This window comes from Apium graveolens, chromosome 9, assembly GCF_009905375.1.
Source record: "Apium graveolens cultivar Ventura chromosome 9, ASM990537v1, whole genome shotgun sequence".
Classification (NCBI taxonomy): Eukaryota; Viridiplantae; Streptophyta; class Magnoliopsida; order Apiales; family Apiaceae; genus Apium; species Apium graveolens.
Window position 1 is genome coordinate 27,575,728 of NC_133655.1, and position 72,089 is coordinate 27,647,816.

The 72,089-nt window shown below is 37.1% G+C and overlaps 3 protein-coding genes across 3 annotated transcripts; 2 read left to right on the top strand and 1 right to left on the bottom strand.

The window, feature by feature from the left end:
* The first annotated feature begins 25,750 nt into the window (after positions 1 to 25,750).
* Positions 25,751 to 31,821, top strand: LOC141683405 (nucleobase-ascorbate transporter 6-like). Its single transcript, XM_074488112.1, has 15 exons — positions 25,751 to 25,813; positions 26,021 to 26,231; positions 27,296 to 27,393; positions 27,484 to 27,657; positions 28,102 to 28,202; positions 28,404 to 28,479; positions 28,636 to 28,695; positions 28,835 to 29,019; positions 29,443 to 29,539; positions 29,927 to 30,013; positions 30,538 to 30,596; positions 30,691 to 30,782; positions 30,903 to 30,980; positions 31,083 to 31,243; positions 31,349 to 31,821. The coding sequence occupies exons 2-15, from the start codon at positions 26,126 to 26,128 to the stop codon at positions 31,559 to 31,561; spliced, it is 1,587 nt and encodes a 528-aa protein (XP_074344213.1). The 5' UTR covers positions 25,751 to 25,813; positions 26,021 to 26,125; the 3' UTR covers positions 31,562 to 31,821.
* Positions 31,822 to 32,238: 417 nt separating this feature from the next.
* On the bottom strand, positions 32,239 to 40,511 carry LOC141683407 (LIM domain-containing protein WLIM1-like). The gene is made up of 6 exons (XM_074488113.1): positions 40,114 to 40,511; positions 38,081 to 38,177; positions 37,960 to 38,000; positions 37,753 to 37,842; positions 36,916 to 37,093; positions 32,239 to 32,477 (listed from the first exon to the last, which is right to left on the bottom strand). The coding sequence occupies exons 1-6, from the start codon at positions 40,252 to 40,254 to the stop codon at positions 32,467 to 32,469; spliced, it is 558 nt and encodes a 185-aa protein (XP_074344214.1). The 5' UTR covers positions 40,255 to 40,511; the 3' UTR covers positions 32,239 to 32,466.
* Positions 40,512 to 42,021: 1,510 nt separating this feature from the next.
* On the top strand, positions 42,022 to 45,530 carry LOC141687392 (uncharacterized protein At5g50100, chloroplastic). Its single transcript, XM_074492645.1, has 8 exons — positions 42,022 to 42,274; positions 42,401 to 42,546; positions 42,659 to 42,766; positions 43,947 to 44,003; positions 44,213 to 44,278; positions 44,401 to 44,461; positions 44,874 to 44,914; positions 45,232 to 45,530. The coding sequence occupies exons 1-8, from the start codon at positions 42,130 to 42,132 to the stop codon at positions 45,268 to 45,270; spliced, it is 663 nt and encodes a 220-aa protein (XP_074348746.1). The 5' UTR covers positions 42,022 to 42,129; the 3' UTR covers positions 45,271 to 45,530.
* The last annotated feature ends 26,559 nt before the right edge of the window (positions 45,531 to 72,089 follow it).

Genomic DNA, 72,089 nt, shown 5'->3' on the forward strand with positions numbered 1-72,089 from the left:
GATAGAATGGTCAGCACATCTCCTGCTCTTGTAGCTGAAGGTCAACAACAACAACAATCTCAACATTTAGAGAGAATGGTACAGTTTTCCAAGGCTGAGGAAAATGTGTTAGTAGCAGAATATGATCCTCCTACTACAAATCAATCCAGTGATGATTTTTATTCCTTGGAAGAGCTGGAGCAATTGGAAGATGAGTCAATGGCCCAAATTGTCAAGAGATTCTCCAATGTCAGATTCAAGAGAAATTCCAAGTTCAAGTACAAGTCCAACTACAACAGATTCCAGACAGGTGGATCTTCATCCTCTAACACCAGCAGTGGTGGATACAAAACCGGGATGGTTGATCGGAGCACCATTAGATGCTATAACTGCAATGAGTTGGGACACTTTGCCACATAATGTAGGAAGCCAAAGCAAGTAAGGAAGAACTCTTATGATTCAAATCAGAAGAGTAACTCTGAAAGGGCTTATCTGGCAAAGGGAAGAAGCTGGGATGATACTGATAATGAAGATGAAGAAGAAGGGAATCTTGCTGTTATGGCTATTGATGGAAAAACTTCATCGTCAAGAAAAGAGGTAAAATATACTGATGCTGAATTAGTTTATCATCTAGGAGGTAACTTAGATTGTGCTCGTCGTGATAATGAACTGTTAAGTCAACATATCAAAGACCTTGAGAAAGAGGTCAATGAATTAAGACTTGTGCATATTAATCAAGACAAGTTAAAAGAACAAGTATCTTTTCTAGAGAATAGAGTTAACTGTTATAGACAACTCAAAATTATTCTCAAAGACAAGATCACCGGTCTTGAGACTAAGGTTAGAGCCTACTTCAATTCTTGTTCGAAGGCTAAAGAGTTCTACAGTAAGCAAGCTGTTAATCAAACATCTGGAATAGGTTATGATTACAATGTTGCTATTGGAGAATTAGGCATAAACTCCCCTCCTCATGTCTGTGCTAAAGGTAGGGAAGTACCATATGTGCTTAAGGGTGTTGATGAACCCCTCTATAAAGCATCAATTGCTGAACCATTTGATGCGACCTCTTCTGTTATTCAAGAAGAAATACGTGCTGAAGATCATGCTAATGAGGAGGTTGTTTCCGAGTCAAGTATGTCGAAAGTTCCAGTCAAAGTTGTGAAAGCAACTGAGACTAACTCAGACATACATGAGTTGGATAACAAAAATGCCATGTCTACCATGCATAAATTTCCTGCTGTTAATCACTCTCATAAAGCATGTGGTGTTGCTAATTGTATGTCTTGTGCTTTTAATTTGATGTATGCTTATTTTAATGGTAAGCATATTTCTAGTGATAAGACTACTCCTCGTCAGCATATGAATAATAAGAAGCATGATAGGTCTAAGACTGTTAGTCCTTCTAAGGCTAGAAAGGAGACATTTGTGCCAAAGCCTAAACAAAAATTTGTTAAGGCTGTTTACAAGGTCAAATGTTCAGTCATTGAGAAAGTTGAGACCGTTAAAATTAAAAATGTTGTTTTGCCTGACAAAGGACAATTCTACAAGTATGCCGGACCCAACCAAGTTTGAGTTCCGAAGAAGGTCTAATCCATTTGTAGTGCAGGGCATTAAACAGGTGTAACCAGTAGTGTGGATTCTTGACAGTGGATCATCAAGACATATGACCGGAGATAGAGCCCTGCTATCAAATGTGGTTGAGAAAGCTGGCCCCCTGGTTACCTTTGGAGATAACAACAAAGGTTTATCTAAGGGATATGGTTGTTTGTAAGCTGGTAATATTATCATTGAAAATATGTTTATTGTGCTAGGTTATTATCAGGAAGCAATATCTAACATATAGCACCAGTGACGAGACTTGAGAATATTATGACATATCAGGCACCTGATGCACATTACACTTGGAATTGGACTCTAGTAAGATGTGTACAAGTGTACTCCTGGTTGGTGAGTCAAAAGAGGAAGTCAGTGCACCACAGTTCATGGACTTTGCAGCTGCAGATCTATTGGACTATGCAATCTCTTCTTCATAATCTCACTTCAGGTTGGTATGAACTAGTGTACTACTCAAGCAATCGTCAAAACATGGTATGGCACTCTAACTGAAGTTACAGTTTAATATGAACTAGTAGAGTCGTCATATTAATAACTCTCTTATCACTAGGCACAAACATATTGTTTTATATATGCAGTGAGTTTTAGGAGAAAATCAAACTTCTTTCTACATTAGTGATTTCTTATTTCAATTAAATCTTTTAAAATCACTATTGTACATCATTTCTCTCAAAAGATTAAATGTATAATTTTCATTCCTTAAAGATCTTAAGTACATTTTATCTCTATAGTACCATATGTTCTGTGATACAGGTTCAGTCTCCAATGACTTTCTTTCATTGACAGTCATGAGGTTGAAAACCCACAACATCTATCCCAGACTGTAAAGACAAACACAGAAACAGAACCAACCAACACTCTCTTATCACTAAATGTAGTATGAATGAGCGTGAGGGAGATAGTGCCTTAGTGCACCACATAAGGAAGGTTCTATAGTCAACCTAGTAGCTCTGTCTCCTACATAGATGAGTAGTATTTAAACCGAGACAACTGCTAGCCCCCATACATCTTCTCAAAAAGATGTAATGGCTGAAAAGGCACAAAAACAGTTACTAGATTCATTCTCTCAACAGGGTGTGTCTATTGAAATTTGTCTGTCGGCCAAGGCATCCGATGTAGTGTCACCACTTCAAACATAAACAATTCTTGATGCACAAGGAAAGGTTACACACACAAAGGATGAGTTGACGGAAACAAGAGTTTCGACCATTTTAAGGTCAGATTCGATTGTTTAAGGTTCGTTAATGGACCAATTGCCTTTACAGGTGTTAGGAGAGGATACTGATCCAAAAGCCATATGTCAGTGGTCAGTGTCTACCTCCCCAGGCTTAAATCCCCTGGATGCATCTGCGGATAGTGGATCTGACAAGGTGCAGATCGGCAACTTGTTGACAATGATTCAGATATTACCTGATGAGTCACAAGGAAATGTCTTCACATACATTAGAAGGGAACTTTGATCTTTATGCTAAATTCGTTGGATCATTGTTTACCTTCCCAGAATTCAAATCTGGAACCCTAAAAGGGAAACTAAAAACTTGTAGATTATGACTCAGATTCATCTGACGAGTTTAACAAGGATGGGGATTTACGAACTCCCATTGCACCACATGTGACCTCCTTAAGGATGGCTAAGGTGATTTTCCTTGCAGGTACAGCTGAATGTTGGAGCTATGAGAGAAGAGTGATACACTTGTGAGAATGAGTGTAAACACGAGTGGAGAGAAGAGTGAAACACATGTGAGGTACACTAAAACAGAATCACACACTCACAATGAGGAAGAAAGAGAAACTACTTGTTATTTCTTTTCCAACCAAGTGAAATATGAGAACTCCTTCAGACGACAGCATACATTCCTTCACTAAGGGGGAGATAAAAGCTTAAGTAATAGTTTGGATGATTCCTCAACGAAGGGGGAGAAATTGCAGGGAGTAGGAAAAAGGTAAAGCACATGTACACTACACCACACCATTGTTATTTGTAACTACGGATCCTATTGTACGGGAGAGGTGGTAAACATAAGGTGATTTTCTAGTAAGGGAAGAAGCTGTTTTCTAAAAGGGGAGAACCATTGATTTTTATCTGCGGATCCTATTATACGGGAGAGGTGGTAAACGAAGGTGATCTTGTTTAATCAGTTGATTCTCATAGGGGGAGAAGCAAGACAGATATGCGCTTCTCAACAGGAAATGTGGTTGTACAAATGAAGATGAAACTACTTGAAGATATGTTCAGTCTAGAGGAACATCTATTTGGAATCTGGAAAAGGTTAAATGTTATCCAGAACTTTTCTGCTATTTACTTTGCATTCATGTTTATATATTTTTCTTATTTGTTAGTTGAGTTATCCTCTAGTTATTTGTGTGTTATTGTCTAACAAACAAATAGGGGGAGATTGTAAGGCATATGTCATAGCCTATTTATATATTCGAGGATTTAACTCAACTCAAATAAGAATGTAATAAGTAAATAGTGGATCTACCGTAAAGAGATCTCGCAAAGTAACATCTGTCAGAGGATTCAGAAACAAGGTTCATCTACAGTCTTGAGGACTTAATTCACTGGAAGAAGTTCAAGAAATTGATCAAGCCTCAGTGATGCAAATCAAGATTGTGGATTTAATCAAGTGACAGAGATCTCATCAGGGTATCAAAGAATTACAAGGATTTAATCTGAAGAAAATCAAAGTGTCAACGTCAAGACATGAAGAAACGTCACGGAAGTTAGTCACTCATGAACCAGACAGTACATCGAGTGTCAACATTGAAGTGGTGGAATTGATTCATAATTCTCACTGATTTTCAGAAGATTTTCAGAAGAATGGTTGTTGCTCAGGATTAGTATTAATTCTCTATTAATTAATTAAGTCATATTATTTAATTAAGAAAATAAATTATATCTGCAAAGATTAATTTATTTATTAATTGAATTAATTGATTAATTAATTCAGAATTAATATTAAGAATTTTCAGAAGTTTAATTGGATTAAAAACAGTCTTAAATCAGCAAGACAATTGAAAATGAACTAGCATGACAATCTGGATTGTCATACCGATTGTCATGCCAAGTCATTTTAATAGTCATACTGAAAGTTCTACTGGGAAGGAGATTATCTTGCTAGTTCAACTGATTGTCATACCGAAAGTCATTGTAGTTCAATCAGATTATCTTGCTAGTACAATCAATAGTCCTACTGATTGTCATACCAGCTGTTGGGATTGTCTTGCCAATTAAATTCAAGTGGGTTGTTTTAATATAAAACAATAGAAGCAGCAGAAGACTATTTCATCCAACATACATAAACCAATACAAGAACAAAAACAGAGCAGCCGCAGAAGAAATATTTTATCCTTCATCTGCAAACTTCAAGATCATAAATTCTAGTTTGTAAAGTTAAATCCAAACCACTAGAAATCTTTATCTTGTTCTTGTGTAACTATCTAGCGGATCAAAATCTCTAGAACTTAATCTCAAATTACGTTTAGCATTTGAATATTTTTATTACAAAAATAGAAAAAGTTCATGTCAAATTTATTCTAGATTTGTGATAATTAATTTGAGATTAATTCCTTATAATCGATACAGTTGTTGTAACACCTTTTAAGTTTAATAATATTCTTATTTAACTTGAATTTTTTTTCATATTTTTATTCCGCATTTAATTCGATTATTCGGTACTGTTTGTATTCAACCCCCCTTCTACAAACACATTGGGACCTAACACAGCTATTGATCAAGAAATCAACCGACTCCTCGAGGCTAAATTCATCGAGCCCATCCAATTTCCTACGTGGATATCCAATATCGTTCTAGTTAAGAAAAGCAATGGAAAGTGGCGAATGTGCATCGACTACTCGGATGCCAATAGAGCTTGCCCAAGGATTTTTACCCACTCCCAAACATCGATCAGCTGATCGATACCACAGTAGGAAATGAGCTCCTTTCCTTTATGGATGCGTTTTCGGGATACAACCAGATAAAAATGGATTCTCATGATTGGGAAAAAATGACATTCATTACTCATATGGGAGTCTTCTGATATCGAGTTATGCCCTTCGGTCTGATTAACGCCGGTGCGACTTTTCAACAGATGATGGATACGTTCTTTGGATCGCAAATTGGGAAAAATATGCTAATCTACGTGGAGGACATGATAACTAAGTTTAAGTTCGCCGGTAATCACTCTCTCGATCTCCATGAGACCTTCGAGAATGCTCGAAGCTACAACTTACGACTCAATCCCAACAAATGCTCTTTCGGACTTACCTCCGACAAATTTCTGGGATTCTTGGTTACATAGAGAGGGATCGAGGCTGACTCCGCACAGACAAAGGCAATTCTAGAAATGGAGGACCCAAAATCCATCAAAGATCTTCAAAAGCTAACAGGGTATATTGCAGCCATTCGGAGATTTATTCCCCAGTGATCCAAAAGGTGTCTCCCATTCTTTGCCGTCATCAAAAGGGCCTCAAGATCAACAGCCTTCGAATGGAACGATGAGTGCAAATCCAGCTTCGCAGAGCTTAAGGTGTTCTTGACAAATCCCCCTATCCTCACTCGTCCTATCCCAGGAGAGGCTTTGCGTGTGTACCTCTCAGCCTCCGACGACACAGTGGCAGCTGTCCTCGTTCGGTTCGACGAGGGAAACGAAGTTTCAGTGTACTATATTAGTCACTCATTGCGAGATGCTGAGACTCGATACCCACAGGTTGAAAAACTCATATACGCCCTGATCATCGCCAGCATGAAGCTTCGATATTACTTCCAAGCAAGGGAAATCCACGTACTAACAAATCAACCTCTCAAGAGAATATTGCATAAGCCTGACATGATGGGAAGACTCGTGGCATGGACCATTGAGTTAAGCCAGTTTTATATCGAGTACAAGCCCTGAACCGCCATAAAGGCTCAAGATCTCTTGGATTTTATGGCAGAGTGCCAATTCAGGGTCAAACATTCAAATCCCGATGATTATCAATTACGATCATGGTTACTATTTGTCGATGGATCTTCAACCACCAGTTCAGGAGGAGAAGGAATAATTCTCATCAGTCTAGAAGGATTCCAGATCCAACAAGCCCTCAAGTTCGAATTCCAAGCGATAAACAATGTAGCGGAATACGAGGCATTAATTGTAGGGTTGAAACTAGCAACAAGTCTCGAGGTCGACATTATCGATATTTTTGGCGACTCTCAGCTGGTGGCCAAACAGATAAGCGGAGAATTTAAAACTCACAATGAGAACATGGCCAAGTACCTTTCAATCACACAAGAACTGCTTAAAAAATTCTCTTCATTTCTTGAATATCGATAGGGCGGAGAATCAGTGGGAAGATTCCCTCGCCAAGTTAGCCTCATCTAATTTACAAATCAATCTCGACCCAATATATGTTGACACCCTGACATCCCCAGCCATCGATATACCAACAGTCAACCACATTCAGAACAATCCTGACTGGCGAAAACCCTTGCTCAAATATATCCTTGAAAATAAACTCCCCACAGAGAAAAATGAAGCCCGTTCGGTCATGTTCAAAGCACAAAACTATTGCATGATAGGCTCGGTATTGTACCGACGCTCCTTAACTGAACCCCTGCTCTGATGTATAAGCCCCGAGGAAGCCGATCAGGCGATTCACGAGGTTCATACAGGAATATATGGAGAACATCTCGGAGGAAAGAACTTAGCTCTTAAAATCATTAGACAGTGACTGTATTGGCCCACACTCAGGAAAGATTGTGAAGATTATGTTCGAAAATGCCAGGCATATCAACTACATGGAAGCGTAAGTCACCGACCCACGACCGAGCTCAACTCGATTCTCGCCCCATGCCCCTTCTTTCAATGGGGGATAGATATCGTAGGGCCCTTCCCAAAGTCTAAGAATCAATGCCAATATAATGTGGTCGCAGTCGATTATGCGACAAAATGGGTCGAGGCAAAATCCCTTTCCAAGATCAGAGAGAAAGAAATGATTGGATTCTTCATGTAATATGTGGTATTTCGATTTGGAATCCCAAGAATTTTAATCTCAGACAATGGAACACAATTTGTGGGGGCACAGTTTGAGAAGGCTCTAAACGATTTAAAAATCCAGCATATTAAGTCCTCGGTTGCGTATCCACAAGACAATGGCCTCGCATAAGTGACGAATAGAACCATCCTGCTAGGATTGAAGAAAAGAATTGAAGAAGTTCCCCGCTGCTGGGTTGACGAGCTCCCAAACGTGTTGTGGTCCTATAGGATAACTCCCCAAAGCGCAACCGGCGAAACTCTTTTCCGCCTCGCATATGGTGTCAATGCCATCTTACCCGTCGAGATAAACTTAATTTCCCCAAGGGTAGAAGTCTTCGATCCTTCCCTCGTGCTCGAGGGATTGCGTTTTTATAACAAATTGCTTAAAAAAATGAGAGAGGAATCTCGGCTCCGCATGATCGCACAACAGGAAAAGACTGTAAAATACTTCAACAAAAAAGCCAAAAACAAGCGCTTCGAGGTTGGAGACCTCATCCTTCGAGACTCTGCGGCATCACAGCCCATCATTTCAGGAAAGTTTAAGCCAACATGGGAAGGCCCTTATCGAGTGTTGAAAGTGGTCAACGCAGGAACCTACGAGCTCTCACATCTCGATGGTCAACCAATCAAGAACGCCTGAAATGGCATTCACCTCAAGAAATTTTATCAATGATTAGCTCTTGTGTGTAATGTTTAAAACTTAAGGCTACAACTGTCATACAAAAATTAACCCTCGATGCAATGAGGGTCGTTATGAGATCCCCATCGAGGGATATTTGATTTATGATAATGAAAGTCTCTAAGTTATTTTGAGAAACATCAAGTGTAGTTATCTCTCTATTCTATCTTTAATAAATTCGACCACGCGAAAAACTCAGTGTTATAACAACTACCAAGTGAAACAAATATTCTTGACGACTGCGAATTGAGTGCAATTTAACTATCACAACACAGGTTTTTTAAACTAACATTTATGAAAAACCTACACTTATCTATGAAAGAAAAGATAACATTCCCCGAAAACGAAAAAATAGCACGATTAGTTTAAACAAGGGTACCATGACACAATATATATCTGGAAATCGAGCTTTTTAACTACAGAAAAATTATAACATAACATAAATAGCTTAAAGTTAATGCAAGTCAAACAAATAATTTAAGCGTCTGAGACAGAAGGATCTCCTTGAGGACAACACACGGAGTACCATCCATCAGAACATAAAAAATTAGATCACGATTAACAAGGAATATCATAAGTTCAAAGATCAATAACAGAGAAATCCAAATTCACGAATTTATGGAAACCACAAGCCCAAAGTCAGCAAATAGAACTTAAAATGTTACATCAATAACGGGGCATACCCCGCCTTCACGGATTCTCCGTCGAATCACTGGGCTGAGAGCCCGCAAGGTCATGAATATAGTCCTCAAAAGTATGCCCCGTGACATCGAACCCCGCTCCTTGCATGCGCGTAACACAACACCCGTAGCCATCTCCGAGAGTGTTCGCGATGTCCTCAACCCCTTTCTAAACCTCCGCCTTCAAAGCGGTATTCTCGTCAACAATCAGCTTATACGATGAATTCATTCCATCAACTTGGCGCTCCAAACCCTCACATTTGCCTCTCAGACTGTCGCGCTCCTTCTCAGAATCATGAAGTTTCCGCTAGAGCTCCGACACCTTCGTACTCATTGATTGGCCCATAACATCCATCTCGCTTACCTTCTTTGACAATGCAGTATTCGCATTAGCCAAATCCACCGTCCTTTTTTCTAAATCTGAATAATTTGCCCTAAGTTTCTTCTTCTCTGCCTTGAAGGCGGCTACCTCAGCCTCCAATTTCGCTCGAGCCTCGTCGCTTCCATCAGCCCAGAATTCTTCCACAATATGCATGAAATCCGCGAGAAACTGTCACAATTCAAAAATACAATAATAAAAAATGAGCAGATAGATATAGAACAACTAAACTCAACAAAACAATACACCGAGGTAAAAATTCACATACCCTCCCAGCTCGACTCTTGCATCGATCCGCTAGATCTTCCCGACGTCGACCATCGAAGGCAACCGCATCTTGGGGAAGGTGAAAAAGATTAAAAACACTCAACGGCACAATAGTCCCGCCCATCCAACGCTCACTGGGTTGAATCTCGACCCCACAACTTCCTTCTTAGATCGAGGCTCGACAGTATGAGCCATTGTCGCCCTGTTGCCAACCAAGGTGATGGTTTTGTTCACTCCGCCGCCCGGTGCGGTCGCCTCCACAAATTCACCGTCTCCTAAATTAACATCTTCCACCTCCCGACGACCCCTCTTGCAAGGATTCAGGTTAGCCGGCTCCACATCCGACACAGTTTTCCTAGGATCTTCCACAACTTTATTTCCTTGATCATCCAACAATTCGATCGATACAGAATGTCCAGCTCTCGACGGGTCGTGGTGGGCTCCGTCGGCACCCTTCCTCGATGCTCGCTGAACAAACAACAACATAGCTTTGTCCATCTCCTCTTTAACCCCGCTGTTCAAAATCTTCTTCAAGGAGGCTCCAGCTACTAATGCAAAATAAAAGAAAAGAAAAGCTCACCGCGAGTAATATCGACACATGAAACAACAGCTAAAAAGAGAAGAAAAGAAGAGAGAGGGAGGAGAGAAGAAAGTAATACAACAATAAATAAGAGATAACAGGAAAAAATTAATCATTGGAAGTCCCCCCTATAATCCTTCATTTCCAAAAAATTCCTTTGTGACTTTATCATCAAGGTCCGGGACTTTTAAAGCTTCCTTTGTGAAACGATCCAGGTAATCTCTTAAGGATTCTTTAGCTCCCTGCAAAATACTCATAAGAGATGCTGAACTTTTCTCATGGACTCTCCCACTGATGAACTGCTTAATAAAAGCCTGACTTAACTCTCTGAACGATCCAATAGAGTTTGGGGGCAAGCGACTGTACCATCTTTGAGCCATACCCGACAGGGTTTAAGGGAAGGCCCGACACTTTATAGCATCATTCACGGGTTGCAGCAGCAGTGCATTAGAGAATGTCCTAACATGATTAGCGGGGTCTCCCGTGCCATCATAGGCTTTGATAGTGGGCATCTTGAATTTCCTTGAGATATGGGCATTCATTATCTCTTCTGTGAAAGGGAGTTGGATCATCAGGATCTCCAAGGGGAAGGAGATTGCTTGGATCAGTTCTTGGGGCGACAACCCTTCTTCGTACCGGACCATCCAGGTCTATGACAGGAAGAGGATTCCTCCCCCTAGGAGGTATCTGGGGTCTGGTGGCCTGGTGAGCTTTCAAGTCACGCCTCAGCCTTTGGATCTCAGCCTCATGTGCCCTGATCATTTCCTGCACTTCCTGGGGATTCGCCCCTTGGGTGCTACGAGGGCGTTGCCTTCCATCGGCCATCGGCTCTTTGCCAGGACGTCTCCTTCTTGGGGCCACTTCATCATCCGAAGATTCGGTGTCTCTCTCAGTGTAAGGACCGGAAAATTCCCAATCCTCGGGGATAGGAGCCAAACCTCGTATATAGGGGGGCGATTGCCCTCGTGCTTCACTCCGCCCAACATATCCACTTCCTCCAACCTCGGGGTAAAGGGGCATCCCATAAGGGGGGTTAGTAGTAACAACAGTTGAATATTCATACCCGACGGGTCGAGAATTCACAGGTACATGTACTTGTTGAACTTGAGGATTCGTACCTTGAATAGTTGGGGGAGTCGTTCCTTGTGGCTGAGGTTGAGTTGCCCCTATCTGGGCTTCCCCTTGAGTAGATGCATAAGTTGAATGGGGAGGAATCTCCACGGTTGACGAAATCACCTGGGTTGTCCCTGATGGTGTTCCTTCCTCTAGAGCTCTAATTGTTCTGCGTGTTCTCACCATGGTTGTCATTGTGCCTTCCCACAGACGGCGCCAAATGTTATGGATTAAAAACTAATATATATAATTGCTGTATTTAGTACTAAGGAACGTGAGCTCAAGGCCCTTAATGGCTGCTCTCGTGTTTCGTAGCTTAATTTTGCCTTTACGAGATGCCTACGTATTTTTGTGAATTAGAGAATCAAGCCAAAAAATGTAGTTCTGATCTGTGGGGTGAGACCCCTTATATAGATGTGGGAGTCCTTGAATTGGACTTGGTATAGGAGACTTGATGAGCAAGTCTCATAGTTAGAATGGACTTCAGAGTCCTAGATAGTAGAAAACTGATTCCTTATCCTTTTAGGTCCCCTTGGGGCTAATCTGCAAGGATTTATATCCTTATCCGGACTCTTCTCAATAGCTGATTTCTCCTTTATTAATTAGTTACGAAATTAATTAATATACAGGGTTTTTGGGCCTTCTTTGTTCCATCTGGCCTGATCTGGTCCATCAGGCCTGATCAACATTTTAACCTTTCTGGTCTGAATGTCATACATCTTTTTATTGGGCCTTGCAGCCCAGACTGTAATATTTAATTATACAATCAGGATTTATTCATCCCTATCATTTGCCCCTCAACTTTTGAGAAACCGTGGAGCGACCTACACGTTTACAACGATTTACTTTTATTCCCTTTATTCAGGAATTATCTTAATTTTCAGGAATTTTTCCCTTGACTCCGGGATTTTTTCTTAATTTTCTGGATTTTTTCCGTTAATTTCTGGAATTTATCCTTATTTTTCTGGGATTTTTCAGATTTTCAGCCCTTTTTCGACCAGGATTCTAGTCGAAATTTCGACCTGGATCCTAGTCAAAAATATGGGTCAGTCTTGCAATTCTGGTCGAAGGAGTTCGACTAGGAACCACGACCTGGAATTCGACCAGGATCCTAGTCGAACTTTCGACCTGGATCTAGGTCGAAAACTTACCCCTCTTTTCAATTCCTGGTCTTGAACTTTTTGACTAGGATTTCAACCAGGATTCTAGTCGATGTTTCGACCTGAATCCTGTTCGAAAACTCTCTGTTTCTCATGCTTCCTGGTCGAAGGATTTTGACTAGGATTCACGACCTGGTTTTCGACCAGGATCCTAGTCGATTTCGACTTGGGTTTTAGTATAGGTTTTAAACCCCATTCTTGAAAAATACTTGGTTTATTTCGACCTCATTCCTGGTCGAAGCTTTGACCTCAATCCAGTCCTGTTATTTCCATTGTTTTCGTGTGTCTAGTCAAAAAATTTCAGGCATGATTCACGACCTGGAATTCGACCTGAATCCTTGTCTTTTTTACCCGTTATTTTCGGGTGCCTGCTCGAAAGATTTCGGGCAGGATTCACGACCTGGGGTTCGACCTGAATTCTGGTCTTCCACTAGCTAACTTCATTGGGCCTTGCAACTTCTAGGGCTACAATTTAGGTTATTACCTTTTTCCAAATCCTAATTAGATTTGGGCCTAGCCTTCTTATTGGGCCTTAAATATTTACCGGGCCTCTTTATTGGGCCTTAAATCTTACTGGGCCTCTTTATTGGGCCTTAAATCTTACTGGGCCCCTTTATTGGGCCTTAAATCTTACTGGGCCTCTTTATTGATTTGGAATTCTCTAGAATTCCTTGGAATTATTCTGGAATATTCCTTTTTTCTGGGCTTTTTTCTTTGGGCATCTTTCCTTAATGGGCTTTCGTCCCTTCAACTTCCCTTTTCCTCTTATATAAAGTAGTAAGGAGAGGCTACTACTGCTCACTTTCTCATTTCTAAGTTTTTCTTCTTTCTCCTCCTGCTAAGTTTCTCAGAGCAATAACAGCAAGTCGGAGCTCAAAGCCTTTTTTAGGAGCGCTTCTTCAGGTAAAATCCCTCCATTTACTTCTTGTGTCTTCTTTTCCATTATGTGCCCCCCCGTTTTTTTTAGGATAACATGTCTATGTGCCCCCCCCCCCTTTTCAGATGGCTGACAAAAAATGACTCGCTTGGCCAAAATGAATGTGGCTAGAAAGTCCAACGAATTCCCTATTCGATCAAGGTACACTTCTTTAATCGACATGATCAACACTCGAGGGGATGAGTACCCGTCTGATGCGCATCTGGACGCGCACGACCATATTAGTGCTTTGCGGGATCCCAAGGAGCTGGAAAAGTTGAGCAGCTGCTTCAAAATCAAGGAACCTTTTAAGCTGGTTCTTGAAGGTCCGGCCGATAGGGCCTGCCAGTGGAAGAAGGACGCATTATGCGTCTATAGGGATACTCTAAGGGCAGGTATCAGACTCCCTTTTCATCCGTTCATTCCTCTATTACTGGCTGATGTGGGCATCAGCCCTTGCCAACTCCCCCTAATTCTTGGAGGCTTATTCAGTGATATATGTCACAATGTGCCAAGCACAATGTCCCTACTTCCGTTGCCGTTTTCAGGAAAATTTTCCAGTTCAAAAACAGCCCTGATAAAAGTCTGGGTTGGGTTTCTCTAAACCAGCGCCCCACTATTTCCCACATTGTGAACGGGAAGTCCATCCCTGACAACAACTTGGGGTGGAAGAAAGATTTTTTGTTCGTCGTTTGGGAGGGTGGAGATTGGGGCACCCTATTTCGGTCGTCCTTTGGGCTTGCCGTCGATGGGAGCCCAAATGATATTACTTTGTCTGAGGAGGAGGCTAGAGCTTTCAACCTCCTTACGTAAGATAATGGGACTTCCCATTCTTAGGACCTTATCCGGGAGACCGTCCTGGTAGAACGCGACCTCTCGCCCGTCCCTAAGAAAAGTAAGTTTCCTTCCTTACCTCTTTTTTTTATTTCCTTCATTTTTTATTCCGCTGATTCTTTAACTTATCTCGCTTGTCGCAGTGGCTGAGAAGATTGAGGAGGCTACCAAGCCTAAAGACCTGGAGACAACCAGGATGAAGAGGGCTAGAAAGGTCTTTAAAGAGCCACACCTTGGTGACCGCTTCCCTGAGTTCCTCCTCCAAGCAATGGAACCAGGCGAGGAAGGCCCCAGCTAAGTTTTGCGCAGCAAGCAGAGGACAGGGGCCTATTTTCAACCTTCTTGGGGGATCCGGGGAAAGGATTCAATCGTTGGCAGCACGGCGCTGGCCAAAGAATGGTCTAAGCATTCCATCTCCCCGGTGGACTATCAAGACTTTGTCCTTCAACAGGACTTAGAGGGGAATGAGCTTTTCGGAGCCCAGGCTTTAGCGACGGTGCGTCCTTTTCCTATGCCCTTCATACTTACCTTTTTACGTTTCTTTTCTCATACTTTTGCTGCTTCTCTTGCAGGCTAACGCCCATTTCCAAGGGGCGATTCACCAAGCTAAGGCTTGGAAGGTTGGCCTGGAGGATGCTAACAAGAAGTTGGAGGAGGCCAACCATAGAATATAGGCCCTTGAAGCTCAACTGGCCTCATCCACTTCTGACCTGGAAACGGCCCGAGCTGCAAATGTTATTCTAAAGGCTCAGAAGGATAAAGCCTTTGACGGCTGGATGGACACCCAGGAGTTCAAGGACTTGATGGTGGAGCACGATGCCCTCCTACACCCAGTTAGCTATAAAGAAGGCTGGGATGCTGCTGTGGAGGCCATCCAAGATGAATTTCAGGAAGTCCTCGAGCAGTCCTCCTTTCCTTGCCCTGTGCGAGTTCCGGAGCTTGGGGGTGTTACTGACAAGCTTGCTGATATGATCAAAGATGACCCTTCAGGGAGCCCAGGCCACAAGAGGAAAGAACTCGAGTCCAGCTCTGGGGAGGAGGAGACTTCTTCCGAAGAAGATTCTGCGCCTGCTGTGAAGAAGGTTAGGGTGGAAGAGCCTCCAAGGGCTGCGCCTCAGAATCTAGTGTCTCCCGCATCATCCATAGCATCCGAAGGTGGTTCTGATGGAACCTCTACGGGGACTTCTGAGGGGACGACTGAGACGTCCGAGGAGACTTCGGATAGTGGTTCCGAAGAATCCGAGCCTTCCGAGGCCTAAGTTTTTTTTATGTATATCTTCTTTCTAGACAATATGTGAACTTTGTTTATGTCAGAACTTGTTACCCTTCGGGGTTATTACATATGCTGCTTTCCTTACTTGCCTCTTTCTACTTTATCTTTACAATACTTAATATGCATTTGAACTTTAAACACCCTTAGATTGAAATAATTTCAAACTCTTTAATATGAAGTCTGGTTTTCCAAAACCTTACATAGCATGGGTTCGACCCTAATCAATAATAACTAGACAATGTAAATTCTACTGGAATATAAAATCCTACGCAAACAAAGCTTCAAGGTGCTTTTAAACCTACTTGTCACAATGACAAGTGAGAATCGTACTTCGACTATCTTACACGTAGTAAACCTTCAGGTTTTATGCGTGCCAGGTTCTCGGGACTTCAAAACCATCCATAGTCTCCAGCTTGTAGGTTCCTCTACCCTGAACGCTCTTGACTCTGTACGGCCCTTCCTAATTTGGGGCAAGTTTTCCTTTCTGTCATACACCAGAAGCTTCCACTTTCCTTAATACCAAATCTCCTTGCTTGAAGAATCTTTCTTTAACCCTTAGGTTGTAATAAAACGAAGCTTTTTTCTGGTATTCCACTATCTTTGCATGTGCCTCATCTCGCACTTCATCAATTAGATCCAGGGCTAACCTCTGCCCTTCCTCATTTTCTTCTGCATTGAAAGCCTGAATCCTTGGAGAGGAATGTGATATCTCCACAGGAACTACTGCTTCTGCCCCATATGCTAACATGAAGGGCGTCGCTCCTGTCGTGACTCTACAGGTAGTCCTATAGGCCCATAATATGGGAAGTATCTCATCCACCCAATTATTTCTTGACTTCTCGATCCTCTTTTTTAGTCCATCCAGGATTATTCAATTTGCTACTTCCGCTTGCCCATTGGCTTGTGGGTGAGCCACAGAGATGAACCGTAACTCAATTTCATTTTCTTCACAATACTTCTTGAATTCCTCATTGTTGAATTGTGTTCCATTGTCAGTGACGAGGATACGGGGAATTCCATATCGGCACATAATATTTTCCCACAGGAATTGTGCAACCTGCTTAGTTGTGATCTTGGCCAAAGGTTTGGCTTCAATCCACTTGGTGAAATAATCAATGGCTACAATTAGAAACTTCCTTTGTGTCGTGGTCATGGGGAAAGGCCCCAAAATATCCATTCCCCACATAGCAAAAGGAATGGGCGAGTTGATAGAGGTCAGCATCTCGGGAGGTTGTCTAACAACAGGTGCATGCTTCTGACAGCGGTCACATTTCTTCACATATTCTTTGGCATCAACCATCATTTCTGGCCAATAGAAGCCTAAACGAGTTATCTTATGAGCCAAAGCCCTGCCCCCAAGTGTTGTCCATAAATGCCTTCATGCACTTCTTCAGGAGCCAAGCGTGCCTCATCGGGCCTGAGACACCTTAAATAAGGAATCGCGAAAGATCTTTTGTACAGAATCCCATCTATTAAAGAGTACCTTAGTGCCGAACAGTTAACTTCCGTGCTTCAGTTGCATCGCTTGGCAACCAACCGGTTTGAATGTGAGCCTTAATAGGATCAATCCACGACGTCCCCAGGCCTATAGGAGCCACAAGTTTAACATCTATACTTCTAGTCTTCAAAACACGGAAGTACACACTTCCTGAACTTTCTTCTATCTCCGATGAAGCAAACTTTGATAACGCATCCGCCTTAGCATTTTCTTCCCTTGGAATGTGCTCAATATGGCATTCATTAAATTGGGTAATCACAGCCCTTACTAGGCGGACATACTTAGCCATCGTATCATCCCTTGCCTCAAATTCTCCCTTTACCTGGGATATGATCAGCTTCGAGTCCCCACGGACCTTTAAGTTTTTGACTCTAAGTGTTCCCGCTAGGCCAAGGCCAGCTATCAGGGCTTCATATTCTGCCTCATTGTTTGTGGTTGGGAAGTCTCGCTTCATAGCATACTCAATTAAGAACTCATCAGGGCTTTGCAAAACCAATCCTGCTCCACTGGAGTTTATTTTTGATGCTCCATCAAAATAGAGAACCCAATATTCTTTTTCCTTCTCTTTGTCCCCATTATCGACTCCCTTGTCTCGTGGTGTGGTATCTCCCTGCCCCGACTTCTTGGTTGGGTATGGTACATTCCACCACGAAGTCAGCTAGCGCCTGGGCTTTTATTGCCGTTCGCGGCTTATACTTAAGATCGAACTCTCCCAGCTCTATTGCCCATTTAATCAATCTCCCATTTGCCTTGGGACTGTGAATGATATTTCTCAGTGGATGATTTGTTAGCACCTCAATCTGATGAGCCTGAAAGTAAGGACGCAGCTTTCTCGAAGCCATTACTAATGCTAGAGCAAATTTCTCGATAGTTGAATAATTCAATTCAGCACCATGCAGAATTTTGCTGACATTATATACGGGTTTCTGGACTTTTAGTTCCTCCTTAACCAACACTGCGCTCAAGGCACTCTCTGAAACAGCCAAGTACAAGAACAAAACTTCAGTCAAAACTGGCTTGGCCAATAACGGGGCATGCGCCATATATCGCTTCAATTCTTCGAAAACCTTCTGATTCTCTTCGCTCCATACAAAGTCCTTAATATTTTTTAATGACTTAAAGAATGATAGGCACTTGTCTCCTGACTTGGAGATGAATCGTCCCAGCGCAACAACCCTTCCTGTGAGCTTCTGAACATCCTTGACAGTTTTTGGTGGTTCCATGTCCAGGATTGCCTTTATTTTATCGGGGTTAGCCTCAATTCCTCTCTTTGAGACCATCAATCCCAAGAATTTTCCAGATCCTACTCCGAAAGCACACTTCGTAGGATTCAACATCATCTTGTGGTACCTCAGGACCTCAAAAGCTTCCCTCAAATGGGTTATATGATCAGTCTTTACTAGACTCTTGATTAACATGTCATCTACATAGACTTCCATAGTCTTTCCAATAAGGTCCTTAAAAATTTTATTTACCAACCTTTGATAGGTGGCTCCTGCATTCTTAAGACCAAATGCCATAACAAGATAACAATAAACACCAAAGTCAGTGATGAATGATACCTTTGGAATGTCATCCTTATGCATTTTGATCTGGTTGTATCCGCTAAATCCATCCATGAAACTCAGCATCTCATGCCCAGCAGTGGCATCAATCAAAGTATCAATCCTTGGCAACGGAAAATAGTCTTTAGGGCATGCATCATTCAGATCAGTGAAGTCTATACACATCCTCCACTTTCCATTAGCCTTCTTCACCATTACAGGATTTGCTAACCACTCCGAAAATTGAATCTCCTCAATGAAACCTGCCTCTAAGAGTTTTTCTACTTCCTGTTTTATAGCCTCTTATCTTTCCGGGGCAAAAATTCTTTTCTTTTGTTTCACTGTCTTCCGGCTTGGATCCACGTTTAACTTGTGAGTAATCAGCTCCGGGTCTATGTCTGGCATATCAGCTGCTGACCATGCAAACACATCACTATTTTCTTGCAAAAATTTCACCAACTTCCCTTTAAGGGGCTCCTCTAATGTGGCTCCCATGAAAGTCATCTTCTCAGGATTCTCGGGGTCTAAAGGAACCGAAACCAAGTCTTCTGCTGGCTTTCCTCTCTTCTCGTCATTTTCTCGGATATCCATATCTTCAATAGGAAGAACCTGCCCCCCAACTCCATCTGCCCTTAATGAGGCCACATAACAGCTTCTAGCCATTTTTTGATCTCCTCTCTCTTCTCCAATCCCGTTTCGGGTGGGAAACTTCATGACTGAATGGTAGGAAGAAGGGACTGCCTTGAAGGCATGTATCCATGTTCTTCCCATGATAGCATTATAAGTTGAACTAGCCTTTACTACCACGAAATCCAACATCTGCGTTGCTTGCCTTGGTTCCGTACCTATGGTGGTTGGCAACTTGATTATCCCTTCTACAGGACATTCTACTCCAGCAAATCCATATATCGGCATTTCGGTTGGTGTCAACTGGGAGTCGTTATACCCCATCCTTAGAAAGGTGTCGTGGAGCAAGATATCCACAGAAGCACCATTATCCACAAGGACCCTCTTAACCGGGCTATTTCCTATTATCGGTGTTATGACCAACGGGTCGTCATGAGGAAACTTTACACCCTCTAGGTCAGAATCATCAAAAGCCAATGTTACTTCTGTCCTGGCCCTCTTCGGGGCTTCTCCTACAATATGCATAACCTCTCTAGTATATGCCTTTCTGGAATTTTTGGACAATCCAACAACAGTTGGACCTCCAAACATCGTGTTTATCACAGGCCCTCGAGGTCGCGGCCCTCCAAAAATTGCATTTATAACCGGCCCTCTAGGATGGGGATTCCGCCCCTGATCGTCTTGGTCCCTCCTACGATCTTCAAAGTTCTTCCTTCCATTATTATTCCTGTCCCCTCCTTCTCCAGTATACTTGTTCAATCTTGCTTTTCGAATCAAAAACTCAATTTCGTCTTTCAATTGCCTACACTCATCGGTGTCATGGCCAACATCTTTGTGAAATCTGCAATACTTGCTCTTATCTAGTTTGGCGGGATCAGCCTTCAAGGGCTTAGGCCAGCGAATATCTCTATCTTTCTCAATCTCCTTCAAAATCTGGCTTCTAGGAGCATTCGGCTTAACATATTCAGTGAACTTTTGCCCAGGTCCTCCCTTCTTGGGGGTTGAATCAGAATTTTGTTCGATTCTAGGATACTTGTCCTTTGCAATATATTCTAAATCAGTTTTCCTCTTCTTGTTTCCAGTGGGCTCATTACTTACTACGGTCTTCCTCATACTTTATTCAACCTTGATATACTTCCCTGCCCTCTCTTGGAGCTGCAACATGCTTTCAGGGGGACGTTTGGCCAAGGACATCTTGAAAAACTCATCCCTAGTTCCTTGTTGCAGTGCTATCATGGCTACCTTATCATCAAGGTCCGGGACATTTAAAGCTTCCTTTGTGAAACGATTCAGGTAATCTCTCAAGGATTCCTTAGCTCCCTGCACAATACTAATAAGAGATGCTGAACTTTTCTCATGGACTCTCCCACTGATGAACTGCTTAATAAAAGCCTGACTTAACTCTCTGAACGATCCAATAGAGTTTGGGGGCAAGCGACTGTACCATCTTTGATCCATACCCGACAGGGTTTGAGGGAAGGCCCGACACTTTATAGCATCATTAACGGGTTGCAGCAGCAGTGCATTAGAGAATGTCCTAACATGATTAGCGGGGTCTCCCGTGCCATCATAAGCTTTGATAGTGGGCATCATGAATTTCCTTGAGATATGGGCATTCATTATCTCTTCTGTGAAAGGTGGAGTTGGATCATCAGGATCTCCAAGGGGAAGGAGATTGCTTGGATCAGTTCTTGGGGCGACAACCCTTCTTCGTACCGGACCATCCAGGTCTATGACAGGAGGAGGTATCTGGGGTCTGGTGGCCTGGTGAGCTTCCAAGTCACGCCTCAGCCTTTGGATCTCAGCCTCATGTGCCCTGATCCTTTCCTGCACTTCCTGGGGATTCGCCCCTTGGGTGCTTCGAGGGCGTTGCCTTCCATCGGCCATCGGCTCTTTGCCAGGACGTCTCCTTCTTGGGGCCACTTCATCATCCGAAGATTCAGAGTCTCTCTCAGTGTAAGGACCGGAAAATTCCCGATCCTCGGGGATAGGAGCCAAACCTCGTATATAGGGGGGCGATTGCCCTCGTGCTTCACTCCGCCCAGCATATCCACTTCCTCCAACCTCGGGGTAAAGGGGCATCCCATAAGGGGAGTTAGTAGTAACAACAGTTGAATATTCATACCCGACGGGTCGAGAATTCACAGGTACATATACTTGTTGAACTTGAGGATTCGTACCTTGAATAGTCGGGGGAGTCGTTCCTTGTGGCTGAGGTTGAGTTGCCCCTATCTGGGCTTCCCCTTGAGTAGATGCATAAGTTGAATGGGGAGGAATCTCCACGGTTGACGAAATCACCTGGGTTATCCCTGATGGTGTTCCTTTCTCTAGAGCTCTAATTGTTCTGCGTGTTCTCACCATGGTTGTTGTTGTGCCTTCACATAGACGACACCAAATATTATGGATTAAAAACTAATATATATAATTGTTGTATTTAGTACTAAGGAACGTGAGCTCAAGGCCCTTAATGGCTGCTCTCGTGTTTCGTAACTTAATTTTGCCTTTATGAGATGCCTACGTATCTCTGTGAATTAGAGAATCAAGCCAAAAAACGTAGTTCTGATCTGTGGGGTGAGACCCCTTATATAGATGTGGGAGTCCTTGAATTGGACTTGGTATAGGAGACTTGGTGAGCAAGTCTCATAGTTAGAATGGACTTCGGAGTCCTAGATAGTAGAAAACTGATTCCTTATCCTTTTAGGTCCCATTGGGGCTAATCTGCAAGGATTTATATCCTTATCCGGACTCTTCTCAATAGCTGATTTCTCCTTTATTAATTAGTTACAAAATTAATTAATATACAGGGTTTTTGGGCCTTCTTTGTTCCATCTGGCCTGATCTGGTCCATCAGGCCTGATCAACATGTTAACCTTTCTGGTCTGAATGTCATACATCTTCTTATTGGGCCTTGTAGCCCAGACTGTAATATTTAATTATGCAATCAGGATTTATTCATCCCTATCAATTATCATATTGCAACAGTTAATGAAGATTTAGCTAGGATGATAACATTGTTCTGTTTGAAAATTTTTAAAATAAGTAAATTATAATTTAAAATAAATAAGTGATTTATAATTGATAAGTAGATAAATTAATATAAGTTATATAAGTATTTGGATAATAAGTAAGAATTTTTTTCACTTAAATAAATCATAATAAATAATTTTTAAATATAATTATCTTAGTTAATGAATTTTAGATTAGATTAATATTTAAATATACATTTTTTTAAACTAAAGTTGATAAAAAAACGAAAAATCAAACTGAGTTGAGAATCCTTAGCTTATCGGCATATAAGTGGAAAATTCAACTTAAAAATTGAATCAACAAAAGCTAATCAATAAATAAGTACAGATTTATAACTTAATAAGTCACTTGTGTACTAGTGACTACACCTGGCAAAATGGGTCTGGATCCGAAAAACCGAACCGAAATTCATAAAATCGAGATCCGATCCGAGATCCGAATTATACAATCCGATAATTATCTAAAAACCGAAATAAACCGATCCGAAAAATACCCAAACCGAATATTTAACCGAAAATGATCTGAAATACAAGATCTGATTATAACTTGGAACTGATTAAAACCGAATAATATATTACACGAACCGAATATGACCCGAAATAAGCAAAATTAATACTTTAAACAATTTTATATTTATGATACATACTTATTTAGTCATATTCTTTTGTAAAAGTACATTATATTACATTAAAAATACTAAATTAAATAAAAAGGATATTTTTTAAATCTCAAAAACTGAAAAAATAAATAAGTTATGATCCGAAAATATCCGAACCGAATTTAATCTGAATAGAATTTTGTTCGATCTTAATCCGAATTTTATCCGATTTTAATCTGAATTAGACCCGAACCGAATTAAATCCGATCCGAATGGTCTTCAAATATATCATAATTTGAAATTGATCCGATCCGAAATTGATCTGATCCGAAACCGAACCGATTATCCGAATTGCCAGGTCTACCGGTGACCCACGAGGCCCAGTGGTCCCAAAAATATTAGGCAAACTAATAAAAGTACTCAGCTTTAAAACAGCCAAAACGACACCATCAAGAATACTATATAATATATATTCCCGCAAACATTCATCAACCTCAAATTTTTGGTGTAAAATATAATATCCACCCTGTAATCCTGTATTTATCAGGGGAAGCGTAATTATAAACGAATATTTATCAGGGGAAGCATAATTATAAACGAATATAATAAATACAACATTAAATTAAGATTCTTGTTGTACTAAATTATACACTATAGAGAGAAAAATATATGAGAGAGAAATGTTAAGTCTTATTAGTATTATAGGTTATACAAGTTTTCTAACGTGTGACCAAGGGCACACAATAAACACTAAATCCCATGAGTTTGGTATATTTTGACTGTAATCATAATAACAACTCCACCAATCAAAATGCACCAAACTCATGAGAGTTAGTGCTTATACCAGTCCACTACACCCCCTTGTTCAGTTGTTGCTTTGCTTTGGTAGCTAGATCAATTTATGGGGCTGTGTTCATTTTGATGGAATGAAATGGGGGAGAATAAAATGAAATTTGAACTCTTATTTAGGTGAGTTTAACGAAAATGTTTAAAATTTTCATTATTTCTTTCATTTCATTCCAAATTATTTGAACTAGAATTCTAATCCACATATTTTGAAAAGAAATCTCATTCCATTTCGGTATCAATTTTCCTACAATCCTATCATAAAAAATTTAGACTATCTCATATTCATTTATAATTTCATTCATATAGAATACTTTTTTCTTCATAAAGTTTATATATAATTTTTCATTCTATTCATTTCTTGTTCCATTCCCACCAAGTGAATAAACCTAAATATGTTAAATAATATTTCAGCGAGCAGGTTACATCTAAATGGCTATAAATCATTATAGATTTATAGTTTATCATTAAAAAATATTTTTTATTCTAAAATAGTTTTTTATTTTAGTACTAATTTTATTTTTCAACCAATAAATTTCTTATTTAACCAACGCTTTATTCAACTCATTCACTTTAATTTAAAGTTGATAATTATTAGTCATTTAAAAATGTATTAAAAATGACTATAACCATCTTTCATTTTATATGTAAGACGAAATATTTATTTATATATTTATCCGTCCATAACCAACTAAGTATTGGAGTTGAGTTTTAAGATTTTAATTTTATATTATAGGTATATAGCTGTAATACTAAATATAATTATGTATTGGATTTACTCTTATGAAATAAGATCATGTTAAGTATGACCTTCCTATAAATTATAATATCTTAATTCTTTAATAACTATTTACTTAACATGATAAAGAATGATCTTTTTATAATACTTTAAATTTTTAATGCAAGATTTACTTAACATTATAATTGAACTCGATTAATTTATAAGAATAAGTATCTGTTATATGAATCTGATATTTATACATATATGTATAACTAACTATGCATTGAAGTTTTTATATTTTTTATTTTTTATTATAACTATAAGATTAAATATAATTGTGCTGGGACTTGCTCTTTGAGCATATCCAAAGTTGTGCTATATTTTATGTTATAGATATAATATAGAATAAAAAATAAAAAATCTCAATTAAATGATGTGATAAACTGTGTGCTAAAATAGCACAATGCTATATTTTGTGCTAATTTGTGCTAAATTTAGCACAAAATATAGCATTGTGCTATAATTACCGACTCATTAAAAAATGAAAATAGAGGAGAAATAGATGAAATAGGAAATTAAAAGTGTAGGGTACTTGAAAGATAATTAACTTTGTAAATAAAAGTGTAGCATATTTTGAAAGTTATTTAAATTTGAAATAAGTTTTAGAACAAACAATATGGTGATATTTTAGCACTAATTTATACTTTTTTGTGCTAAATTATAACAATGACTACACTTATATTTAAGAACAAGTTCAATACAATGCTATAAGTGATGTCATTTTTATAATTTGAAACCAAATTTCAAATATGCATGTTCTAAATTTGAAACCTATGATATATTTATGCATCTGGCCAAGTCATCAAATTATTACAAATGAGATTAATGTTGTTGTGCTTAAATAAAATTTAGGGGAAAGTGAAAAATTTAGATAAATAAAAAAATATTTGGTTTAAAAATGCATATAACATTAGAATTGAAATTTTATTTTAGAATAAAAAATACCAAATTATAGCAAATAGTTATAACTATTTTGAGTATTGCATTGGACTTTCTCTAACACGCCATTCTCATACTAAATAAGTCCTCTCATATTTTAAAATTTTAATTTTTAATCGATTTACATGACATGCTATCTGAGCCGATCTATGGAATCTGATATTCTATAAAATATTTTACAGAGCAGGAAAGAGGAGGGATAAATGTAAGTGTTATATTTACCAACTCCCTTGGTCTGTTATAAGTACATTACTTAGCTTCTTGGAGTTTTACTGTATCCAAAGCTTTCACTTTCTTAACTGTTTTATGCTTTTGGGCATTATCACTTTAAACTTTTCTTTTTTATTTCTTTCTCTGTACCTTTTTATATAAGCTTTTGTCTATGTGGGCTCTTTTCATTTATTGACTTTGATGCAGTAGTAGCAACCCACTTGATTTTGCTTCTCAAGATTTACTATCCTGGTAAGTTTTTTCAGTGTTTTCTTCTAAACTTTCATTCTTTTTACTAGTTATGTAAGTAGTAGCATAGTTAGTGGCATTACATGTGGGTTGTTTCTTTACAATCTTGTCACTTTATATGTGGTTGTTGTAGTATCTATTCATGCCTTTTTGAGCTCTCATTTTGATTGGTTTTTGAGATATTTGGGATCTGCCTTTTTTTGCTTGCAGATTGGGTTTTTAGTGTGCTGAGTGAAGTGCTGATCTTCATTGCATTTCAATTTTTGTGTAGAGAAATTTTTATCAATATTTGTTTATCTATTGTGAGAAAGGGTAATGGCAGGAGGAGGAGGTCCAGCAAAAGCCGATGAGCCGGCGCCACATCCACCTAAAGATCAGCTTCCCAATGTGTCTTACTGCATTACTAGCCCACCCCCCTGGCGTGAGTAGTGTTTCAGTTTATCTGTTTATTGTGCATTACTTGGTATATTCTTGTGTCAACTTTATTCTGCTTTTGGTTGGATTTCTTTTGTTGATTTGGTTCGATTCAGAATCACTTAATAGTAATGGAGGATCAGTTATTCATGTTCAGGTTCTGATTCTTTGGTTGCTGTCTTTTTGCTATCGGATTTTTCACAATCCTTTTATTGGTTGCTCTGAATTCTAGAATATATACTGTACATTATTCTTTAACTATGGCTTTAGTAGAAGTTCAGTTGTGGATATTGGTCACCTTTTTATTTGAGCTGAGATAAAAAGTAAGATGGAAAATAAAGATGCGGATTCCGCAACTAAACTATTTTTCAGGATAAAAGATGAGAACGCGGGAAACTACATATCTGGAGTAAGACTGTTGAAGAAAATTTCAGTTCCATTTACAAGACGGGGTCTCATGAACTGGAAAATATGACATATTGGAAACTATTTCTCAGAACAAAAGGGAATCTATGAACTGGAAAATATCACATATTGTGAACTATTTCTTAGAACAAAAGACAATCTAGTTTGTTACCATGATAATCCAGGGAAAGTACGGCTTAAAAACAAAAGAGTATTTAGTTGTCTTATGATTTTTTTGGCCCGGTGTTGTTAGAATCCACTTGTTTGGAGATTGTCAATAATTCTGCGAAGTTGGGTGCTAAGCCAATCCAGACGTCGTAGTCGATGTGGTACTAGTGTGTTCGTCATACGCAAGCTTCTACATTTTCTTTGTTTCGGTGTGTTTTATAAAGTGTGCTGGTGAATTTTACCAGTAGGTCCAGGACTATGTCTTATCTAGGCAGATAATCATGCTTAACAATATTTTGTTATCTGCAAATTCATGCATATAGTCGTGAACAACTTTTGAGTTAAATCTTGGAAGTTTACTTTTTTATTTAGGTTGAACTTCATTACTCACAACATTTCATTGTAATACAAGGAGAAATATTTTCTGTATTTTTTTTATCTTTACTGAAGTAGCGAATCACCACAAATGACTGAATTTTTTTGATGTTTTTGATGCAGCTGAGGCTATCCTGTTAGGCTTCCAACATTTCATTGTAATGCTCGGTACAACGGTCATCATACCCACTGCTCTTGTTCCTCAGATGGGAGGTGGAAATGTGAGTCCTATGAATAGATAATGTACTTGCTGTCTTAATTTATTTTATCTAGTGGCAATCTTCTGAACTTGTCTATATGACTATTTATAGGAGGAGAAAGCAAAAGTAGTCCAAACTTTACTCTTTGTTGCTGGAATAAACACATTGTTGCAAACTTTGTTTGGAAGTAGATTACCTGCTGTTGTTGGAGGGTCATACACCTTTGTTGCACCCACAATATCAATCATCCTGTCTAACCGATGGAATGATCAGGACCCTGTGGTGGTTGGTGACAAACATCTTTCTTCCCTATATTTTTTAAATTTCATTATTGTTGATTTCTCAGCTTCTCTCTCTAATAGATAAAGTGAAGTTTCTCCTCTTTTTTGTCTCATACCGATAAATTGTATTCAACTAATTATGTTCTGTATTCTTGTAGAATCAACAGCTAAAATTTCTTCCAATATTTCTTATTTATATTAATATTAAGAGAGATTATTGTTTTCAAATGTCATATGGGATGGTTTTAGTAATTAATCTTATATGACTAACACACATATCGTGTACAGTAAAAGTTACACATATGGTGTAGGAACACACAAGTGTAAAGGCTTACCATAATCTATTATATTTGGACAAATAATACAAGGAGAAAAAAGAACTGATAAACCTTAAGGCGAGTTAAATTCTTGATTTATATCTTTTAATCAATTTATAATATTTATGTAGAAATTTGAGAAGATTATGCGGGCTATCCAGGGAGCACTTATTGTTGCTTCAACACTTCAAATTGTCTTAGGTTTCAGTGGCCTTTGGCGTAACATTACCAGGTGACTGAAATTATCATTCATTATATAAAAGCATTAAATATTATATTGGCATAGGCATTGTGAAGTTATTTGCAATATTTGGTATATCGATCCAATATAGGATAAGGCCCAGTTAGATATTATTCCTATTATAGTTGTTTTTATTGAAAAATGTTCTTCTTTTCTGCCATAACTAAACCAGGTTTCCATGCATGTTCTTAGGTTCTTGAGTCCTCTATCAGCGGTTCCATTGGTTGCACTTTCTGGTTTCGGGCTATATGAGTTTGGTTTTCCTGGTGTAAGTATAAATGCAAACATCTTTTAGTTTGCTCATTATGGATGGGGATTTGATTTTCTAGATCTCTCTAATCTCCCCCAACCTCCTTGAGCACTTATATGCTTAAATGTTTTTTATCTTGTAATCGTAGGTTTAAACTTTTCTTTTATTTATTAGGTTGCCAAGTGTGTTGAAATTGGATTGCCACAGCTTGTCATTTTACTAATATTCTCTCAGGTGATTTTTCCCCTCTGAACATGAAATGACCATTTCTGTTAAACCATTAACTATAACTATTGAAGTACAAATTAATTTTCAAGCTGATTTGAAATGATCTGCTGAACCTGCCAAACGTGCTGTGCTTGTTAAATTGCAGTATTTGTCCCATATAATACGCCCGGGAAAAAATATCTTTGATCGTTTTGCTGTTCTATTTTCGGTGGTGATTGTATGGATATATGCTCACCTACTTACTGTTGGTGGAGCCTATAATGGTAAGCCACCCACTACACAAACTAGCTGCCGAACAGATCGTGCGGGACTTATTAGCGGAGCACCATGGTAAGAGCACTTTGTTAAAAAATTATTCAAGATTTCTTCATCCGTTATCTAATTAGGATTACCTCCCAAAATAGTGGATCTTTTTATTTTTAAGATGATTTAAGTATACATTAGCATTTTTATATAGTTTACATTGGTTACAAAAGAACTTATTAAAATTCCATTAGAAGACTGAAATATACCATAATCATGTGACATGTTTATGAAAATTATCCAAATAAATTTTAGAAGTCAAAGCAGGACATCTACTTTATGAAACTGGAAGTTATTTCCTTTTCTCTGATATCAGACTTTGAGTTGTCACTTTTTCTTGAAGTGTTCCATGTGCTCTACTAAATCTTTAACGTGTACACACATTGCTGACTATTGCTTAAAAACATATGTACGAGACATTGCTTAATAGCTCTGGTTTCTTATCGGCAGGATAAGAGTTCCATATCCATTTCAGTGGGGAGCACCATCCTTTGATGCAGGAGAAGCCTTTGCAATGATGATGGCTACATTTGTTGCACTTGTGGAGGTCTGTTTCATTTCTTTACTGAATTAAACTACTCACTAGAGTTAGGGGGATATTATAATATTATAAACATTGTCAATTCTATGATTACCACTATCACTAATTAAGAACCAAAACATTTTCTGTCCTACATAGTTGATTCCCCGCAAAGATTTGTATATTAAATATTTATATTTCTTCATTTCTAGTCATTATTATTTATATTTTTAAATTTTACTGAAAATTTAAATGCTTAGCACAAATATTTGGTAACCTATCTGCAAGCGTGACATATAGTTAGTACTAGCACATATTTTGGGCAAGAACAAGCATCATTATTAAAAGTCATAAATTTTTTTCTCATAGTATAGTTCTAACAGTGATTAATTTCTATTTCTATAAAATATGCAGTCCACTGGTGGATTTATTGCAGTTTCAAGATATGCCAGTGCAACTCCCTTGCCACCTTCTATTCTCAGCCGTGGTGTGGGCTGGCAGGTATATTGTCACCTTTGATTGTTGGTCCTCAGTTGTTTTCCAAATGCAGTTTGCGCCAGCTGAAATGAACTTAGTTTTTAAGAGTTTATTCCTTGCTGGCAGTTTTTGCATGTTTAAAGGGGAACTTAATGGACCCACCTACAGACAAGATATATACACTGAAACTGAATTAAACTATTTTCTTGACATAAATTCTTACTAGTTCCTACAATCCTACTAACTAATAATAAATATTACACACCAGACCAGATATATTTTATAGTTCTTGACATGAAACCTTTCCAAAAAATCATTTTTATATTTATGTACTTGGGAAGCTGATTATATATAGATCCAGCATTGTATTTTAGCAAGATGCGGACTACCATCAATTTCTTTGTGAGGAGATTCATAGATTGCTAATATTGGTGAAAGTTTAAATTGATAAAGCAGAGGATCTAAGCTCGAGTAAATTTTGTCTGCTTCTTGCTGAACTGAAATGGAAATTAGTAGTATAAATGACTGAATTAATTGTTTCTTTTCAGGGAATTGGCATTTTGTTGTCTGGGTTATTTGGAACTGTGAATGGCTCTTCAATATCCATGTAAGACACATCTTATGAAAACTTTCTGTTAATAACCATCTATTAATTGATTAGCTTGGAACTTCTTAATAACCCTAACGTGGTTTCTCTTCAGTGAAAATGCTGGTCTTTTGGCCTTAACTCGTGTAGGTAGCCGAAGAGTTGTCCAACTATCTGCTGGCTTTATGATCTTCTTTTCTGTTTTAGGTATATGTTTTTTTAGTGCACAAATACATGAATTAATATATAAAAAAATACATAAACTTATCATCTACATGTTATGTGTATGATCTCAACTTCCTCAACCATATCTTCTGCCATGTTCAGGAAAATTTGGAGCAGTCTTCGCTTCTATCCCAACACCAATATTTGCTGCATTGTACTGTCTTTTCTTTGCTTATGTTGGTATGTTTCAATGAAAGCAACTCTATTGACTGATGTTCTAACATTCAGATATACAGTAAAAATATCGATGTTTTTCTGCTAATTTATGCAACGTATGTGCAGGCGCCGCTGGTCTTAGTTTCCTTCAGTTTTGCAATCTCAACAGCTTCCGCACAAAATTCGTACTTGGCTTCTCAGTCTTTATGGGCTTTTCTATTGCACAGTACTTCAACGAGTACACTGCAATTAAAGGCTTTGGCCCTGTCCATACGTCAGGGAGATGGGTAGGCCTAAATTTACATTAAATTGGGTTTATCTCTCTTGTATCATTTTTGTTTCAAGTTATGTTGTTAGTGGATAAAAAGCCCTAATTGTGATCATCCTTGCAGTTCAACGACATTGTGAATGTACCATTCTCATCGGAAGCCTTTGTTGCTGGCATTTTGGCATTTTTCCTAGACAACACATTGCATAAGAAGGATAGTCGAAAAGATAGAGGCAAACACTGGTGGGACAAGTTCCGATCTTTCAAGACCGATACAAGAAGTGAAGAATTCTACTCACTACCCTTCAACCTCAATAAATATTTTCCATCTGTGTGATACACAAATACTAAAGTTGGATATTTCTTCTGACTGATCAAATCTGAATCCCTCCTCTAGCTCTGCGAAGCTATTTTTGGGACCTTTGTACTGCACACGTTTATTGCTTCTCCTAGTGTATCTAATCAACTCAGAGTAGTACAAATTATCAGAAATTTGATAACAATCTGCTTAGCATAATAATTTACCATAATTCTTGTTGCTGTAAATTGTAAGAGGATTATATAGAATCGAAGTTTCAAAACCGAGCTTGCTGTCAATCTCTTTTAAAGCTTGTTACCAGAAAAAAACATTCCTTCAATCAAATCTAACAAGAAACAGAGGAGCCAGATCATTGTCAGAGCCAAAAGTACCTGTATTTTACGGAATGAGAATGATATGAAAACATGCGGAAGGAATGAGGTTTATCTATTTCATTCTCAAATCTACTGACCAGAGAACTATGAAATGGTCATGTACAGGTGATAAAATATGATAGACACTGGCCAAGAAAATGTTCATCCACAAATTGTCTTGGAGCATGAGTAAAAAATAGTTGCAATGTTCTTGGAGCTTTAAAATACCTTAGTGTTTTAAAAAGTTGAGAATATTTGGAACGGGACTGTTACCATTACCATCTTGGAAATGTTCGTATTTGTGACAATGACGAGGTATTATGATTATTTTGAAAGATAATCAAAGGCAAATAATCAACTTCAGCTGATTACTAACTAATTCAAACCAAACATAACTTAGAAAACAAGTGACAGTAAATCTCCAGGTTCAGTCTGCAGTATACATAGGAAAAGGATCCTTTATCTTATTCAGAAATCCCTTTGCCTTGAAGAGCTGAGAGTGATGGTGTCTGCAATAAATTTGATGCTCATGAGCAACAAAATTTGACGGGCTTATGATATGCTGTGCCATCAACCACCACCTGCAGAAATAACAAAAACTATTACTCCATTTATAGGAGAAAGCTGTCGGCTATGAAACCAGAGAGGCCTTATTTAAAGGATCGTGATAACAATGGTGAATTTGCTGATTTATGTATGCAGTTTAATCAAGATAGTTGAGAGAGAAAAGAAGTTCTTGATTAATCATTGATCTGCTTGCCTTTACAATCACATCTAATGTTGTTATATAGTACTGAGTACCAAATGGGAAAGAACTAACGGTCCAGATAGTGACCACGTTAAGAAATCACATCCTAGCCGAATGACTAATAAGCAGACAAAAGGGAGCCAATTTACTAACTATCAGACAAAAGAAGAACACAGGCACAGGTGGCTAGGTGATTTAGACTGTGGTCCTTCAATACTCCCCCTCAAGCAGGAGAAGGAGGCGCAGCGGAAGCTCCTAGCTTGCAGAGAAGATAGTTGTGCTGTTGAACCGGTAGGACTTTAGTAAGGAGATCGGCCACTTGTTCAGAGGAGGAGACATGTGAGGTCTGGATATGGCCATTATTGATTTGATCTCGCACAAATTGGCAGTCGATCTCCACGTGCTTTGTGCGCTCGTGCTGAACTGGGTTAGCAGCAATTGCTAATGCTGCTTTGTTGTCACATTTGAGTTGAGTAGGTGGCAGTGCTTTGAATCCCAAGTCTTTAAGCAAAGCAGAAAGCCAGGTGACTTCACACGTTGTCATTGCCATGGCACGATATTCTGCCTCGGCAGATGATCGAGCAACCACGCTCTGTTTTTTAGACTTCCAAGAGATAGATGAGTCACCGAGGAATATACAGTAGCCCGTGGTAGACTTCCTAGTTGCAAGACAACTAGCCCAATCGCTGTCGCAATATGCAGTAAGGTGAGCAGCACTGGAGGAAGCGAGTAGAATACCTTGAGATGGAGAACCAGCTAAGTAACGAAGAAGACGCTTGGCAACTTGTAGGTGAACCGTAGTTGGAGCATTCATATATTGGCTGAGGGTGTGCACCGTAAAGGCTATGTCTGGACGGGTGATGGTGAGGTATATTAGTTGGCCAAGTAGTCGTTGGTAGGGTGTGGGGTTGGGGAGAGCATCACCAGCTGTTGGAGTAAGCTTAATGTGAAAGTCTATGGGAAGAGATAAAGGCTTGCAATTAAGTAGACCATGCTCTGTGAGAAGATCCATTGTGTACCTTTTCTGAGATATAAAAAACCCAGATGCAGATCTATCCACTTCGAGACCCAGAAAGTAATGTATTGGACCAAGGTCCTTCATATGAAATTTTGTGGATAACATGTGTTTGAGATCATTGATGAGTGACATATCAGACCCACACAGCAAAAGGTCATCGACATACACAAGGACAACTATCATTGAGTGTGTAGTTTGCTTTAAAAATAGGCTATAGTCAGACTTTGATTGGTTAAAGTCCAAAATCAGAAGAGTCAAAGAGAGTTTTGAGAACCATAGGCGTGGGGCCTGTTTTAAACCGTAGAGTGCTTTATGTAGCTTGCAAACTAGAGTTGGTTTAGTAGTACCTGTTACTGGAGCAACAGTAGTCAGTTGGATTCGACAACCAAGGTGAGTGTACCCGGTAGGCATTTTCATATAAACATCTTCCAGAAGTTCGCCGTGCAAGAATGCATTGGACACGTCCATTTGCAACGTGTGCCACTCCTCTACTGCAGCCACTGCTAACAGTGTGCGTACTGTGGTCATTTTCGCGACCGGAGCAAAGGTTTCTTGATAGTCCTCACCAAACTTTTGCCTGCACCCCAAGATAACCAATCGTGATTTGTATCTTTCAATGCTTCCATCTGGGTTGAATTTAGTTTTAAATAGCCATTTACAGCCGACCAAGTGCCATTTCGTTCTAATGCCTCCAGTTCAGCATTCATTGCTGAGACCCAATGAGGGTATTGGACTGCCTCTTTGAAAGAAATTGGGTCATGTGTTACTGTAAGTGTGGACAGTAAGCAATTGAAGTTGGCATGGACTGATGTATTTGCCAGATTTGCAACAGGTTGAGAAGTATTGGTTGTGAGGTAGTCCTGTTGCCATTGTGGAGGACGATGATGTCTAGTTGATCTTTGTAGAGGAATACTAGTTTCTTGGGGAACTCCATCACCTTGCATATCATTACTTTCAGTCTGATCAGTGCTAGGTGATGCTGGTTGCGGTGCATCTATGAGAAGTAAGTCATCAAACAAATCTGAGTAAGAAGAATTATCAAGAGGTGGTATTGTATCAGGAACAGGCTGCATATATCTGGAGTTCGCTTCTGAAGAGAAAGGAAATATGTCCTCAAAAAATTTCACATCTCGTGAAATAAACTCAGTCATGGTACTAAGGTTAATAAGACGATAGCCTTTCTTATGTGGTGGGTATCCCACAAAAACACAAGTGATTCCTCGAGCTGCGAATTTATCAGTAGAAGGTGTGTTATTGTAGCTTACAGCAAGACAACCAAATACACGCAGATGATCGTAGGTGGGTTCCTCTTTGTGCAACACTTCATAAGGGGACTTTCCCTTTAACAATGTAGTTGGCAGCCTGTTAATTAGGTGGACTGCTGTCAAAACGCAGTCTCCCCACAACTTAGCTGGAATAGTAGCCTGAAACTTGAGAGCACGAGCAACCTCCAGTATGAAACGATGCTTTCGCTCTACCCTAGCGTTTTGTTGTGGCCGGTATGGGCAACTTGTCTGATGGATAATTCCATTGTTGGCTAAAAACTGCTTGCACATAGCATTGTTAAACTCCAAACCATTATCAGAACGTATGGTCTTAATTGAGGAATTGAAATGGTTTTGAACGTATGGGTGAAACTCTTTTAAAGTCGATTGAACATCTGACTTGTTGGACAGAAGGTAAAGCCAAGTGTATCTTGTATGGTCATCTACCAAGGTTAAGAAATACCTACAAGTACCCTTTGTGTTAATTTTATAAGGTCCCCATAAATCAATGTGGACCAAGTCAAAAGGTTTGCTGACATATGATTCACTGTGTTGAAAAGGAAGTCTAGTAAAGCGAGCAAGGGGGCATGTAAGACACATATTGGAGCATTGTTTGGGTAGTATAGGGAGAGCAGAGATTTGTTTAATCTTATCAATAGGGGCATGGCCAAATCTATGATGCCAAAGTTCTAGAGTGGCACCATTCGAAGTCAATAGGGATGTGGGTACAATACTGTTTAGAGTAGGTGTGTGATGAGAGAGTGAGGAATCAGATTGAGTGTGTGGACTATAATAGTATAAACCATTTTTAGCAGTTCCCATGCCCAACACTTTATTTGAGAGAGTCTCAACAATACAACAATGATGGGGAAAGAATTGAACTTGGCAATTATTATCTTTTATCAACTTCTGAACAGATAATAAATTATATTTGAAATTGGGAACACACAACACTCCAGCAAGATTCAGATTATTAGGCAGAAGAACGGTACCTGTGTGAGTTATGACTGTTGTGTCTCCATTTGGTAGGTTTATTTGAGGTGAGTTGATTGTAGGAACAACCATTTTCAGCATACTTAAAGAGGGTGTCATATGGTCCGAGGCACCGAAATCTATAATCCATTCATCTGTTAGAAAAGCAGAGTTGTTGCAAGATATCATACCAGAAAAATGATATTCCAATTCTTCTATAGGCTCAGATGGTTTAGGTGTGTTTAGCTGTAGTTGGGGAACAAGCTGAGCTAGCTGCTCAAGCTGTTGTGGAGTGAAAAGAAGCCCTGGACTCGTAGAAGTTGTGGCATTAGCAACCATTCTTGGTTGATGAGGCTTTGTAGGCCATCGTGGCTGAGAATTTGAAGGTCGTTCTCGAGACAAATTCAGACTTGCTCTATACTTTGGGTGCCATTTTGGAAAACCAATAACGGTCCAACGCTTCTCACGTGTATGGCCTTTAACATTGCAAGCAGTACATGTTACTGGTTTGTTAACATATTGTGGTGAGGGAGACTGGGAAGACTTGCTATAGAGTGCAGATAGTTCAACATCAGGTGTTATAGCTGAGAGCAGAGAGCGTTGTGCTTCCTCTTGCTGGATAACAGCAACAGCTTGTTCAACAGTGGGCAGAGGCGTAATCATGAGAAGTTGACTACGTTGAGGTCCATAAGCTTCATTCAGGCCATTCAAGAACTGGAAGAGTCTTGCTTCCTCTTTCTGTTGTTCTACCTTACTTAAAAAAGTCTTGATTTCATCAGTAAGGCAGAGTATGGCTGGGAGAAGGTTCATAGAGTCAAGCTCTTCCCACAATGTTTTCATTGTTGTATAATACTCATTAACCGAAGCTGTATGTTGTCGAACCTCATAGAGGTCTTTACAGAGTTTGTATTTACGAGACCCATTTGTCAGCGTAAATCGTTTTTCTAAATTTTGCCACATTTCAAAAGCATTTGTCATGAACATAATGGATTGACGTACAGTGGGAGAGACATTACCTGTTATCCTGGCTATGACCATGTTATTACACGCTTCCCACATCTCTGCTTTTGTATTGTCGTCTGTGGGTTTTGTTACTGTCCCATTAACAAAGCCCAGCTTTCTCTTTGAGGCCAGGTTTATCTCCATGGAACGACTCCAAGATCTGTAGTCTGATGAGCCTTGCAGCTTCTCAACCTGTATTGAATTTGCGTTATCAGAAGGGTGAATGAAAAGAGGGTTGAGCATGTCCTGATAAGATAGTCTAGCAGGTGTCCCCATTAAGCTAGTAGATCTGGTGAAAGAGATAGGGTTTAAGGTTTTAACATGAGAGAGAAAAGTAGATCTGAGAGATGAGAAGAATAAAGTTCAAAAACTTTTAAATATGGAGAGATTGAGAAGGGAATATCAGAAAAGAGAGAGAGCGTAGACAGACAGGAAAGACCGCTCTGATACCATGATAACAATGGTGAATTTGCTGATTTATGTATGCAGTTTAATCAAGATAGTTGAGAGAGAAAAGAAGTTCTTGATTAATCATTGATCTGCTTGCCTTTACAATCACATCTAATGTTGTTATATAGTACTGAGTACCAAATGGGAAAGAACTAACGGTTCAGATAGTGACCACGTTAAGAAATCACATCCTAGCCGAATGACTAATAAGCAGACAAAAGGGAGCCAATTTACTAACTATCAGACAAAAGAAGAACACAGGCACATGTGGCTAGGTGATTTAGACTGTGGTCCTTCAATAGATCGGTATTTGGAAATAAATTATTGTTTGAATTTGTTTGTTGTCTAGGATGTAAATGATAGTTAGTCGCTAATGCTAGTATGTCTTTTTCATGCCATACCTTTTCAATAGGGTAAACAGTTTTCTTGCAAGCAATACACTTCTCCTGAGTTCCTCCAAACATACTCAAGACTCTTTTGTTGTTTAGGCCCTGTTAAACAAATAACATTCAATCAAATCTGCGAGGCTAACTTCTAAGTTAACTTCAAATTTATGTGAACTACTATGCAAACGTGAGAAACATAGGAAAAATTAAATGATGGAGTACCTGATCTGCAGATCTTTCAACCTTTGATGTTTTTGGAGCTCCTAGAGAAGTAAAGAAAAGATCAATGAGTTTAAAACAAGACAACTACTGGAGTTGTGTATATTTATAAAACAAAACTAACCTTCAAAACTTTTATCCAAGCGTCCTGTCATCTTGAACAGTTGATCAGAGTGAGGTTTGCAGCATAGCACTCCCTCAAAAGAAGAATAATTAAAAAGCTGCAAGGTATGAAGTACTACGATAAGGTTGAAGCGGGAAAAGGTTTTTGATTGTGCTGAAAATACTTAGTGTGATGGAACTTAGCATACTAAATGTCTACTTCTGTATATTAGAGAAGCTAAGATGAATTAACCAAGTGATGAGATGGATGCAGTAATAATTAGGAAGTTTAGAAATGCTAAAGAAAATAAAAACAAAATGATATGCATCAAGACGAGATTCCTGTGGAGCTATTCTCTCTTTAATTAGAGAATTCAATATTAAAAATCGTCAAAAAGGGAAGCTGTAACGTAACTGAAATTAGACAAAGATAGATTGAAAATTTCTACTCTTTTTAGTAGAAAATGTAGAATCCTGGGGCTCAAGGGTCGGTGATCTAAGAAAAAGAATTTATGATAATAGAAATATTGAACTTCACTTTTAACACAGTGTGACAATCAAAGTTTAACTGACAATGAATGACATTCAAGGCTTAACTAGTTGGTGAGGCTCCTAGTAGATCTACAATGCAGGGTTCTTCATATGAGACTGACGCTTGCAAAAAATGTGGACCATGACATACTTCAGAGAAAAAGGAAAAGAAAAGGAAATCTGTATCAGCAGGTCTAGACGATAAGAGAAGAGCAAATCGAGCAACAGTAGGTACAACTCCTAAGTCATCTTTTCAGAAGAAATATGATGGTTCCCTTGTCCTCTGCGTTAGCCAGTTCATAAAATTATTGATTTTCAATATTGTCTGGTCGGTGTAAAATATTTGCCTCAATTACAAGGCCAAGAAGAAAATTTGAACCCCTCAGAATTACTATACGATACGATTTTGAATTGTTTCAAGTTTTGCGTAAAATACTATTGCTTTCACCTATCTAGATGCTAAGCAGACAAGTGCCATACATATTCAGTACTGTGATTCTGCAAGGAAAATATGCATGTTTTCACACAGAAAATAGTAAATCCCAAAAGTATATTACTTGACATCAACATATGTCCGGTACCAAAGTTCTGATCCTCAAGTATACTGGCCTCCTACCTCAAGTAGCTATAATGGACACACAAAGAGTACCACTGGAGTAATGCTTTGTGACTATGACAAAAAGTGGCCTTTTCATATACACAATGCTTTGCAACATCATATAACTTTTCTGTTGTGAACTTTGATTCATTCATTTAGTTCTTAGCTCCAGTTTATTATAAGTATTCCAATAGCGGAACACGGTTAAAATACTGGAAAGGATGACTACAGTATGCAAATAGATAAAATGATTTTATCACACAACATTGTAAAAGAATTGAATAGATAGCTAGACTTTGTCAAGCCACCAATCATATATCATCACATATCGTCTTTAATCTGTGGAGATTAAATATTAACTTCTGTTTAGTTCCAGTAAACTATGAATGAATGTGTGTTAATAGGCAATTCTGTATGAAAGTTGAATGATTAGCATCTAAAGATCATAAAATTACTCTACCTATCCTGCTATGGACTATGGTAATCTGCATCCTGACTAGCAAGCTCAGAAAAGGTACATTACGCAGATGCATAAGAATTCGTGGTTTGCGAGTATAAAATTAAGGAAGAAAATATCAAAGACGTGCAAAAAAAAAAAGACGTGCATAAAATTTATAATTTAACACATCACATTCCCATCTCAGGGATCATGGTCTCGGACAACAATTGGTCAAAGCAGCTTAACTTCAACAGGGTTGATCAAGTGGGAAGATCATGGCAATAAATCTGAACTTTCAAATGCATTTGGCTCATGATCATTCAAATCTTTAAAATCTCGAGAGGCTTCAAACATCATTTACGAGAATCTTGACAAGTCTACTTTAGAGACTCATAAGATAAAAAATAGCCAACAAAAATCAGTGACATGAATAGCAATGATGCGCAAAAACACAAGCATTTACATATATAAACAAGAAAATTATGACCTTGAGGGTACACTTGCAGTGGTGACATCTAAAACAAGCCTTGTGATAGACTTTATTATCAGCAGTGAGTTCATCCATCACATACACAGTCTTCTCACATGCCTTACACTTCTGTGTTGTCCCTGTAAACCTGACCATCATATAAAAATTCCAGCTAAACGATCTCGATAAAAATCGAACTTCTTTCTCAAGAAAACTGAGCAAGAACAGAATTTCTTGAAAAGGAGATTTGAATTTATGGTGTTTGCAAAATGCAGGTAGGGAATGAAGGTGATCTAGTCAGACAAGGAGTGCAGCAGGGGTTAGTTGCATAATTTAATTATTATTTTATCTAATGTTTCCAAATTTTAGCTGTCCCTTAATGGCATGCTCCACCTGTTTTTATGTAAGCCGCAACCAATTTTTGCATTATTACCATTAACTTTTTCCCAACAATTTTAGTCTTAGACTAACAAATCTACTTTTACCGCTAAACTTATTCCTCCCCTTTTTTTTTAATTTTGTTTTGCATTTAGTCAGTCCATTTATATTATTAATATTAATATAAATTATAATATTTGATTAGTGTACACATTCACGCCGAGAACATATTCAAACTCTTGACATTACAGCCTAACGAGTAAGATATCGCTAAAATGTAATAAATGATTGAATCAACATGTAAAGTATTAAGAAATAAAGGGATCATACCTTTATTACTTATGAAAAGTTAACAAAATTGTTAGCGGTTTATTTAATTATAGGAAAATAAAATAATTATGGTTTTTATGTTCTTTTTTTTAAGAATAGAAAAATATTACCTCAATTAAATATTTCTCACAATTATTTCCGGGATAGTCAAATAACAAAAAATTCAGTAAATACCAAACCAAACCAAAACCAAATATACCCAGTATATCCCGCTTATCGCAGATCAGAGAAGGGTAAGATGTACGCTGTCTTCCACTCATTCAAAAGAATGAAGAGACTGTTTTTCGAAAGACCCCGGCTTATGTGTGTGCATGTGCACAATATGTAAAGGTGTAATAATTTTACATAACTAAAATTTGATAACATAAAATAAATATAGGTCTAAGATAAACCTTAGCCCATGGCGTTGTTCACATAGGACTTACCGAAATTTAAATGTATTTTTCTCTTGACCACGAAATTATTTTACTACCCGTTGACGATGAACTCAAATTGATATCATCATCTTTCTTCACAAACTGTGCCATTTCTCTTTATGAGTTCTTGGCAAGAAGTTTTTTTTGTGTATGTATAGATTATTTGTATAAATTATTTGTGTGTGTCTATTGGAATAGTGAAGTCAGGTAATGAAAACATGGGTAACCACTAAGACAATAATTGCATGCCCCCGAGAATATCAAATACTGGATTCCATATCTTTTTGACAGAGAAATCATATGGATGTAAACTCACGTTCTTTTAATCTCTTTTTGTAAGTAAACCGTTAGTAGATCCCAGTATGCTATGATTGAAGTAATTAGGCAGGAGAAAAACACACAAGAAGATGACTCCTTTCGTGCCTTGATGGAGAGAAGAGTATATAGGGTAAAAGTAAGAAAACAGGGGCACGTCCGGCATTGATGACCACCGATGATAGAAAATGGAAGAATAAGATCAAGATACGTGGTGGTAGTGTATGTAAATGTGCGCTGCCCTACTCTCCCGCATTTCATTTTTTGATCGCTAGTGGGAGAATAACCGCATTTCTTCTTCATTCCAATCATTCTTTTAGTTCTACAGTTCTACTAGTCTATTCACAATAATTTTTTATCAAGTAAAAGATTCAATAAATATTTTGTTAAAATATTATTTTCCTAATTTGTTTTAAGACAATATATATACTCCTATATTTTAGAAAAGTAAGACGCACCCCTTGATTATAAATGAAGCAGAAGTTGCCACGTATAACAATGGTAGTTAACATAACAGAACAACTGAAAGAAGCAAGTTATTATAACCCGAAGAAATTGAAAAAACCTAAACGAACATAGTTAAAATTCTATAACAATGGCTACGAAAGCAGCAGCATTAGCAGCTTCTTGTATTGGAAGAAGACAACACCCAAAATCAACCACACCCCTTTTCCTCAAACACCATCTTTCTCTTCTATCTAATCATCATGCCCCACTTTCATCTCCCCATTCTCAATCAGGTATTATCAATTATATGTTTGTAAGCATCTCGAGATATACTGCGTATGTTTGGTTTGGTTCTGTTTTATGTTTTCGTTTTTTTTTTTTTTTTTGATATTATTGTTTTCTTGATTATATTGTTATAGGGTACAAGTATTTTGTGGTTCGGGCAATACAAGGGGCAAGTACAGATTCTGTGGCTTCCAAGAAATCACAACAGAATGAATCTGAATCTTCGAATTGGAAGGTTAAAATGCTTTATGATGGAGACTGCCCTCTTTGTTTGCGTGAGGTGAGGTCTGCCAATATATATTTTTCTCTTGTCCAAGTTATTACCCGTTTAATTTTGCGGAATGTGCGTGAGTATATAAATTTCTAGTTTTAACACATAGTGTAATTGGCAGGTAAACATGCTTCAAGAGAGAAATAAAAGTTATCAATCTATCAAGTTTGTTGATATTAGTTCTGATGAATACTCTGCTCAAGATAATCAAGGCCTTGACTATGAAACTGTATGTTCATTGTGATACTTCAGTTCTTTTAATCTACAGTGGTTCATTTCCATTTTAAGACATTCTTATTATCGTAGTAGGTATGGGTATGTTGCAATTTAAAACTCGAATAGGCACTGAAACAATCAAGTGCGTTTTCTTAAATTCCAAACCAAAACCAAACCAGAAACCTTGACTCTGTTCGGTTACAAAATGCATGGTTCAGTTTAAGATGTTGTGCTTTTTATTTTTGACCAATAAGTAAAATTAATGTAATTTTTTTTCTCCCATTCAAGTAAATTGAAGACACATTGTGTATATTAGCTACATTCAAGGACCTTATTTTGTAATGTTTTGGTCATGAGTTGCCATATAACACTAACCCGTCAATACTTTGTGGACATTCAGATCATGTCATGTTTCATGAATGAAAAGAAAATGTATAATGCTAATGCTACAACTGCATGTGTGAATGAACCAATCACTCTAAAATCTCAAGGTGCTAGATGAAAGCCCTTTGCCAGGATCTTATATTAATATTCTAACACCCCCCTCACTTGAAATCCCATCTTTGGGGCATAAAATTTGCCTTTGTGTCCATAATAAATTGCCTTACTACCATGTTGAATAACAAACTAATCTAAAACCTTAAGGTGTTAGAGGAAGACCCCAAATGGATATATTTTAACACTTCTCACTTGAAACCACATTTATGGGTCGAAGAGTGGATCACGGGCGCATATCTTTGAGAAGGACTGAAATGAATATTATGCTATATTATAACAACATGTAACATACACGTTGATTTAAAATAAAAAGAATGAGTTTAATAATGCTTTGTTGTAAAAATATATAAAACATTCAATTTACGAATTAGTAATATCATTATTAGTCATGTTTATAATATATATCATTAGCGTAATTTAATATATTATATACATTGAATTGGTGCAGTTTTGTTCAAAACCAAACGAATTGATTGAGGGTTCAAAGTTTAGAAACCACAACCAAACCAATAACCACTTTTTGCGGTTTGTGGTCTAAAGTTGGTTTTTGCTCATCCCTAGATTATAGTACATCACTTTAAAGAAGCACATGTTATTTTAATCATTTTATCTGTTGATGGCTGAACATGCATTAACAGTCCAGGCGGGGAGATCTTGTCTCTTGGTTATGCTCACTCACTTTTTCACATGTTTAGGCTATGGGAAGGATTCATGCCATACTGCACGACGGAACAATAGTCAAGGATGTTGAGGTATCTCTCACTCTCTTGACATTGTAGTTTTCACTTTATTCCACAAGCAGAATCTCAATTGCTTAATATGTACATGTAAGATTTCCATTCTTTCTTTAACATGTACTCCCATAATTTGAATTATTTTCATTCCTAAGAAATAATTGTGCAAGTAATATTGCTGCAAGATGAAGTTACTACATAATGTAAAATAATGTTTACTGGTGTAGGCCTTTCGAAAATTATACGAAGCAGTTGGACTTGGATGGGTGTATGCCATTACTAAATATGAGCCTGTAAGTCTTTTAAATCATATATATTGCCTTTAATCCGGTGATCTTTTGCTTTTGGTAATATAGCCAATCCAAACTAGAGAATTCTGCGAGTTGTCCTGTGTTACGAAGAATTCTGTTTACAGATTGCCACAATAGCCGACTCCATATATGGTGTTTGGGCAAAATATCGTCTTCAAATTACAGGTACATTATCTTCATACATACCTTCGGATTGTCACATTATTGAATATTAAGTATCAATTTACAAATAGTGCTATGTACTTTTATGTAAAAATTTCTTGGAGGTGTAGTTAAATATGGTAAGTTTACCTATTTTAAAAAATGGTTCAATCTTCATTTATAATTCTGCATCATCTAGAAAAGCGATCAATAAGACATATAGCAACAACTGAGAAAGGAAATAATGTAGCCACTAAGTAACACACTTAATATAGGCCCCCAAATTATAAAATCTTTGAAGTGCATGGAGTTGCCACAAAAAAGTTTTTGAATATTAATCTATTCGAGGCAATATTGCTAAATTTTTTAATTTTTATTTGTTGTCCAGAACCAGAAGTTTGTCTATTTAGCTCAGATGTTTCATTTCTTGTTTCAGGCCGTCCACCTCTAGAAGAAGTTTTGGCGGCAAGAAAAAAGGTCAGAAAATTGCATATCCAATCCATGCCTTCCCATTATTACATTTGCATTTATATTTTACTCGAACCTCAACTATGCTATAACATGAGCAAATATGCTCACTGCTAACTAGTATATACTGTATATGTCCTATACAAGTCTTTTTTGAAACATTGTACTACACAAGTCTTATTTGAAACAATGAACCACTTGCAAATTTGTTAACTTTTCATTTCCGATTCGTTTTTAAACACGTTCACATGGACATAGTCAATTCTGTAACTTTTCGTATGAGATTCATTCTAATATCTTCATGGCCATAATGTTTTTTTTTCCAGGGGGGAACTTGCAATGATAATAAGACTTGTAAGATGTAATGACATCTGACAGAATTGAAAGCATTGGATGGGAACTGGGAAAACTTCGATGCTGGGGATTCTGGCCTTCTATTCCATGTCTTTTACTCAATTTTAATGACTTAGCTTAATGTTACCAGCCACTAAATAAATAATTGCAATGTTGCCTCTCTGGTATTAATACTCTTGGCAGTCGCAAAGCGGGTCTGAAAATTTTCCATCACAAATATTTTTGATGAATTCCTCATAAACTTTACCGAAGTGTACATTCTGTTGTCTCTTGTAGTTGCAGTACATCAGAACTTGAAGTTCCTTATTTCATAAGTACACGATTTGGTTTGCTTTCTGCAGTTTAATTGGAAAAACAATAGTTGGCTAAAATTCTGACGAGCAATAGTGGCATTCATTAACACCGTAAATGTTGAAATGGAATCAGAATCAAAATCACTATATCAGAATAAATGAACTTGTAGCAACCATATAAGAAGAAGGCTCCCTATTAGGAATAAAGGATATAAATCTTACATCTTTAGAAATAAGCTTATCTACGGGCTTACGATTTAATTCTCACGACAAAGAACATACTGTAGGTAAACATCCCCACAACTGCTGTCTCCGAAATTATTAAACTGTCCAGGATCAGGAAACGACATAGAGTCTTTAACAAACTCTTCACTGCTTCATTTTAAGCTTTTCCTAATGGGAATTTGTTGAATATGTTCCAAATTAACAGGTCACTTTATAAATGTATCCCGTTTTATTAAAAAATTATTCATATGTCCTATGGTAAAAATTTAATTTATATATAACCACTATATATATATATTTATATATATATATATTTAACTTATAAAATTAATATATCTATCAAATATTATTAAAATATCCTTAACGTATGTGTATCTTAATCAATTTATTTAAATCAAGTCTCTTTAACATCTGCTTATTCTATAATAGTACCAATTTGTTTAAACATTTTTGTTTGTGAAAAAAAATGAATTCTTTCAACATCTGCTTTTTCTATAATAGTACAGTTAGCACTAAGCTTATTCTTGTTACGCGTACAATAATTTTTTTCGAAGAGCATTACTGAAAAGATCAAGCAAGCAATTGTGTCACCGCCAGTGATTAGTGTGTCATGTTTCTTTAGCTACTCGGCGGGCATGGATCAAAATTTACCTATATGCTCTATTAATTCTATTTTTAATAAAATAACTATAATTTACTATTAATGAAATATTGTGCAAGTCATTAAAATAATAATTTTTGTAGACTTTTATTTAAGTGCAACTAATAGTTGTTTTAAATATTTTTTAGTTTATGACAAATAACAATTTTAGTTTAATTTGGAATTGATATTTTATTACTAAATTATAAAGCTAAGGATAAAGTTCTCTTAAATATGTATAGTAGTCAAATTAAACATGGTTAATTTTATATTAGAAACAAGTGTTTGATTTGGGATATATTTATAATTACAACTAAAAATAGGACATATATGTAAAGCCAGCTTTTGAAGTAGGATATATTAGAAAAAAACCCTTTCTTAACTGTAGAGTGATTCGCAATAAAACTATTGATCATTATTCATAACAGTACATATGGTGCAAGCGGGTTAAATGACAATTTGATCATTTAACTTACTAGAAATTTGCAAGTGGGTCATCCCCTTAAAGTCAATACCAGTTCCTAGATTCCACAGTCTAAATTACAACATCTATCAATTTTCTAGTTTTTAGTTGTTGTACCCAGTAATATAATAAAGGCAAATTCTAATTTCCGGTTGAATAGTTTGTCATTGAAATATTTAGTATTTGATAGACTAATTCAATGGCATGGAATAATTCAACTATCATTGTTATATGATGCAGATGGCACTGATAGATGACACTGATAGTACATAAGTCTCCTAGAAGGACCGGTCCGGACTACTAACTCCGTTCAATCCCGTATACCACTAGTCTAGACTATCTAGTCCCGACATCCCAATCTTAAGAAGTCCCAGCACGTGAGCCACGTGACCAAACGCGTGATCGTACATGAGTAGACTGCTCGTTACGCCCCTTTCTTTTTTTGCGGACCGAATAGACGTATCAACCCCTAAACCCTATCCTAAACCCTTTATAGCCCAATGAGGAAATTCTTTGGAGTTAATCACTCTCTTACACTCATATACACACACAACCACCTTGCATTACTATATATCTTCATATTCCCTAAAAGCGAGTTCTTACTCTCACACCGGAGGCGCCGCGGGCCCTAAACCCCCATTCTGGTGTTGTTTTGCAGATATATTTCTCTTACAGAGAATATCAAGGGCATAATAACATATATTTCAAACACAAGTAAAGAAACTTACAAACCACAACAATCAAAAAGGAAGAAGAAAAGCACGAGGAAAGAAAAAGAAACTTACAGGAAAGAGGATAAACAGAGAGATTGAGGACGACGCAACAAAGAACAATCGATTAACTGTTGAAAACTCCTGCAAAAATCGACAAGAACACGAAGAAGAAGAAGAAAATAAAGCTCTGGTGATAAAGATTGGGGAGAGTAAAAACAAAAAGGAAGGGGGATGCCTTTTTATAGGCATAGTGAATTTTAACAGGTCGACCACGTGGCAGAATCTTGGCCGCCCTTCCACAATATACATATATATACACACAGCTATGTATACAATAGTTATTAAACAAAACAATAATTACGACACGTCTTTACAAAAAAGACAAAGCTGTAAAAATTCAAATCATTGGGGGGAAAACCCGAAAACTGTTTCAACTTCCAGTCTGGACTGCCTTCCCTCAACACAATCCGGACTGGGGGTAAGGAAAGCTCAAATTTATGCTAAAGATAATCTGCCTAAGTCCGAATGAGCTTGTCTACTTCAAAACAATCCGGACTGGGGGGCAAGAAAAACTCAAATTCTTCTAAAGGCAATCCAGCTTAGTCCGACTTGGCCAACCTCAACACAATCCAGAATGGGGGCAAGGAAAGCTCAAATTTATGCTAAAGACAATCTGCCTAAGTCCGGATTGACTTACTTCAATATAATCCGGACTGGGAGGCAAATAATTAAAGCTCAAATTATTCTAAAGACAATCTACCTTAATCCGGATTGGCTTACCTCAACACAATCCGGACTGGGGGTAAGGAACGTTCAAAATTCTACTAAAGACAATCAACCTTAGTCCGGCTTGACCTACCACACACAATCCGGACTAGGGGGCAAGAACATCTCAAATTCTTCAAAGACAATCTACCTTAATCCGACCTGTCTACTTCAACACAATCCAGACTGGGGGCAAAAAAGCTCAAATTCTTCCAAAGCCAATTTACCTTAGTCCGGCTTTCCATAAATCATGCAATACAGACTTGGGGCAAGAAAAGCTCAAATTTATCTCACCAGCAACAAACCACAAAAACTATCAACCTTATTCCCCCATCCAGAAAACATGCATAAGGGAGTGAGGGGCACATGCTAGTACATAAGGCTCCTAAAAGGACTGGGTCCGGACTACTAACTCTGTCCAGTCCCGCATACCACTAGTCTAGACCATCTAGTTCCGGCGGCCCAATCTTGGAAAGTCCCAGCACGTGAGGCACGTGACCAAACGCGTGATAGGGACAACTGTCATTGATCAATCATTAGCACAATCAGAGCACGTGCCAGGAGATTCTTAGAACATTTCTCAACCATTACTATCCTGACACGTGTAAGGCAGCCACCCCATCCAGGTGTCCTCCTTTCCTAGAAACAACGACTATGATTTAAAGGTACCAACCCCTAAACCCTATCCTTGGGCTATAAATAGCCCAAAGAGGAAATGTTTTGGGGTTAATCACTCTCTTACAGTCATATACACACACAACCACCTTGCATTCCTATCTATCTTCATCTTCCCCAAAAGCGAGTTCTTTCTCACACCAGAGGCACTGCATGACCCAAACCCCCATTCCGGTGTTGTTTTGCAGGAACCCCACGACAGCCACACCTCCACAACGGTGAACGATCCAGGAACGGCGTCGAAGGAGCAATCCCACCACCAAGAGTTATCAGGCACTGCAAGAATGGGAAAAATATCAAGTTCATCACCCGTTTCATCCAAATATATCAAGTATGTTATTATTTTCCAGTTTGACTCAATTTGATCACTAATTTGAAAATTTGTATCAAATAAATCATCTGTCAATGACTAAATCGATATAAAATTTTAATTTTTTAATAACTAAATTGATATAAATTTTCAAATTAGTAACCAGATTGAGTTAAACTAGAAAGTAATGATCTATTTGATACATTTGGATGAAATGAGTGATCAATTTGATATTTTCCCCTTACAAGAATTTTCAGTTTTGCCAACGAAAGTTACCAACATAAAACAATTCGTTACAAATTACCAACACCAATGGATTTCCAACATACGTAAAGATGTAGAAAAGTCAGTGTCCTTCTAACAGATTACCGACGGTTTAGTAACGGATATATGTCAACAAAAATAGAGTTACAACGAAATAACAACGAATTAGTAAGGAATTACTAACAAATTACCAACGCTCTCTCATTGGCATCTTCCGTTGGTAATTCTGTTGGCAGGTCTGTTAGTAATTCATTAAGTATTTGTTACAAAAGTTTGCACTCACATTCCGTTACTAGTTCATTATAATAACAGATTGTTCATATTATTTATGTTACTAAACCATTACAATACTGGATCGGTTAAAATAAATTATGTTACTAATCTGTTGGTAAGTGAAATAAATTCCAACTACCCATTTAATGCTCAACGGCTTCATTTACGTATGTTAGAAACAAAAACACTTTATTTACATTTTGTTTACATATCGACTTCTCCACTCTGCTTCTTCGCCACCATGCCGCCAAATTAAAATAAATCACTCAACAACTTAAATTGCTTTTTTTAAGGTTAGTTTCTTGCTACAAGTTTATACTTAAATTCTTGAGATTTAATTTAATATCTTTTGTTAATATTCGCTAATGTTGCTAATATATGTATCTTAAACAAATGTTATTAATTGCAATATTAATATTGTTTAGGTATTTTTTACGCTAATTGATTCTCCTTACTTGTTACATGCGTGTCATAATTCTTTTTTGGAATCTCGTAACATGTTTTAGTTAGCTCAACTTATAATTTTATATATTTATATTTTTAAAGTCATTAACATTATTTTATAATGTAAGAATCACAATTTTATCTTGCTAATGTTAGCTAGTTTAGTTTGAAGTAACATATATGCAAGCTAACTAGTAGTGAATACTTATGTTTTTGTAGGTTATTAATATTTCAACATGAATACTGATCGAATTTGGATGTATCAAAGGAAATATAGTAAAGGATGTTTAAATTCGATGTTTCTAGACGGATTGAAAAAAATTGTGCAATATATTATATCTCGATATTTGTCCATGAATGGGATAAATATTCAGTGTCCATGTTTCAAGTGCGAAAATTACAAATTCTGGGATGCAGACACAGTGAAACTACACTTGTTGAAGAAAAGGTTTATAAGAGATTATTATGTGTGGGATCAACATCGAGAGACATATGTTTCTAGACAAAGTGAAGAACAATCCTCCACATATTACTCCAATACCCAATATAGAAGAGAAAATGACAACCTAATGTACAATATGATGATGAATGCAGCGGGTCCAAGTTTTGATCCAGAAATGCCAAATGCACAAGCACAAAAGTTATATGTTATTTTGAAATTATCAGAGAAAGAGTTATATAAAGGTTGTGAAACTTTTCAGTTGTCTGCCATGGCTCAGATGTTGAGTTTAAAATCAGATCATCATTGGTCGGGGGCATGTTATGATCAAACATCACAATTTATCAAAAGCATCTTGCCTCAAGATAATACACTGATTGAAAACTTTTATAGTACGAAGAAGTATATGGAATGATTGGGGTTTCCTTACGAACATATTGATTGTTGTGCTAATGGATGTATGATATATTGGGGGTGAAGACATCAACTTGAAGTCGTATAAATTTTGTTCCTAGGCGAGATATAAAACTAGACATAACAGATCCAAGAAGGAGAGGAAAAAGGTTCATACCAAAAAGATGATTTGCTTTCCATTGGCACCAAGATTGCAAAGGTTGTATGCTTCACCTACAACAGCAAACCATATGAGAGGCATGCCGAACATTATCAAGAAAAAGGTGTGATGTGTCATTGTTCAGACTCAGAGGAGTGAAAACACTTTGATAGAGCGCATCCTTCATTTTCCTCAGAGACGAGAAATGTTAGACTCAGACTTTCTGCTGATGGGTTTCAAACATTTGGTGAAAATGGTAGACCATATTCTTCGTGGCCAATCACAGTGACTCCATATACTTTGCCTCCGTGGATGTGCTCAAAAGAACAATACTTATTTTTATCTGTACTTGTGCCTGGACCAAAAAATCCAAAACAAAAAATAGATATTTTTCTTCAACCATTGATTGCTGAATTGAAGATGTTGTGGAAAGTTGGCGTGAAGACGTGAGAGAGTTCTTTGAAATAAAATTTTTGTATGAGAGCTGCGTTGATATGGACTATCAGTGACTTTCCTGCTTATTCAATGTTGTTCGAATGAAAAACTGCTGGTCATTTAGCTTGTCCTTATTGTGCTCATGATCATGATGCTTATACTATTTTACATGGTGGAAAGACTACGTGGTTTGATAATTATAGAAATTTCTACCTACCAATCATCCATTTCGACAAAAATAAGAATTGGTTCACCAACGGAAAGACAAGTGACTGAATCCGCCCCACCAATGCGAACATGTGAAGATGTATTCCAAGAAATTGAGTCACTTGGTTTGATGAAAGTTATTGAATTGGGAAGTGATGAACACGATTCCCGAGTCATTAAAGCTTACAATTGTGAATGGAAAAAAATGAGAATCTTTTGGGACTTACCATATTGGAGAACATTATCAATTAGACATAATCTTGATGTTATGCATGTTGAGAAAAATGTCTTTGAAAATATCTTCAACACTATCATGGCCATTGAAGAAAAAACTAAAGATAATTTTAAGGCAAGCGATGATATTGAAAAGATTTCTCGGAGACCCGAGTTAGCAAAAGATGTGTCGACTGGAAAGTATCCAAAAGCATGTTATAGCTTAGACATAAAGGAAAAAGTAAAGGTGTGTGAATGGTTGAAAGAATTGAGATTTACAGATGGTTATGTATCAAATATGGGATATTGCATCAACATGAAGAAATACAAGTTATTTGGAATGAAGAGTCATGATTGTCATGTATTTATGCAAACAACTCCCTCCCATTGTTTTTTTTAATTTCTTCCTCATAATGTTTCGGAAGCTGTGAGAGAATTAAGCCTTTTCTTTAAAGACCTTACTTCAGCTACTTTAGAGATAAGTGATTTGCATAGACTTGAAGAACAAATTCAAGTTATTCTTTGCAAGTTAGAGCGCATATTCCCCCAGCATTGTTTGACTCCATGGAACATCTTTTAGTGCATTTTCCATATGAGGCACTCATTGCAGGTCCTGTACAGTATCGTTGGATGTATCCTTTCGAATGACATTTACGCCACTTAAAGAGTAATGTGAAAAATAAAGCTCAAGTTGAAGGATCTATGTGCAATACTTTTCTGATCGAGGAAGCTTCCACTTTTTGCTCACATTACTTTAAGCAACATGTTAAGACAAAATATAAAAAAATTCCCAAAAATGATTCTAGTGGAGGTGGGGAGAATTCTGAGATAAATATTTTTATATTTTCTCATCCCCGACGTTCTCGTGGGAGTGTGAGCACTCATCATCTTGATGATCGAGAATATATGGCAGCTCATAATTATATCTTATTCAACTGCCCTGAAGTTGTACCATATACAGAGTAAGATTTTTTTTTCAGATTCACGTATTGATTTGTTTTTCTTGATGAGTCTTTCTTGATGAATAGTCTTATTATCTAATTTTTGTGTGTACTTAGGATTTCATAAATCAAGTTTTGGAGCACAATCCATATATCACCAGTGTTAAGATTGATCAATGCTTAGAAAGTGATTTTTCCATGTGGTTTAAACATTATGTAAGTTAATTGATAACTTCGTATAAGTATTAAATCACGAATAATATTGTTAGGTGAATTTTCATTTATTCTAATACTCACCAACCAATTATTTCAGGAATAAAATCCAACATTGGTTTTCGGGATATCTCATTTGGACCTCTTCGTTTTGTTTAGTCAGTACGATTTACTACGTGAATGGGTACAAATTTCATACACGAGAATATAGGGATAATAAATCAACATTTAATAGTGGAGTTTGTATTAAGGGATCAAACTATAGTGAGACATATAATGATTATTTTGTAATAGTCGAAGAGATTTTGATTATGGAGTATCCCGTTTTCTAATTGTAACACCCCCAAATCCGGGGTCGGGGATTCGGGTTGTCACGAGTTCCATTTCCCTTATCAATACTTAATCTTAACAGTCAACCGACTATGAACTACTGTGACCCCACAATATACACACACACACACACCACAAGTTATAGTCTCAGAGATGAATGCCAAAAATAACACAAGTCATTTTATTCCACAATTATAAACCGTTACACCTTAAAAGGGTTTCTGAATAATTTACATATTCCTTGCCATTATAAAAATTCATATTATACATAAGTCTGGTTCATCAACAGTTGAAAAGCTAGCCTATTGGTAGCTCCTACCTCAGCTACGGCGGCATCAACGCTTCCAGAAAACTGCGGAATGTTTCCTAACCGCTTGCGAATTGGAAGCTTGGTCTTGTTCATCTTTTCTATCTGTTGTTGTGTGATGAAAGAAGAAAGCAAGGGTGAGCAACAAGCCCACCAAAATAATATGTATGATGATTAACAATATGTGAGCATCCTCATAGTACTCATGAAAGTCTTGGTCAAGAAGAAATGAACCAAGCTGATATCTTAACGCGACCAAGTCGCAAAATATTCAGTATATATATACATATATATATATATACTTTTCACAATATTTGTAATCCTCTGACATGTATAACATCCACAGAGTTTCAGTTTATAACTGTATAAAAATATCATTGCAAGGTGATCTTATATATCTAACCTTGTCTCAACATTTTTCTGAAAATATTTGACATGCATAAGATAATCATTTACTAGATATAAGTTTAAAAGATGAAGTTACAAGATACTCCAATATACTTATATCTTTTCCGAATACTACTTGAACTACCACCGTTCAAGTTATAATTAGTTTCAAAAGTTCATCAAACTGATGAGACTACAAGATAAGACTTGAATAGATTCAATCCTTGAAATATCATTATAAATAATGAAGTTACGAGATACTTCATTAAATCCCGATATATATATATATATATATATATATATATACCTATATATATATACATTTCATACACTCCTTGAAAACCTCTGTTATGAAAATTATAAACAGAGTTGCAATATCCAATGAATTTGGAAAGGAGAAAACCTTGGCATAAACCAGATATCTTGCTGATCAGGCAAAGATACCAATAAGTAACCTTTTCTACTAGTAGATGGATGAATTCCCCACTGGTCATCACCCTGGCCGCAATAGGACCTTATGCAGGACTGCCACTCAGCCACTTACGCATTTGATGGACTCCCACTGAGCCACTTACACTTTTATGGACGCCCACTGAGCCCATGTTGCTTATGCTGACTCAATAGATGGACTTACTTCCCGAACGTTGGGTAAGTAATCGATTCATTTATCAACACAACAACCTCGTTGCGAATGTAAAATACACCACTAAGCCGGATCCCTCAAGTTTTGAGCGAGTATTTAAATCCCCTTCGAAAGGAAGATCTTAACTATAAAAATGAGTTTTTGGGATCCGCCCTAACTTTTAAAATCATTTTGAAGACTCGAAAACATTTTTAAGAATGTTTGGAGTAATGCTGATTTAATGAAATAAATTAGTCCCAATATATTAGAAAATATCTGAATATTATTATTTAAATAATATTCCCATAAAGAATAATATTTATAAAAATAATTGAAGTAGAAGTTGTAAAACTTATACTTGAAATGAATATTAAATAACCAAAGATATACTTATACGAAAGTAATATCTTTATTTGAATAATCAAAAGTGAGTTTGATTATCGACACATTTTTCTTTAATAAAATAAAGAATATTAATTAGTAAATAATCGGAGTCATAAGTCCTCGAATGAATATTCAAAATAATATTCATTAATAAAATAAACGGAGTCATAAGCCCTCGAATGAATATTCAAAATAATATTCATTAATAAAATAAACGGAGTCATAAGCCCTCAAATGAATATTCAAAATAATATTCATTAATAAAATAAACGGAGTCATAAGCCCTCGAATGAATATTCAAAATAATATTCATTAATAAAATAAAGTTATCGAATAAACCTTATTCGATTCATAGTTTTGAAAACTATATCTATATATATATAAATATATATAATATACTCGGGAACATCGACTCCCGGTTTTAGAAAAATGTCCACCTTTGGGTCCCCTATACTAAGGGTATACGCAACTACTGTTTATCTCTAGCATATGTATTATGAAACTAATAAGCATTTGAACCAACAGATATATATCAAGATTACGAAACAGACATGCATGTATACCATATCACATGCTCCAATATATCGCAAGAATTTGCTAATAACAATCATGCATCCATCACAAGATAATGCATATACAGATATACATCACAACAACAGTTATACGGGTAGAAAAATTGCCTGAGCGACTAGGGGTTACAAATGGCTTGGGACGAGTCTGGTAACCTATAAACGACATATAAGTTGGAATTAAACCAAAGTCACTTATAAACCTATACTTTAACCAATTTAGACCCTAACGCTCGCTTTGCGCTTAATGATTCTCTTAAGTTGCTCGAGTACCCTCGGCTCCACCATTTTTAATAAATTAACCATTACGAGTTTTAAGGCGATTCTTTCGCGAGTGTCTTACCAACTTCCTATTACACTTTACATAAATGTTTCATACTCCAATTAGTCCTTTAAGGTCTTTAACCTATGTTTCAAAGTAAGGCGAGGGGTAATGGTTCGTTCGCGAAACACCGTTACTTAAAACGGTCGTTTCTCCTAAACCGTACATCGGAATCAAACGAACCACATATCAAAACGAAGCTCGTAACATGAACTATCTAATCATGGCAATGGTTAAAACCTAGCAGTGAGTTCACGGGTCCTAATGTTAAGAGCAAAAACAGTCTAAAGTAAATTGGACATTACGACGGCTATGTTTACGCGATTACCAATTTTATTCTACTCCAAACCAACCCACAATCAACCCACAATCACAACCCAATCAAAACTCCATCCATAATTCACCATAACAGCCCCAACAACTCAAAATTATCAATTTATACTATTCTCAAACATGAATTTAAACTATACTTAAGTTCATTAATCAATACTCCAAGAATTACAACTCCAAAACATTACAACACCAATTATCCTCTACATTCACAACAAAAAAGCCTCTCATGAACTATAACAACATAACTAAACCTAATACTCAAGTAAAGCTAGGGTTTAGAGGGGTTATACCTTTCTTGGAGAGTGGAGAATCAAGTAACTAGCTTGGAATCACCCTTAAAAGTCCTTATCCAAGCTTAATCTAAACAAAAACTCAAGAACAAAAATTTTAGTTCTTGAAAAACACTATTCACCATCTTCTTCCATGATTTTTAGGAAGATATTGTGAATGATTTAGGAGCTCAAACTTATAGGATAGCTATATATATGCATAAGGAGTCTTAGATAATTACCTTGCTAATTAACAAAGCTTGGAACTAGGATTTTGAATTTCTTGCTTTGAAGAAGAAGAAAAAGCCGAGAGCTTTGATGAAGAAGGTGAGATAGTTTTTTTTTGGTGAAAATGAAATGTTTTAGCTTGGTTGGTTGTTTTTTTGATTTGTTTTATTTTGTTTTCTTACCTTTTACCATGGTAACTTTTGTGTGGTTCTAAATCAACCAACAACACACTTGCTTTGGTCATGCTTATGTCACCATGTGATGTCACCCTCCCACCTTTGTCCTCTTCTCATTGGTTTGATGACATCATCCCCACTAATCTCTTTGATTAGCTTCTAATTACTTGGCTAATGAGCGCTGATCTGTTATACGGTTCGCTTAACTTTTATTTTCGTTTATCGTTTGAGGGATCATACCCTGGATCTTATTACTTGGGTTCCCTTAACCTTTCTCAATACATTATATTCCTTTTATGATCCTCTCTTACAATCCTTGAATTTAAATCCTTTTTATCCTGTTACCTTATACTCAATTCTTTCGATATCTGGTGGATTTTCGGGAAAAATCAAAGTGTTCGGATTTGGATTATGACGATCTTTACATACACTTATATACCACATAGAGTACTAAAAATATCCCAGAAGATCAATAAAAGAACCCCTACATAGTGTGGCATGAAAAGTTTTCTTATTCAGCATAATCAGCAAAACACTATTCATAAGGGTTTCAAAAATTCCAAAAATTGGGGTTATTATAGTCTCCCCTCCTTAAAAGGATTCCGTCCCGGAATCAGATAGAAAATGTGTAGGGATACTTTCTTAATATTGCACTTCCTTACTCTTACGTAATTTTCCCACATTGTGGTTCTGCCACAACACCCTGACTAGCATGATAACCTTTCTCCTAAGCACTTGTTCCTTTTCAATCTATAACCCTTACTGGTTGCTCCATATAGGTTACGTCGGGTTGCATATCTATGCGCTCATATGCCCCTATTTATCTGGCATCCGAATTACACTTCCTTAACATTGATACGTGAAACACGTTACGAACTTACTACATGTTCGGGGGTAGGGCTAGCTCATATGCTAACTTCCCAATACGTCTTAATACCTCAAAGGGTCCAACAATTCGTAGACTTAGCTTTCCTTTCTTTTTGAACCTCATCAATTCTTTCCAAGGGATACCTTTAACATTACTAGGTCCCCTATTTCCTATTCTTTGTCCTTTCGTGTCGAATCAACATATTTCTCATGTCCATCTTGGGCTACTACCAGTCGTCCTCTGATTAGATCTATCATATCCTTGGTCCTTTGGACCACTGCTGGTCCGAGCATCTTGCTCTCTACAACTTCATCCTAACATAAGGGAGATCGACATTTTCTTCCCTCAAAGATCTCATAAGACGACATCTCGATACCTGACATACGATCTATTATCGTGAGAAAACTCAATCCGCGTTAAGTGATCATTCCAAATTCTTTCAAGTCTATTGCACAGACTCTCATTATAGCTTTTAGCATTAGAGCTTTTGCTTCTCAATAACCATTCTTTTCCAGTTCGTAATCACTACTACCTTCCATTCCTAATATTATACTGGTTATACTTTTGCTCGTTAGCGTTCTATAACCTTTTAATAACCACGTCAACCTTAGTATCACGAATGTGTTTCCATTCCGAATACCACAATAACTTTACTAGTCCTTTTTCAGCTGTTTGTATTTTCCAAAATTTGATCAATCATATAGAAGTAAAGGAATTTGTTGAGAGATCACTATGATCATGAACACTTGTTCTATTGCATAGTTAGTACAGAAGGTGGCCAACCTTTAGTACTTGACAAGCAATTAAACAACATGTGGTATTCTACTAGGCTTCTATCACACAGATGGATAGTCATTCGGCAATACCTCCCCTTCTGGAAGGGTTGTTCTTCTCAGCTTATACAAAATGAAAAGGAGAGAAAAGAATGAATTGAAGAGAATTGTATATATATAAAATATGCTGCCACAAAATATCTGGCTTGGAATCTACCTCTGAACTATAGAGGTTTATCATAGGAGAACAAAACATATACGTATATATATCAACATCAGGTATTCGCTATTCCGTCCATCATTCTATGGACCCATGCTCTTCCTCGAGCTTATACACAATCACCTTTGAAACTCCCTCGATATCGAAACTCGAATCTAGGACCTCATTCTAGATATCATCGTTACTAGAATTTTATGCTTGCACTGCAACCTTCCTCGTGTAGTAATACGACTCTCTATTCCTAAGAAGGAATAAATATTCAATAGGTAGATAATCGACTTAATTAGTCTATCAATGATAACTTATACATCACCACGACCCGATTAGTGGTACTCAATCTCAACATCCATTCTAATACAACTCTTACGGTTGTAATCGACTCATTACTCGCAGAATCATTGCTGCACTACTATGGTCCATCGCTGATCCACTGTAGTCATTCGTTTTCCTTGGATCTCAATAGTTAACCATACGGAGTCCATACCTGTCGTATCAAATTCTTCTAAGGAGTTAACATAATCACCATTCATAATTCATGAAGAACACTCCAGATCCTGACGTACTTTCATGACATGAAGCATATAAAATTACAGAAGAGTTTCAATCAAAGCAACGATAGCAGGTTAATACCATTCTTAATCATATGCCTTCAATAGAAGACTTAACTCAAAGGTTCGTTTAGTCCTTTTTGAAATATGGTCCTGGATTATTCTCAAGATAGGATCTTCTAAGATAGATAGCCCGCTCACGGTGATTACATGAATTAAATCTTTACCAAACTACTATTATGGTTGGGTATTGCACAGTCATCAGAAGGAATGTCAATCTTCCAAACCATAATACAACCTTCACGGCTTCAACCATCATCACTGTATCTCTCTGGCACGAGCGCCTATAATTATCCTCTTACATTTAAAGTGTCCGCCACCTCTTTGGCCTTCCCTGATAGTAAAATTTCCTTACAATCAATGTCTTTTTAACCACCTCCAACTAAATTTTCTACCTCACTTCAATCACTGCTTATGTGATAATGCTTCTCTTAAGTCCTGGTGAGAAAAAAAAATCACCATTTTTCCATAAGTCATTGCCTTAGTCTTTAGATGTGAACATTGCCACGACTGACCCTCGATCATACTTAGGACGTCTTTTATCTTGGGTCCTTCTTACTTTGACAGTTCTGACCTCCGTTGGTTCAATCTATACTTTCTCATGGCTTAACATGTGCCCCAATTGGCATTATTATAATTACGTCACAATTCCTTTATCAAAATTTCTATTCTAGAGAACTTTGAATATTACCATTCTCCTTGTAAAACCTCTAAGGTTATCCTTAAATCCTTCATCAGGTACATCTTAGGTACAAGGCATATCAAGATACCATTTACTAATACCAGAATCATTGTCTATATAGTTCTGAAAACTTTCTCCACTGATTCCTAAAGGTTGTTATTACCTTAATCCTTTCCAATTCATACTGTCAAAACTCATACTATCCCTATTAAGGGTGAAATGCCAACCTTTAAGCATCCCCTAGGATTTATTTTAAGTTACCGATGTTCTATCCTTAATTCCACCTTTAAAAAGGTACATGCATCCTTCCATGGATAAATAAAGTCATATATCCTTGATAAGGGTGTCTTATTCAATCATTCCCACCTCGATAGTGTATGCCTAATTTCACAATAACATCTGTATTCCAAATGAGGTCAATCAATGGGGCCTCCAAAAAATAACAACGGTTATCCGCTTTTCTTGCTTAATTTGGTAACGATAACAAGGATGTTCTGAAAGATATTGGTCGTGTTCAACGTGAACTTCTTCTTAATAATTCCGTATTTACTTTTGTTGTTTATCTCAACAGTTATCTCAATGTTGGGATATCTCTCATACCTGGCGTCTCCCTTCCTGGGTATCAAGCCACCGGTCTTACGCTTCACATTCTTGAAGGTCACTTCCTTCATCCAATTTTCCTAATTTCTTACTTCCTTGTCTCCTCAGTCTATCCACGTCTCATTATTTATCCTCCGAACTATCTCAAGGTTTCCTCGAATCCTCCCAACTTACAGGGGATAAAAATATGTATCTCTTATGCCTTCAACCATCAATTTAACTCATGGTGAATCACCCTCATCCTGACGATTACATACTTTTCTATTTCTATTGCTACGAGTCTTTAGGGTTTCCTCATACCCGACTCCCTTATCATTCCTCAAACTCTATTGCCTTTATGCTCCTTTCCACTTCAGTTTCTTTTTATTTTCCTTTCTATTACAATCATTTCACGTACCCACTAATCATTGACTTCAAATATCACGTCGTTCTGGGATTCTTTTCCTCCAGACGAATCTTGACAACTTTTACAATCTTAGATTCATAATTCATCATATTCGTCCGCCTTTGTTCTGGCTCTTAAAGCTTTCACACTATCTTCATAACCTTGGGATTTACTTTCTCGAAAAATTTTTGACTGAACTTTAATCAGTTTATCATAACCTCTTGCTCCATGCCTTTCTTGGTCTTTCATCAGTGGGTGGTCTCTCTCTTAGGAGGGTAAGTGACAAAATAGTCTTTTGTGATTCGTCAATCATTTAGAATCTCAAATGATTCCTGTATTTCCTTTAGCGAGGCTCTTGCCTCGGCTGGGTCAGCTATTTCCTTGGAACTCTGAGAGCTTAGCGACTTAAAGGTCCTGGAAGAATTTCACACCACATTGTTTCCTCAAGGTGGTGGTTAGGGGTAAAAGTATAAGTTTTGTTTTAGGCAGGTCCATGGATTGCCCAATAGGAGTACCATCCTGGTTCTTCCTATCTTGCTCGACTTCGGTTTTCTCAGTCTAAATATTTCTTCCTACTCCCCATAATTGGGGTCATCTTTTAATTTAAAATCCTCATTTTCCACTTCATTTTATTCTGGGTTCCTTATATCTTAATTACGACCTCCCTGATTATCACATTCAAGGTTTGCCCCTAATCTTATTCCTCGTGGGGGCTTGATGCTTGGAATTTTTTTTTTGAGAATCTTTGGATATTTTTCTTACTTACTTTGCTTAAGTCTTTCCCTCGTCCAGTCCTTGCATGATTGCAAATTATGATTTTCAATTTCTATAAACTTCATGACACTCTCTTAAGTGTTAATAGTGCAATTAACAATATGAACTTATTACAAACAAACTGATCTGAACTGAAATTAACGAATATCTACATAACCATTTGTTCGAGGGTACAACAACTGAACACATTAAAGAGAATTACATCGTTTGATCTGATCGCTTCTATCCCAAAAGTACTACCATAGATAATCATCTAGTCATTAAAATTAATCATTCATAACTTAGGCTAATCCTCCAAAAGCGGTGCTACATGAAACCCTTGTCTGATTGCCCAGACCCTGTACACTATTATGGATCAAGAAATGCGGGCACGCACGACATCCCTAACCTGCTCCATTAAGGCGGTGATGAGGTCCAAGATAGTGGCAAGTAGAGCTGGATCAATCTGACCCTCAAGATGGCCTCTAGCTGTAACACGGGTGGTAACCTCAATCCTTTCCATGCTATACGCTAATCCTGCCGGAAGTACCCCGCCCTCAATCCTCGGTGCAGTAAGTCGACCCAACATATCACTCCTAACATTACGGGCCTCAGATAGGCCACCCAAAGTCATATAGTAATCGGCGATAAGAGAAGCCTGAGTGGTTACATCTAGCAGTCCATGGGGTGCAGACCCAGGAGATCCAAATGGATAACCTAGCACGGAATCAGGTGACAATGGTGCAGGAGATAAAGGTGGCATTTCCTCAGTAGGTGCTGGGCTCTGTACAGGAGAGGGAACAGGAATTGGTGGAACCTCATGGATGTCTTCAGGAACCTCGGGAAGAGGGTCTGATACTGGTATAATTGGTGTTGTGGAAGGCCCCACTCCTTCTGCCCTCACTAACCTTTGTGCCCTTGGTAACTCTTCATCCTCTAGTGCCACCCTCGCGGCCATTCTTGCTCTGGTAGTCGCCCTGACTACGGTCATCAATTCCTCAACGGTCCTCTCTTCATTCCCGTCAGGATCCTCCACGAGATCCTCCTCAGCAACAATCCCTTCTGAGATAACATCCTCAACCACAACATTCTCAATATGAATCTCATCCGGTACCTCATTTGGGTACTCTATCGGATTCACAATTTGATCTCCAACATGTAATAAAACATCCTCATGCTGATGCTCCTGAACCTCAGGGTTCGGTGCCCCACTGCCCTATACGAGAATGAACTATGTTACTATCACGATATTTATAAGGGTTCCCATAAGGGTTTTAACTGTCAGTACTACGTTAGGTAGTCCGACTATGAACTTGGCAAGAGTTCTTATTTATCTTAGTGGACTTATTATTTTAACGTCACTTCATCTCTGAGGTTTATAACGCTTGGCTCTGATACCACTTCTGTAACACCCCCAAATCCGAGGTCGGGGATTTGGGTTGTCACGAGTTCCATTTCCCTTATCAATACTTAATCTTAACAGTCAACCGACTATGAACTACTGTGACCCCACAATACACACACACACACCACAAGTTATAGTCTCATAGATGAATGCCAAAAATAACACAAGTCATTTTATTCCACAATTATAAACCATTACACCTTAAAAGGGTTTCTGAATAATTTACATATTCCTTGCCATTATTACAATTCATATTATATATAAGTCTGGTTCATCAACAGTTGAAAACCTAGCCTATTGGCAGCTCCTACCTCAGCTACGGCGGCATCAACGCTTCCAGAAAACTGCGGAACGTTTCCTAACCGCTTGCGAATTGGAAGCTTGGTCTTGTTCATCTTTTCTATCTGTTGTTGTGTGATGAAAGAAGAAAGAAAGGGTGAGCAACAAGCCCACCAAAATAATATGTATGATGATTAACAATATGTGAGCATCCTCATAGTACTCATGAAAGTCTTGGTCAAGAAGAAATGAACCAAGCTGATATCTTAACGTGACCAAGTCGCAAAATATTCAGTATATATATATACATATATATACTTTTCACAATATTTGAAATCCTCTGACATGTATAACATCCACAGAGTTCCAGTTTATAACTGTATAAAAATATCGTTGCAAGGTGATCTTATATATCTAACCTTGTCTCAACGTTTTTCTGAAAATCTTTGACATGCATAAGATAATCATTTACTAGATATAAGTTTAAAAGATGAAGTTACAAGATACTCCAATATACTTATATCTTATCCGAATACTACTTGAACTACCACCGTTCAAGTTATAATTAGTTTCAAAAGTTCATCACACTAATCACAAGATAAGACTTGAATAGATTCAATCCTTGAAATATCATTATAAATAATGAAGTTACGAGATACTTCATTAAGTCCCGATATATATATATACCTATATATATATACATTTCATACACTCCTTGAAAACCTCTGTTATGAAAATTATAAACAGAGTTGCAATATCCAATGAATTTGGAAAGGAGAAAACCTTGGCATAAATTTGATATCTTGCTGATCAGGCAAAGATACCAATAAGTAACCTTTTCTACTAGTAGATGGACGAATTCCCCACTGGTCATCACCCTGGCCGCAATAGGACCTTATGCTGGACTGCCACTCAGCCACTTACGCATTTGATGGACTCCCACTGAGCCACTTACACTTTCATGGACGCCCACTGAGCCCATGTTGCTTATGCCGACTCAATAGATGGACTTACTTCCCGAACTTTGGGTAAGTAATCGATTCATTTATCAACACAACAACCTCGTTGCGAATGTAAAATACACCACTAAGCCGGATCCCTCAAGTTTTGAGCGAGTATTTAAATCCCCTTCGAAAGGAAGATCTTAACTATAAAAATGAGTTTTTGGGATCCGCCCTAACTTTTAAAATCATTTTGAAGACTCGAAAACATTTTTAAGAATGTTTGGAGTAATGCTGATTTAATGAAATAAATTAGTCCCAATATATTAGAAAATATCTGAATATTATTATTTAAATAATATTCCCATAAAGAATAATATTTATAAAAATAATTAAAGTAGAAGTTGTAAAACTTATACTTGAAATGAATATTAAATAACCAAAGATATACTTATACGAAAGTAATATCTTTATTTGAATAATCAAAAGTGAGTTTGATTATCGACACATTATTCTTTAATAAAATAAAGAATATTAATTAGTAAATAATCAGAGTCATAAGTCCTCGAATCAATATTCAAAATAATATTCATTAATAAAATAAACGGAGTCATAAGTCCTCGAATGAATATTCAAAATAATATTCATTAATAAAATAAACGGAGTCATAAGCCCTCGAATGAATATTCAAAATAATATTTATTAATAAAATAAAGTTATCGAATAAACCTTATTCGATTCATAGTTTTGAAAACTATATCTATATATATATATATAAAAATATATATAATATACTCGGGAACATCGACTCCCAGTTTTAGAAAAATATCCACCTTTGGGTCCCCTATACTAAGGGTATACGCAACTACTGCTTATCTCTAGCATAGTTATTATGCAACTAATAAGCATTTGAACCAACAGATATATATCAAGATTACGAAACAGACATGCATGTATACCATATCACATGCTCCAATATATCGCAAGAATTTGCTAATAACAATCATGCATCTATCACAAGATAATGCATATACACATATACATCACAACAACAGTTATACGGGTAGAAAACTTGCCTGAGCGACTGGGGGTTACAAATGGCTTGGGACGAGTCTGGTAACCTATAAACAACATATAAGTTGGAATTAAACCAAAGTCACTTATAAACCTATACTTTAACCAATTTAGACTCTAACGCTCGCTTTGCGCTTAATGATTCTCTTAAGTCGCTCGAGTACTCTCGGCTCCACCATTTTTAATAAATTAACCATTATGAGTTTTAAGGCTATTCTTTCGCGAGTGTCTTACCAACTGCCTATTACACTCTACATAAATGTTTTATACTCCAATTAGTCCTTTAAGGTCTTTAACCTATGTTTCAAAGTAAGGCGAGGGGTAATGGTTCGTTCGCGAAACACCGTTACTTAAAACGGTCGTTTCTCCAAAACCGTACATCGGAATCAAACGAACCACATATCAAAACGAAGCTCGTAACATGAACTATCTAATCATGGCAATGGTCAAAATCTAGCAGTGAGGTCACGGGTCCTAATGTTAAGATCAAAAACAGTCTAAAGTAAATTGGACATTACGACGGCTATGTTTACGCGATTACCAATTTTATTCTACTCCAAACCAACCCACAATCAACCCACAATCACAACCCAGTCAAAACTCCATCCATACTTCACCATAACAGCCCCAACAACTCAACATTATCAATTTATACTATTCTCAAACATGAATTTAAACTATACTTAAGTTCATTAATCAATACTCCAAGAATTACAACTCCAAAACATTACAACACCAATTATCCTCTACATTCACAACAAACAAGCCTCTCATGAACTATAACAACATAACTAAACCTAATACTCAAGTAAAGTTAGGGTTTAGAGGGGTTATACCTTCCTTGGAGAGTGGAGAATCAAGTAACTAGCTTGGAATCATCCTTAAAAGTCCTTATCCAAGCTTAATCTAAACAAAAACTCAAGAACAAAAATTTTAGTTCTTGAAAAACACTATTCACCATCTTCTTCCATGATTTTTAGGAAGAGATTGTGAATGATTTAGGAGCTCAAACTTATAGGATAGCTATATATATGCATAAGGAGTCTTAGATAATTACCTTGCTAATTAACAAAGCTTGGAACTAGGATTTTGAATTTCTTGCTTTGAAGAAGAAGAAAAAGCCGAGAGCTTTGATGAAGAAGGTGAGATAGCTTTTTGTTTTTGGTGAAAATGAAATATTTTAGCTTGGTTGGTTGTTTTTTTGATTTGTTTTGTTTTGTTTTCTTACCTTTTACCATGGTAACTTTTGTGTGGTTCTAAATCAACCAACAACACACTTGCTTTGGTCATGCTTATGTCACCATGTGATGTCACCCTCCCACCTTTGTCCTCTTCTCATTGGTTTGATGACATCATCCCCACTAATCTCTTTGATTAGCTTCTAATTACTTGGCTAATGACCGCTGATCTGTTATACGGTTCGCTTAACTTTCGTTTTCGTTTATCGTTTGAGGGATCATACCCGAGATCTTATTACTTGGGTTCCCTTAACCTTTCTCAATACATTATATTCCTTTTATGATCCTCTTTTACAATCCTTGAATTTAAATCCTTTTTATCCTGTTACCTTATACTCAATTCTTTCGATATCTGGTGGATTTTCGGGAAAAATCAAAGTGTTCGGATTTGGATTCTGACGATCTTTACAGACACTTATATACCACATAGAGTACTAAAAATATCCCAGAAGATCAATAAAAGAACCCCTACATAGTGTGGCATGAAAAGTTTTCTTATTCAGCATAATCAACAAAACACTATTCATAAGGGTTTCAAAAATTCCAAAAATTGGGGTTATTACACTAATTAAGAAAACTGGTTTGTTCAAGTGTGAATGGTTCGATCCCACACTTAATGTTAGAACAAGAATTCATCCATGTTACAACATAGTTGAGGTCAACAAAAGAAAAAAATTGAAAGTGTATGAACCATTTATACTATCAATGCAAGTTTACTTTTGTAATTATCCAAGTCTTAGACGGGACATAGTGGATTGGTTGGTTGTATGCAAGGTTAAGGCTCGAGCACTTGTTGAACTTCCTCAAACCCCAACATCACATCAAGAACCGTTTCAGAATGAATAACCCGGTCATTCAAGTATGATTAACACTGATGATATTCCTACAAATTTAAATGATCCAAATGAGTCATAGTTGATCTATAGGATGATGAGGGAACTCCAGAAGAAGAAATTGAATACGAATCTGAAGACGAAACTCCCGGAACTGAAGATATCATTAGTTGTGAAAATGATTCAGATGATTCATCCGATTAATTTTGATGTTAATTAGCTAACATGTAAGTAATTTTATATTAATATATAATTATTTATAATTATAATATATATATATATATTTATATATATGGGGAAAATACAAATATATTCAGAAGCAATAGAGAGGGTATGAGACAAAAATTAAGGTTTTTATGTCTGAGGGCGGCGATGAAGAGTAAACCAACTCCAGTGACAAAGAAAAATCCAACTCCAAATCAATGGGCCATTAAGAAAAAGCCAAATCAAGCGACCAAGATGAGATCCTTGGTAATATATACAATTTTATACAACTATTTTTGACCCCTTTGTATGTGTATTCATTTCCCCCTTTTTTGATATTCTTAATTGTTATATTTTGGCTCAACGTTTCACTAGAAAGGGTTTATTTGTCATATTAGGGTTTAATTGCTTCCTAAATCTGTGTTTCTTTTTCTCTGTTCTTATTTATATCTTGTTTTTTTAATGAGTGTTGCCCAGTAAAGTAATTATTTAAGGGGTTTTGATACAATTACTAAACAAATCGATATATCACATAAGTAAAGTAAGCACAGATGAATCAAATAACAGTTTATATCGATCTTTAATAAACTGTTACAAAACTCTCTCAAGAATAATATTCTTAAGAGCTGCTAGGTTATAGAATACTCGAGTTGTGCACGTTCCACAAAGTGATAACCTATTCTATATTTATGTACTACACAACAACAATCAAGCTATATCAATTACAAGATATGTTACAGTATAACTCATCTAATTTCTATACATATCTATATCAACTACGATCCTATAAATGAGCACATTCTGATTTATCTCGCAGCTCTGACTTATCGTTCAGAACATCCTCAATGGATAAGCTGATCAACAGATATATGTTAGAGCTTCAACGAATATTCATATGTAAGAATCAACAGATGACTGGATAGAGTGTCAATAGATGATAATGAAGCTTTCAACGGATAATCATATCCCAACAATTGATCATATCCTGATTGTTAGACATTTCCTGATTCTCGACGTAGCCAATTCCCAACAATCTCCCTCAAATTATGCTTTACAGAATAAGCATAAATTTTAATAGAATTGTCTGGTGCCAAAAATCAGAGAGACAAAATGTAGAGTGTAAACATACTTTGTTTCAAACTTTGATCTTCATATTTCTTGATAAACTCTACAATCTCTGAACAAAAGTTTTAACTCCGTCATCAATATTTTTCAACAAGATCTCTTCTAGCTTGATCTTCAAATTCTTCTCATACTCAAATTTAATAGACAACTGGTAGATAGCAGCTCTTAGATTTCTGATTGGAGTTCTTTCTGTCATCATTTCTTCTAGTGACACATAAAAAGTTCTTTTACCATCATGATTCACAGTTATATGCTTATGAGTACAAATATTTTCAATAACAGCTCCTCCCTTCTTCATGTTGACTTCTTTTCCTTTGAAATTTATGTATGTAGGAATATATGATCCAAAGTAATGTCGACCATTATCCAGTTCCTTTTTATGATATTGTCAAGAATCTTATTTGAACATTCTCTTGAAGTTTCATCTTCAACTCTTAGCAAATAGTGAATATATTTCAGTTCCTTTGTTGTCATGATCAGTAGTTCATCAAGTGAAAGAAATTGAACTTGATCATTTCTCAATAAGAGTTAGATCTTCTGCTTGAATTCAGAACCATCATGTTTTTCAAGTATAATCTTTACAGCTTCAAGTCTGTCCAAGTGATCAGCAATAACTTCCTGACCATCACTAATAGCAAGAGTGCAATTTAAGAACTTTGGATTGATAAGTTGAGCTTCATGATGTCCTATTCCAGCTCTTGTAAATGGTTCAATCAACTTGAGATTCTTGACTTATACTAAACAAGACATTTTATTTCCCTGGGTATTAGAACCAAGTAAACCATCTACCCTTATACCTCCAGAAATAAAGCTCATTTCATTATTACAAATAAGATCACCAACTTTTCTCCATTTATATTTGTTCTTGATCTTTGGAAACACTTGATCTTTCCTATCTGCTCTTTCATATAACATCTTTATATCTGTACTCCTATATCTATTCCTTTCATATCTTCTAAGCATGTTTTTGTATGCTTGATTTGCTTTGTCAACAACAATCCTAATTTTTCCTTCGTGAGTCCTTTCTTCTCTATTAAAAGCCATTTCTTCTTCCTTGAATTTTTCAGCATTAACAGATTCAACATATGCAAAAAGAATTCATAGATCCATCCGAAATAGAATTTCTTCTTCTTCTTCTTCAGTTTTAATAGAATTAGGGATAATTATCATTCTGTCAGTATCAGGAATAAAATCAGAATTTGTAACTTTGTTGTCAGGAATTGAACTTGGCGTAACAAGAGCAGCTTTTAATTTAGATCCATCCTTGAAGACTTGAGTAGACTGTGTAGTTTGATTTTGAATTCCATAGCTAGTTGGAACTATCACAACATCAGAGGACTTCTTTGCTTGCTTATCACCGCCATCATCATCAGGGTCGGCATTTTTCCTCAAAACTGATTCGGGTTGATATTTTTTCTTTAATACTATCTCCCTCTTTTTGGCATCTAAACTTTGTAGAAGACAGGGAATAACATCCAATTTAGAATTTGTAGAATTCCGACTAGCTTCCAGAGCTGTCAGTTTTTCTGACATTTGATCCCGTTTAGCTTCCATGCTAAACATCCTCTTTATCAAGCCATTGTGCTTGTTTATACCTTTAATAGTTACAGAAAGGTCAGCAAGCTCTTCTCTAAGATCAACATTATCTTTCTTGAGTTCAAAGGCAGATGAATGCATGCCTTTGACTAATACTGTAGTGGTCTTGATAGAGGCCTTCATGTCAGGATTAAAAACCAAATGAACAACATGATCATCAAGAGCCTGAGCAGATTCCAGAGAAATCTTCTCACTGGGTAATCTCCAAGAATGATTCCATTCATGATTTCTGTGAGCATTAAGAACATGAGCATGACCAGATGATGAGCCAAAAGTAGACAATTTAGATGCTTCTATTCCAGTTTTCAGAGCATCATCATCAGGATTTTCATTATCATCAGAATCTCCAAACTCATCATCATCATCATCATAAAAAGTCTCAGGAATATCAGAAATAGGTTCATGAACTTTTTCTTTGATTTTTAAATCAATATTTGACTTAGAAGGCTTAGTTGCATGTGATGAACCTGAAATAAGAGAACCAAAACCTAAATCTCTGTATTCTTTTAAAGTGATTTCATCACTTCTCACATATATATTATTTTCAATAGTAATATCTAGCTCACTGTTATCACTCAAATCTACCTCTTCTTTTGCCAGTACAGGAGACCGCCTCTCAATAATTCTATTTTTCTCTTGATCTTTTCTCACAATCTCACTAAAAGGCTCAACTCACTAGGAAAAGAAGAATTAAGAGGTGGCAAAGAGGAGTGGTATGTAGTCATATAAATAGAGGTATCCCTATTAATAGGTCTATTTATAAATATTCTATCAGATAAAGTAGATGTAGACATAGTTGTACCTTGAGTATTAGAAACCATTGGTATTATTTTGAGTGGTTGTACCAAGATAGCTTCACTGTTGTCCTTAGAAGTGATCAGTACATCAGCATGTGTAGAGTTAGGAACAACTTCATCAGGAATTGACCTTATGTCAGAGATTTGCTGCTTGTCAGGAATGACCCCATGTCAGGATTTGATACTAAGTCTGAAACAGTACTTTGAACTGTTGGTTCTTGTGGGACTTGAGGTGTAGAAGCTTTTTCAATCCTTTGAATTGAAGGTTCTTGTATGCTTCCCTCAAAGATGGAATCAGTGATGAAAGCATCCAATATAGCAATGTGCTTCTGATGAGCTTTACTTTCTTGTACTCATTTCTTCTGAATATCAGCATCCACATAAATATGATTCCCTTGTGCAATGTCAGTATTAGTCTGTTGAACTTGAGTGCTTGTACCCACACTTTGAGCATGT

What these genes read in the sequence shown, in the direction of transcription:
- LOC141683407 (XM_074488113.1), bottom strand. Translation starts at nt 40,254, where the DNA reads ATGATGGTCAGGTTTACAGGGACAACACAGAAGTGTAAGGCATGTGAG. An exon ending in CTTGGATAAAAGTTTTGAAG is followed by an intron (nt 38,001 to 38,080) that starts GTTAGTTTTGTT and finishes TTACTTCTCTAG; the next exon opens with GAGCTCCAAAAACATCAAAG. An exon ending in TTGAAAGATCTGCAGATCAG is followed by an intron (nt 37,843 to 37,959) that starts GTACTCCATCAT and finishes TTTGTTTAACAG; the next exon opens with GGCCTAAACAACAAAAGAGT.
- LOC141683405 (XM_074488112.1), top strand. Translation starts at nt 26,126, where the DNA reads ATGGCAGGAGGAGGAGGTCCAGCAAAAGCCGATGAGCCGGCGCCACAT. An exon ending in ATGAGTTTGGTTTTCCTGGT is followed by an intron (nt 28,480 to 28,635) that starts GTAAGTATAAAT and finishes TTTATTTATTAG; the next exon opens with GTTGCCAAGTGTGTTGAAAT. An exon ending in TTTTACTAATATTCTCTCAG is followed by an intron (nt 28,696 to 28,834) that starts GTGATTTTTCCC and finishes GTTAAATTGCAG; the next exon opens with TATTTGTCCCATATAATACG.
- LOC141687392 (XM_074492645.1), top strand. Translation starts at nt 42,130, where the DNA reads ATGGCTACGAAAGCAGCAGCATTAGCAGCTTCTTGTATTGGAAGAAGA. An exon ending in GCCCTCTTTGTTTGCGTGAG is followed by an intron (nt 42,547 to 42,658) that starts GTGAGGTCTGCC and finishes TGTAATTGGCAG; the next exon opens with GTAAACATGCTTCAAGAGAG. An exon ending in ATATCGTCTTCAAATTACAG is followed by an intron (nt 44,462 to 44,873) that starts GTACATTATCTT and finishes TTCTTGTTTCAG; the next exon opens with GCCGTCCACCTCTAGAAGAA.